At 38.5% G+C, this 72,089-nt stretch overlaps 4 protein-coding genes and 1 non-coding gene across 6 annotated transcripts; all 5 read right to left on the bottom strand.

Moving 5' to 3' along the window:
- Positions 1-14,358: 14,358 nt before the first annotated feature.
- On the bottom strand, positions 14,359-17,146 carry LOC127138802 (dihydrolipoyl dehydrogenase, mitochondrial). The gene is made up of 2 exons (NM_001427755.1): positions 16,658-17,146; positions 14,359-15,939 (listed from the first exon to the last, which is right to left on the bottom strand). Exons 1-2 carry the CDS (start codon positions 16,910-16,912, stop codon positions 14,689-14,691), a joined length of 1,506 nt encoding a protein of 501 aa, NP_001414684.1. The 5' UTR covers positions 16,913-17,146; the 3' UTR covers positions 14,359-14,688.
- Positions 17,147-29,189: 12,043 nt separating this feature from the next.
- Positions 29,190-31,314, bottom strand: LOC127138801 (probable protein phosphatase 2C 13). 2 transcript variants are annotated; one of them, XM_051065335.1, is made up of 2 exons: positions 30,971-31,314; positions 29,190-30,498 (listed from the first exon to the last, which is right to left on the bottom strand). In XM_051065335.1, exons 1-2 carry the CDS (start codon positions 31,121-31,123, stop codon positions 29,500-29,502), a joined length of 1,152 nt encoding a protein of 383 aa, XP_050921292.1. In that variant the 5' UTR covers positions 31,124-31,314; the 3' UTR covers positions 29,190-29,499. The 2 variants fall into 2 exon arrangements, with proteins under 2 accessions (XP_050921292.1, XP_050921293.1); XM_051065336.1 differs by having other exon boundaries at positions 30,977-31,301.
- A 6,022-nt stretch (positions 31,315-37,336) lies between these two features.
- LOC127135926 (uncharacterized) lies at positions 37,337-37,879 on the bottom strand. Its single transcript, XM_051062551.1, has one exon. The coding sequence runs from the start codon at positions 37,877-37,879 to the stop codon at positions 37,337-37,339; it is 543 nt and encodes a 180-aa protein (XP_050918508.1).
- A 20,401-nt stretch (positions 37,880-58,280) lies between these two features.
- LOC127077928 (small nucleolar RNA R71) lies at positions 58,281-58,386 on the bottom strand. The gene has a single exon (XR_007787687.1). It is a non-coding gene; the product is annotated as a small nucleolar RNA R71 (small nucleolar RNA).
- An 11,299-nt stretch (positions 58,387-69,685) lies between these two features.
- Positions 69,686-70,551, bottom strand: LOC127135925 (uncharacterized). The gene is made up of 2 exons (XM_051062550.1): positions 69,970-70,551; positions 69,686-69,886 (listed from the first exon to the last, which is right to left on the bottom strand). The coding sequence occupies exons 1-2, from the start codon at positions 70,549-70,551 to the stop codon at positions 69,686-69,688; spliced, it is 783 nt and encodes a 260-aa protein (XP_050918507.1).
- Positions 70,552-72,089: the final 1,538 nt, after the last annotated feature.

Raw genomic sequence — 72,089 nt, 5'->3', positions numbered from 1 at the left:
GAAACAGCCAATGAGTCGACTCAATGAGTCGATTCAAATAGGGGATGAGCCAACTCAAAGTTCTTAAATTGTCAAAATGAGTTTTAGATATTTTGGTCAATTCAAACCATTTTCTTATGAACCTAAGGTACCAATGATGATCAAGTGCATTATTCACATCTATGAAATGCTTCTATATGCATGGACTCATTTCACTTATATTTTGAGCATGTTGGAGGATGAATGCATTCTATGATATGATGACACCGTCCAAAGCACACATTATGAGCAACTAAAAAGATTTGACATCATTAAAATAAGGACGAGGGATCTTTGACCTCACATACTCCCCCTTTTTTATGATGGCAAACCGTGGCACAATTGCGTATTTTGATAGACATCCTCCCCCTGATTTTATGCATGCCTTCAAATATTCTGCTATTCTAAATCTGCTAAATCAGCTATTGTGTTTCCATTGCTTCTCCCCCTTTGACAACATAAAAAAGAAATAATGAAACGGTCAACATGACATAAAGATATTCATAAGCACTTAGTCAACGACTTTGCATCATATAGACATCAACAACCATGCACATAACATGAAGTCAATGGAAGAAGTATAGGCATAAATGTTACACAGAGCAAAAGAAAATAAGTAAATAAGATTGCCATAATTGTTCAACATAAACTTTAAGACAAATAAGTAAGTATAATAACATGCAAACATAAGGAAATGAAAATGCATGTTAAATATGATACCTAAGCAAGTTCAAGCATAATTCAAGCATAGAAATTGATCACATTTAGTTCAAACCAGAAAACGAACATCAAGAATTACATAGAACAAGTATATATATACAATATAGGTCAAGTGGATAGGAACGATATTACCTCCAATGGTGATAGACGACGAGTGCCCTCACATAACCGCACTTATAAATAAAGGAATAGACAGGCATAATATATGTATTTAAACGCGATCCGAGATATCGAGAACACCAAGTTCCCTACGGATGTGGAAGAAAGGCTCTATCGCAAGTGGTTTTGTGAAGATATCGGAAAATTGATTTTTGCTATCAACATGCTCGAAGACAACATCACCTTTCTCAACATGATCCCTAAGGAAGTGATGCCGAATTTTAATATGTTTAGTACGTGAATGTAGCATATGATTTTTGGTTAAATTGATAGCACTTGTGTTGTAAAAAAAAGGGAATATGTTCAAGTTGAACATTGAAGTCGAGTAATTGTTGTTTGAGCCAAAAAAAATTGAGCACAAAAATTACCGGCTGTAATGTATTCTGCCTCGGCTGTTGACAAAGAAACTGAAACTTGCTTTTTTCTGTGCCAACTCACTAAGGAATTTGAATAAAAATGACAAGTGCCACTAGTGCTTTTCCTATCTGATTTGAAACCGGAAAAGTCGGAATCGGAGTAACCAACCAAAGAGAAAACATTTCCCTTAGAGAACCAAAGCCCATACTTTGAAGTAGCACAGAGGTATCTAAGTATGCGCTTGACGGCTTTTAAATGTGATTCTTTGGGACATGATTGATACCTAGCACACATACATACACTAAACATAATGTCTGGTCGAGATGCGGTAAGATAGAGGAGAGATCCGATCATACCTCTATACCTTTTGATATCTACGGCCTTGCCATTTTCATCCTGATCCATATTAACAGCAGTAGGAATTGGAGTGTCGATTACTTTGGAGTTTTCCATCTCGAAGCGTTTAAGTAGCTCATTACAATACTTTGTTTGGCTCACGAAAGTTCCTTCTTCAAGTTGCTTGATTTGAAGTCTGAGGAAGTAATTTATCTCCCCCATCATGCTCATTTCGAATTCTCCCTGCATCAACTTAGATAACTCATTGACCGAATTAATTTTAGTAGATACAAAAATAATGCCATCTACATAGACTTGAACTAAAATGGAGTGTTTTCCTTGACGCCTAATAAAAAGGGTAGTATCAACCTTCCCTCTTGAGAATCCTTGTTCCAGTAGAAATTTGCTAAGACACTCATACCATGCCTTAGGGGCTTATTTGAGGCCGTATAAATCCTGTTTGAGCTTATAAACATAGTTGGGATGCTCATGCTTTTCAAAGCCGGGAGGTTGAGATACATATACCTCTTCATTTATGTAACCGTTAAGGAAAGCGCTCTTGACATCCATTTGAAATAATTTGAAATTTAGAGAACAAGCATAGGTAAGCAAAAGGCGTATAGCCTCGAGTCGGGCAACCGAAGCATAAGTTTCCTCATAGTCTATGCCTTCCTCTTAGTTATACCCTTAAGAAACAAGGTGCGCCTTGTTGCGAGTTATAACTTTGTTTTCGTCTAACTTGTTCCTAAACACCCTTTAGTGTCGATTAATCGATGGCCTCGTGGAGGGGGAACAAGATCCCACACATCATTTCTTTTGAATTGATTAAGTTCCTCTTGCATCGCTAAAAACCAATGTTCATCGAGTAATGTGTCTTTGGAGTTTTTAGGCTCATTTTGAGAGACGAAAGCGAAATGATAACAAAAGTTACTTATCTTTGACTGTGTGGTAACTCCCTTTGAGATATCTCCTAGAATATTATTGATGGGATGATCCTTAGAATATTTCCATTCCAAAGGAAGATCATTGTTATTAATCGAATGATCCTCCTCTTTCTTTTTAGAAATTTGATCTGGCTCCTCCTCAGCTTTTTTCGGATGGGGTTCAACACGCTTTTCTTCTTGATCTTTTACTATGTCTTCCCAAGGAACGCCTGTACCATCAACAATAATACCTTCTCCAATAGTTTTTGGATAAGATTCATCAAAGAAAACATGCACGGATTATTCAACAATAAGTAACATTTTGTTGTATACTCTATATGCTTTACTAGAATGAAAGTATCCGAGAAAGATACCTTCTTCGGCTTTTGAGTCAAATTTACCAAGGTTTTATTTACCATTGTTTAATACAAAGCATTTACATCCGAAGATATGAAGATGTGAAATATTAGGCTTCCTTCCCTTTAGCAATTCATAAGGGGTTTTGTTTAGAATAGGACGAATGAGTATCATATTCAATACATAACGCGCCGTATTTATGGCATCGGCCCAAAAATATTTAGAAAGGCCGTTTTCATTGATCATAGTCCTTTCAAGCTCTTCTAAAATTCTGTTTTTACGTTCCACTACTCCATTTTGTTGTGGAGTTCTTGGAGCATAAAAATTATGATCAATGTCGTTTGTTTCATAAAATTCCTCAAAGATGTGGTTTTCAAATTCACCTCCGTGATCACTTCGAATAGTAACTATGCTAGTGTTTAATTTGTTTTGAGACATCTTGGCAAACCTTTCAAAAGCAGAAAAAGTGTCACTTTTACTTGCTAAGAAGATAGTCTAACAAAATCTAGAGTTGTCATCTACTATAACAAAACCATAGTAGTTTCCACCTAGACTTTTAATTTTGATGGCCCAAAAAGGTCCATATGGAGAAGTTCAAGGGGTCTCATTGTGGAAATAATATTTTTAGATTTAAACGAGATCCTTGTTTGCTTTCCCATTTGCCACGCATCACATAAGTGGTCTTTTTAAAATTTGGTTTTGGGAAGACCAACTACTAGATCTTTTGCGACAACTTTATTTAGCAAGTCAAAGTTGACATGCGCTAATCACCTATGCCAAAGCCACGAGTCTTCACTCATGGAGATGAGACATTTAGCGCTAGTCAAAGATACTTCATTCAAGTTAAGCATGTATACATTATTTTCCCTCCATCCCTTAAGCACATCATTCTTATTATCATTATGTTCAATCATGCAACAATCTTTTGAAAATGAGACTTTATATCCTTTGTCACATAATTGGCTAATACTAATGATATTGTGCTTAAGGCCTTTAACTAAAAGGATGTCTGAGATAGTAGTAGAAGAGGGAATACCTACACTACCTTTTCCAAGTATAGCTCCTTTGTTATTATCACCATAGGTTAAAAGCCCTTTCTTCTTAGCCACAAAGTTAAAGAATAAGGAAGTGTCACTCGTCATGTGTCTTGAGCATCCACTATCGAGAATCCATGTTCTCTCCATATCCTCAAGACATTCCACCTACAAATTTAAACAAGGGAAGGAGGTACCCAATTTTCATTGGGTCCTAGTGTGTGAGTGAAACTTTGGTTGCATTTGTGCAACCATTTAAAAATGCCTTTAGGGACTAGAAATCTCCTAAATCGATATTTAGCAATAGTATGTCCCCTTTTGCAACAATATAGACAATTTAAGTTAGGATGAGAGTTGTTTTTGCTAACTTGATCCTTTACCACATAAGTGTATTTTTGATAAGTATTGGTCATGTCACTTCTAAAATGTGATTGATCAATAGCAAAAGTAACTTTAGGTTGTAAAGCTTTGTCTAATTTGGCTTGAAGAGTTCTAACCTCTCTTTGCCAAATGTGACAGGTTTCACATCCGGACCATCCAAACCAAAATCCCTTATCATCTTCAGTTTTGCCTTTAGTAATCTCTATCATTGATTTCTTGAGGGTTTCTAATTCCTTTTCGGAATCAGAAATCTTCTTTTCTAAATAGCAGAAAATTTTCTTATTTGAGGCTAGACGTTTGAAAGTTTCCTTGGCCTCATTGTGTAGAGTACTAAAGACATTTTACAAATCACAATAAGACATTTTATCAACATGATCATATTTAGAATGACTTACATTCTTTTTCTTCTTTCGATGAGCTGTAAGACAAAGATTGGCGTTTTCTTCTTCATCACTTGATTTATCATCGCTTGAGGACTCACTATCGCTCTCACATGTAATGTATGCTCTTCTAGCTTTGCTAAATTTGTTGTGACGTTTGTCTTTTCCTTTGTCTTTCTTTAGCAAGGGACAATCCGACTTATAATGACCGGTCTTTCTACAATTTAAGCATGATCCTTTTGACTTAGTTGTCTTACCTTCCTCTTGATTCGGGAATTTTGATTGTCTTCTATAGTTGATAGGATTTTTATCCGAATGTTAGACTTTGTTCTTTCTAAGGTATAGGTTATACCTCCTTACGAACATCCATATGTCTTCATTCGAATCTTTATTGTCATCACTTGATTCACTCTCACACGCATCATTGGTGGATGACTTATATCTTAAAGTATTTAAAGCGACATACTTCCTTTCGGTGTCCTTAGCTTTCTCATTCTTTTCCTTCTTTTGACTCTTCTCGTGTTTCTCAAGGTACATGAGCTTTTGCTCATGCTCTTGAAGTTTGCCAAACAATGTTGCCATGTCTAATGTTCTTAGATCATTGGATTCCTTAATCGCGGTGACCTTTGGTAGCTAATTCCTATTAAGACATCTTAAGATTTTATTAGTAGCAACATCATTAGGGGTAGTTCTACCAAGAGCATTTAACCGATTGATTAGATGAGAAAATCGCTTTTGCATATCGGTAATGGTTTCACCATCCTCCATATGAAAAAGGTCAAATTCTTGAGTTAAAGTGTTGATTCTAGCTAGTAATCATTGGTTCCCTCATGGGTAATTTGCAATGAGTCCCACATAGCTTTAGCACTAGTACAATGGGAAACCCTATAATACTCATCAACACCTAAGGCGGTAATGAGCATATTTCTAGCTTTCCAATCATAGTTATACTTTTTCTCATCTTCTTCATTCCATTGTGCTTCAGGTTTAGGTATAACAAAATCATTCGCATTGGTCATGGTTATTTCCATAGGACCATCTTGGATGACTTTCCATACTTTCCTATCAATAGAGTTAATATAGATACGCATATAATCTTTTCCAATAACTATAGTTTTCACCGGTAAAAATAGGCGCCTTGTTGTACGCCCCTTTAGGATCGTTACTCATTTTCTAAAAAGTTATATGCGAAGCACTAGATGAACCGGCACTCGTGATACCACTTGTTAGACGATAGTACCGATCTAGAAGGGGGTTGAATATATCAGTTTTGAAATTTAGCGCTTTTTAAAAATGTTTTCAACGGTTGCGGAAGCACCCTAGATTGTAATCTCTAAAGGATCCGTTAATGGAAAGATCGGATATGCATGAAACCGAATGGAATTACTTAAGATAGAGATTATCAACCCTATCTAAACCAATCGATTAACCACTATGATCCTTGATATCGTTACCTCTAATACTGCTTAACACAATAAGACATCAAGTAAAATATTACTAAGTTTGTGTGAGATTAATTTTATCGAATACTTGGTGTGCACTCCACACCAAGTTTCAATTTCACTAAAATTGAATGTGCAAAATTTTACTCAGTTGCAATCCAAGTGATTGCAACAATTTATTGAACAGATACTATGCACACCAATAAAGAGATATTGATTCTACGATTAATTCCACACAAAATGTAATTAATGCAGAATTTAAAGAGTTAAGAGATAGAGAGAACAAGACCGGATTTGTTGAGGCAAATCCCCTATCGTCCTCGCTTAGGGTACGTCTGCCCTTAATTCTAAATCTAGAATTGAGGTGTTTTTATTAACATGTTGCAAAGTCAATATAAGAGAACAAATGATCACCACCAATCAACCCCTAGAGTTGTTGCAGATCCTATTCTATTCTCTCCCTTTGATTTGAGTTAAATCAAGTCCTTCAAGCGCTTCGAACAAACCTCCGGTTACCGCTACCTTATTGCAAGAACGCCACGTTCTCCAAAACTTCAGCTCGGCTGATTTTGAACGCAAGTCACTTAAACCCTGAGCTTTCTTCACAATCCTCTGGTTACCGCTACTTGTTTGACCGAACCTTCCGTTCTTCAAACGTTTCACTCGGTTGAATCTGCGAAGCAAAAGTTAGTGCAAAAACCATTAATTCTTGGAGGACAAAACCTCAATGGTTTTATTCAAGAAAAACCCACACAAAGTCTCAACCCAAACTAAGATAATCCAATCTTATTTGAACGTTATCATAACAGCAATGCACAATGCTCAACAAAGATTATTATGTGTGATTATTGAGAAATGCAATGAAGAATGAAGATGGTGAGCACTTTGGTGTATATCTTTCACTTTTCTTGTTAAAATGTTGAAAAAGAGACTCTAGAATATTTATATGATGCACGGACAAAGTAACAGACATAACAGACTAATTTTTCAAAAATGCACAGCATAAAATTGAGTGCCAACAACGACCAGTCGACATGTTCACACTGTTGATTCGACTCAAACAGGTTGAGTCGACTCATGACTCGACCTGTTCAGACCCGTGGCAACATGGTTCAAATGAAACAACCAATGAGTCGACTCAAACAGCCAATGAGTCGACTCAAACAGGGGATGAGTCAACTCAAATAGGTTTTTCCAGAGTTGAGTTGACTCATGACTCGACCTGTTAAGACCCGTGGCAACATGGTTTAAATGAAACAACCAATGAGTCGACTCAAACAGGGGATGAGTCAACTCAAAATTCTTAAACTGTCAAAAATGATTTTTTGATATTTTGGTCAATTCAAACCATTTTCTTATGAACCTAAGGTACCAATGATGTTCAAGTGCATTATTCACATCTATGAAATGCTCATATATGCATGGACTCATTTCACTTATACTTTGAGTATGTTGGAGGATAAATGCACTCTATGATATGATGACATGGTCCAAAGTACACATTATGAGCAACTAAAAAGGTTTGACATCATTAAAATAAGGACAAGGGATCTTTTCCCTCACATCAATGACTCTGCCTTCTTGATGTCGACTCCTAGGCTATCATAGGTTGACACATATAAGCTAAAATACTTTCATGGGTCGACTCATTCATGACATACATCAACACATGCTGTTTCAAAACTCTAAACTTGTAATTTTTCTAAAATATGTTTTTCTGTTATTTGTTTCTCTCTCTCTCTCTCTCTCTCTCTCTCTCTCTCTCTCTCTCTCTCTTTCTCACACACACACACACAGATATATATCTGTGTGTGTGTGTGAGAGAGAGAGAGAGAAACAAATAACAGAAAAAACATATTTTAGAAAAATTACAAGTTTATATATATATATATATATATATATATATATATATATATATATATATATATATATATATATATATATATATGCGCATCCATTTCAAAACATTGAAATCAACAATATACAAAGAAATTTATCATCATCTTTAACCCTATTCTATGTATACACACAACAATTACACAATCATTTTTGTTGGGTGTCATCTAGATACAAGCTTGATAAGGTCTAATTTAGGATTTGTCTAATCAAATTGGGTTGAGATTTCTTTGGGGATTTCATTAATAAAATCAATTAGCCTTTTCCCTCAATGATCAAGGGTGATTTGGGGGTTTTTGACACAAGGTTTTGCAATTTGGATTCAACCGAGTGAAAGCTTTGAAGAAAGGTGTTTATGTCAAAGCAGTAGAGAAACTGGAGGATCAATTGGAAGTTTTGGGACACTTGATCTTGCTTAAGACCAAAGGAAGAGAAGAAGATAGAATCAACGTCAAATTTAGGATTTGGGAGTTTGGATTTCTATTTCTCTCTTGTATACAATTTTTGCAAAGTTTAATTGAATATCTCAATTCCATTTGGAATTGGGGGCAGACGTATCCATAGTGAAGATAATTTGGGAACTGCCTATAAAATTTCTCTCTCTCTCTCTCTCTCTCTCTCTCTCTCTCTCTCTCTCTCTCTCTCTCTCTCTCTCTCTCCTCTCTCTCTCTCTCTCTCTCTCTCTCTCTCTCTCTCTCTCTCTCTCTCTCTCTCTCTCTCTCTCTCTCTCTCTCTCTCTCTCTCTCTCTCTCTCTCTCTCTCTCTCTCTCTCTCTCTCTCTCTCTCTCTCTCTCTCTCTCTCTCTCTCTCTCTCTCTCTCTCTATATATATATATATATATATATATATATATATATATATATATATATATATATATATATATATATATATATATATATAAAATTTTTGAATTCATTTTGTGTGCAATTTCATATACTGATAATTTTATTTGTGTTGAAATATTTCAAACTATTTTGTAAGATAATTGCAATTAGTTTTTATATCAACAACCCAAATGAAAATCAATTTGGTGTTCATTACACATCAAATTTAACAAAGACGAATGTGAATGAGGTGCGTCCGAAGATGCATTTTCGAATTCCATATGTAATTTTGATTTTTTAATTGGGTAAGGAAGCAATCTTTAAGGTGAAAAAAGAATTTCTCTTTTACTATGGGCTCTATAGTTTGTTAGAAATCTTCATTTCACATCTTTCTCATTAAGTAATATCACTAGACTAGAGAAAAAACTAACATTAATTGTAATAGTTCTAGCTTGTAACATTTTTTTCTCAATTTATTATATTTCATTCTTTTAATAGTGGGGATATATGTAGGTCTAATATTTGGATTTTTATCTCCCATGTATGGGATGGTCTTATTCTCTTTTGGGTGATAACTCGGTTGGTGTTTAAAACACACCATTGAGTTCATTTATGATAGCCTTTCATTCAACCTCTAAGGGTAGGTTCCTTGTGTCCTAGATTTTATTCTATCACCCCTCACTTAAATATGGCACCTTTAATTTTTTTTATTGGCTAAAATTCCCTTCTCATTATTCACTGCATCTTAAAAAAACATTTGGTCAGAAAAATTTACTTTAAAAAAAGTAATAAAATTCAAAAAAATTGATAGTACATTTAAAAAATTCGATAGTTTTTCTTATTGATACGAAGTAAATTTTTTCATTTTTATCGCTTTTTTAAAAATTTGGTATGAGTTTTTACCGAGTTTTTAAAAATTCGATATGTTTATATCAAATTTTTAAAATCCGACAGTTCATTTCAAGTAGGCCGGTAAAAAATGAATTTAACATTATCGAAAATCCAATATGTTTAGTAATTTTTTATATTTTTGAAAATTCGGTAGTTCATATTAGATATGTAAAAAATGACGTTTAAAGGTGTACATGGGATGGGTAAACCCAATAAACCCAGTAAAATCCACCAAAATCAACCCAAATAAATGGATTGGATCGGGTTATTTGGTTGACATGGTTTTTAAAAGTGAAAAATCATTCAAAATGGGTTATAGGTAAATCCACACCCAACCCACAAAATCCATGGGTCATTGAATGCTTATTCTTTTGTAATTTGATGAGTGATGACTTTAATATTTTTAATCTTTACTTCTTCGATTACAACCTTTTGAACATATTTTATTTTGTAAGTAATGATTTTGACTTATTTAGGATGTCTCGCTTTGATTATTTTGCTATTAATTCTGGTAAGTTGAAAGTATTTTATGAAATTCTAGGAATTACCGTAATGTAACTTTAGTTTTTTCAAATATATTTATGATGAATTTTATTGTGCATTTATACATCTGATGTTTAAAAAAATAGCAGTAATAGGTTAAACTATTTATAAAGAAATTTTTTGACACATAATTTAAATTATATAAGGAAGAAAAGAAAGGAAAAAAATTGGATAAATCACTACCCAATCCAATACAACCAACAAATTTGTGGTTTTATCCAAACCGATCCAATGTTGTTATGGATGATCATTTTATCTTATCCAAACCGATGTACTCTATATGGGTTGGGTCATAGTTTTGGCAAAATAAAAAATAAAAAATAAATGATGCATGTGATAAAGACTAAGGACACATTTATTTTTGAAAAGTGTCAATGCTTCTGACTATGCCAATGCGAGATAAGCTAGTTGAGTTGTTGGACGCTTTTGTTGAGGAAATAGATTAAAAAATGTTGTTCAATTGATTAGTGATAATGGAAGTAATTATGTGATGGTTGGAAAAATGTTAACTTTGAAGGTGGCAAACATGTTTTAGACTCCATGTATTGCTTATTGTATAAAACTTATGTTAGAAGACATAGAAAAAATTCCAAGGGTTTATAAGGTTATACAAAATGAAATTAAGGTTGTGGACTACATTTATAACCACGCATTTTCTTTGAATCTAATGAGAAAGACTACCTACAATGTTGAATTGGTTAGAAATGAAGTAACAAGGTTTGCTAGCCATTTCCTTACTCTACAAAGGTTGCAAAAACATAAAAATAATATTAGAGAGATGTTCATTTGTGTAGATTTGGTGAGTTCCAAGTGTGCCAAGGATTCTAAAGGAAAAATGACAACTAGTATTATCCTTATGCCATAATTTTATAATGATGTTGCTTACACTCGTAAGGTCACGATGTCTCTTGTATATTTGCTAAGAATGGTTGAAAATGAAAAGAAACACACAATGCTTTACATATATGCCACAATGGGGGTAAGTAAGGAATCAATCGAAAAATCTTTCAATTCAAATTTAAGCAAGTACAAAGACATATTTTCAATCATTGATAAAAGATTGAAGTGTCAAATTCTTCTTCTGCTACATGTTGCACGTTACTATCTGAATCATGGATATTTTTATAATAAACCAGAAATTGAGAATGATCCTATATTGGTGAAAGGTGATATAGGTCACTTTGGTATATGTGTGATAATTAGACAAAGGTCAACATTAGCTCCAAGTAAGGTGGAAGATCATTTTTTACTATTATTGGTCGCAAGAAACACTTTGCGTATATCCTAATGTATATAGTGTTTTACTTGCAGCTAAGTGGTGTAAGCCTTATGGTGCTAAAACTCTAGATTTGTAATTATTGGCAGTTAAATGATTGAATTTGACTTATAGTGCATCCGGATGTGAGATAACTTGAGCATGTTTTGAGCATGTAAGTATTAATTTTTACTAGGATATTAAAGTATCTTACATTTATATATTATTAAACTAATACTTCAAATTATTGTATGTTAGATTCATTCTAAGAAGAAAAATAAGTTGGAGCATCAAAGGATGCAAGACTTTATTTTCATCCGGTATAACCAAGTTTTAATTGAAAGATTTGAAATTCATGACAAAATTGATCATATGATTTTCAGTGAGATTAATTATCACACTGAATGGTTGGTGGAAGAGATGGGAGATATAGGAGAAGATGGTGAACATGTATAAGAAGACTTGGTTCGTAAAAATGATGATTTAACTTGATCTCAAGTTGTGGATGCAAGTGGGGTTAATGAGCTTGTAATCTACACAAAGAGGTCAAAGCAAATTGAAGTTGCAAGTACATCTAGGGCAACAATAGCACAACAAGTGGTGGTAAAAGATGTTGAAGAAGATGAAGAAGTGGAAAATGATGAAGAATTGGAAGAATATTTTTAAGAAGAATAGCTCTTTGATGATGATCTATGATTTTTATGTTTGTTTGAATTTTCATATAATAGTATTAAGTTTGAATTTTAAGATGTGATGTTTTGGATTTGATTAAGAGTTTTCATATAATATTTTGAATCTTGATTAAGCATTGTTATTTGACATTTGATTTTATAAAACTTTTATGGGTGTTGTGTTATTTGTTTATTACATTATAAATTATTCATATAATTAGTCTAAAAAGTTATCCTGCTACCCGTTATCCGATTTTTAGAGTCGGTCGTTCCACTCTACTATTCGGAATTAATAACTCTGATTTTGTACTTTTCCGATATATTTGACAAGTCGATAAAAAATCACAATTTTTTAAAAAATTGATGATATCGTCCCGACATTTTGAAAATTCTAATATAAAAAATATGATTTTACACTTTTTTTTAATATCCAGTCTAAAATCATAGTTTTTTGGAGAAAAAAATTATGATTTAACATCTATTTTTTTGAAAAACATGTGTAAAATATTTTTATATAATTTTTTCAAAAATCTAATAAAAATTTATAGAACTCTAAAAAAAACAGTATAAACTTATGAAATACCTCAAAATTTTGGTAATAGTTCAGAAAATTTTCAAAATATCTAAAAAATATGCTATAATTTTTGAAAATGCAAAAATTTACAGAAATATTAAGGTAAAAACATTGGATGTCAGATTTAAACGAAAAAGTGACGCACAAAATCTCCTTATATCCTTCTTAGTACCATAACAAGTAATAGGCTTCCATCATCATTTACTAGTTAGTTTTCATGATAAAGTTGTATAGGATTAGGAGTCTTGAAATTAATTGATTATTTAAATTATTTATATTCATATTTAAATTTAATTATTAAAAATTATTTAATTATTAGTATAATTTTAAATAAATTTATATTTTGAATATGTTATTAATATAGTTTTAACTCATATCTAAAATAAAAACCAAATTTATTTAATTTTAAAAAAATTAAAAAAACTTTTTTTTTGAAAATTAAAAAATTAAAAAAATTAAAAATATATTTTTTCAATAATTAAATAAACAGAAAAATAAAATAAAAATTTGTTTTTCTTTCAAAAAAAAGTTTGAAAAAGTAAATTCTGAAAATAAAAAAAAAATACAACTTTTTACTTTTGAAAATAAATACTTTTCCTTAAAAAAAATAGCTTTTTTTAATAAAAAATTCGTGCAAAATTAAAAAAAAAATCAAATTAAAACTAATTATAAAATTGGTTATAAATATAACCGATACATAAATTTTTATCCAAATAACTCAGTTTTTCAAAGACATACATAAACTAACACATCTTTTCACAAATTAAAAAAAATCAACACAGACCTTCCTCTTAATTAAAATTAATTAAATTGACGTCATTAATTTAGGAAATATTGAAAAAATAGATTAGTTTAAAACTGGATTATTTAGATAAAAGATTCATCAATTTATAATCATTTTATAAAAATAAAATCCAATTTTAACAATTTATTTTAATAATCAATTATAATATATTAATTATTTATAATTATAGATTGGTTATGAAAATTAATCCCCATGAACATAGATTGATTATGGAGATTAACGTTCGATAAACATCTCTATATAATTATGGATTGGTTATAAAAATTAACCTTCCAACATCCCTACATTAGGATCCTCTAGAATACCTAAAGGAGTCGTCCCCTTCTCCCATTTCAAACTCAAATTTTTAAAATTTGCCTTGAAAATGAAACTTCAACCACATACATACGAGTGTATACTATAATTTCCATTTTTTCCACCAATTTGTTAGTGGGAAACCCTGGCCTATTTCGTGATAACATTTTTTCCGCTTTGACTGCATGTGGTAGATTGAAATGAATGCTTGTGTATGAACAGAACCATATCCACTTTTTACAGTAAACAAACAAAGAATAGCTAAGTCCTTACTCCAGATACTAATACTGTTTTAAGCTAGTGTTCCTTTTGTCTTACTTGTTTCACTACCATCAGAAATTGGTAAAATAAAAATTTAACTTATTAGACTTTCACACTTAATCCCTCCAGTTTTAAGCATAGGCAATAAAAAACTGATGTTTGCTAATATTTCCTTGGCAGTGTACAACTGCACATATAGCATGACCCCTTGTGTTCAAAGTAGGAACACTTTTGATCAAAGTGAAGAGTGAAGTGGGTAGATAAAATAAATTATAGGGATCACTCAACATGTTGGTCAGAAGCTTGGGATTGAATTGTTTTCACCCAACAGTCAAAATTACAAGATTACAAGATTGCTCCTGAGAGAAGGAAAGAAAAATATTATTCAGCAACCATTAAAAACAACACAACCATTCCTCTTATTATGCATACGCATAGATGTAAATAAAGAGCTAATTTGTATAAGGAAAACCTGAATCTAAGTTTAACACACAAAGTATCTTCTCCAAGTCAAGGTAAATCCTTGGACAAAAATGAAAACAAGAGAAGAAAGAAGCAACCAGCTCTTCAAATGTGAATGGGCTTGTCATATGTTGCCATTGCAGCTTCTTTAATAGCTTCGCTCATTGTTGGATGTGCATGGCACACACGTGCTATGTCCTCACTTGATGCATCATACTGCAATGCTATGGCTGCTTCATGAATGAGTTCTCCTGCATTAGGTGCCATAATATGTACTCCCAATATTTTGTCTGTCTCCTTTTCAGCAATTATCTTGACTAGTCCTTCAGCGTTATCAATTGCCTTTGCCCTGCTATTAGCCATGAAAGGGAACTTTCCAACACGGTATTCAACTCCAGTTTCCTTAACCTGCTCCTCTGTCTTCCCTACAGATGCAACTTCAGGGTTTGTATAGACAACACCTGGTACTTTGTCATAGTCCACATGGCCAACCTTACCGGCTAAGTACTCGACACAAGCAACTCCATCTTCTTCTGCCTTGTGTGCCAACATTGGACCTGGAATCACATCTCCGATTGCATAGACACCAGAGACATTTGTTGAAAATCTTTCATTTACCAAAATCCGTCCTAACTTGTCAGTCTCAACTCCTATCTTATCCAAATTAAGTCCAGAAGTGAATGGAGTTCTACCAGCCGAAACAAGGACAACATCTGCTTCAATTATGGTCTGTTCACCGCCAGCGGATGGTTCAACAGTTAGCTTCACACCATCCCCAGAAGTATCAACTCCAACCACCTTGGTCTTCAGTTTGAATTTCATGCCTTGCTTTTCAAGAGAACGCTGAAACTGCTTCCGGATTTCTGCGTCCATGGTTGGAACAATCTCTGATGCAAACTCAACAACAGTTACCTCAGACCCAATTCGGCCCCACACTGAGCCCATTTCCAGCCCAATGTAACCTGCCCCAATAACTACAAGCTTCTTAGGGATTTCAGACAATGCGAGAGCCCCAGTCGATGATACAATTTTCTTTTCATCAATAGTGACACCGGGGAGAGATTTGACATCTGAACCAGTAGCAATAATGATATGCTTTCCCTTAACCACAGTATTTTCACCTTCAATGGTGTCTACAGAGATTTCAGACGGCGAAACAAATTTTCCATATCCTTTAACATAGGTTACCTTATTCTTCTTAAATAGGCCTTCAATACCCCGGGTAAGATTAGAAACAGCTTTATCTTTTTGTCCCATCATGGCAGCCAAGTCAATCTCCACATTTGAAACTTTAACACCATGGTTGGCAAATGAATGTTTAGCCTCATGGTACATATGCGAAGAATGCAAAAGTGCCTGAAACATGAAGGTACCACAAATGAGTGAGTAAAAGGGCTAAAAGAGAATACACATGATATCAAGAAGCCTCTTCAAACTATATATAATAAATGCGAACACAGCAACCACATTAACCAAAACCTTTGTCCATTAGTTTAACAGACGGAAGCACATCAATTCAAAAATACACGACACTATAGGTTAATACAAGTTTTTAACCATAGTAAAGGTTAAAAAAAGAGTCTTCAGGATCCCAATACCAAGTGACTCAATGGAATGTTTAGAAGAAAATGCAACCCAGTGTACAAAAATTAGCAGACATAGGCAAGCCAGACATAATTCTCTCCTCCAACCAATAATCCAGCTTAGACTTTAATTTTGATGTGGAAAATGAAATCAACACATTCACACAAGTGCATAGAACCACCAAATAAATAACAGCATATACTTGCATTGCACTCAATTCTACTAACATATAACAATGCTAATGAAAACACCAAAAGGCACAAAGATCAAAAAGGAAAAACCTATAAGAGCACCTCATCAGAATAACCTTACTTCAAAATTCCGAAAATCGAAAACAACAAAAAAGCAATTTCCAACCATAATCAATAAGCAATCCACAAATATAATACACAGCTAATAACTAGATATAACATAGAATCAAAACGAACTATTAGAAAATTGAAATCGAAATCGGAAAAAAGAACTAATAAGAAAAGAAAAATGGAGCGACCTTGGAAGGGATGCATCCAACGTTGAGACAAGTACCACCGAGGGCGCCACGCTTCTCGATGCAAGTAGTTTTGAAACCAAGCTGAGCGGCTTTAATGGCGGCGACGTAACCGCCGGGACCACCACCGATGATTACGACGTCGTTTTCATCAGATCCGGAGGCGAAAGCTCTTGACCTGAGAGAAAAAGAGTATCGGAGAGTCTCCGATGAGAGAAGAGAGTAACCCTTCCGACGAGCCAAGTTCGCCATAGCCATTTTTTCGATTCGATCACTTAACGCTAACTTTTTCTTTTTCTCAGACCTAACACACAAAACCGAAACTGAAGCTACTTTTCTTTAATATTTATAAATATATATAAATAATAAATAATGATAATAATTATTTAAGTGTCTGATTTTATGTGATTGATTCCGTTATCACTTATCAGCCCTTGGATGATGTCTTTGTGGCCTCCATTATTAGTATTTTAATCTTTTCTGGTTTTTTTCCATTCCTCCTCACAAATTCAACCTTTACTTTGTCATTTCAACTTGGACCGTTCATGTTTTTGTTATGATAATGTTTTATTTTATTTTATTTTATTCTCTACTTGCATGTGGCTGTGTTTTTTGGACCAAAAACTAATTTAATAGGAAGGGATATGAACATATTCACATCTCTTTTGCAAGCTATAGTTCAAATATTTGCTAAATTGGGTTTTGAGATTTATAATTGAGAAATGGAGATTGTTTTTTCTACCTAAATATTCCTCCTTCCCTTTGGTGAAAAATAAAAAATTATTCTTAGAATTCAGAAATATATCTTCGAGTACATCTCATTTATATTTATTTTTGAACTATACTATTAATATATGTCAAAAAATACTACAAAAATATATTCTCTGTATATCTTACGAAGATGCATTTTCGAACTTTGTTTTAATGAAATACACACCATACCCTTTTCTTCCTCATTTCTTTTTTACTCTCTCAAGTTACAAACTCTTCAAACTCTCAAAACATCTCAACTCTCTCAACTCACAAACTCTCAAACTCATTCAACTCACGTACAAGATTCTACCATCAACATTCAATTCATCCAAGAGCTCAACATCAAACTCTCATTTGATAAAAAAATTATTTCTCTATATTTTTTTATTTATATATACATTTGTAGAAATTCAACTTTAGGTTATGTAATATGTAGTTTTGATACGTTATTTAAATGAATAATGTGTTTGAAAGGTAGTTTAATTTATCAATGCGTCTTTTTGGATGTTGGATTTGACTATATTTCTACCATTTTTGCCCTTCTCTGAATTGCATAATATTACGGAAATGGATCTCCGAATTTTCTCAATATTTTGATTTCCAAAATTAATGCATTTTGATATTTTATTTGTCTGCATTGTTTGACTTTATTTCATTGTGTTTCATTTGTATAATATTTGTGTAATTTAATTATAGGCATTATGGTTGATAATCAAGATAGATTAAGGCACAGAAGAGTTGCACAACATGCATCGGTTCAGAGGGAAAGAGCTTGATCATCATAGACACCAGTCAATTCTAGTTCAGTTGATGCAGAGGTGTCATCTCCTGGTGCTCTAAAAACCCCACTGGTACATGTTGAGGCACCGCAAGCACCCTAGAGGTTTGAAGGAGGCTTGTCCAACTTATCGGTGTTGCCTCTATATACGGATCATGCTTCCAGGAATGTGTGGGACAGAGAGGCAAAATTCAATTATATACATTTTTTGAAAGATATTTGTTATAATATTTAAATTCTTTGACAATGATTTATATTTTTGCAGCACCGTGAAGTTTTAAAATGCATCAACTATGGCCAGAAGATCGCGGATCTACTGCAGCCTGATGAGTAGTGGTTTCAGGATGTGATGTGTAACACCCCAAATAAAGAAAAAGAATTATTTAATTAAGTTGATAATATATTTATTAATTTAATTAAATAAAATTGAATTATTGGATTATTATTATTAATAATAATAATTATTGGAAAAATATATAAGTTGGAATAAGGAAAGGGTTTCATTTTTGGAAAAGGTTTCACGTGAGAAACAGAGAAGCTGCAGAGAAGAGGAAGAAGGGCAAAGAGCCGAAAAGCACGGTTGAGGAACGGAGAAGCTAAAGCTTAGAGATTTGCCGGATTATATCAGGTAAGGGGGGTTTATCGTCGTTTAACGGGTATTATCGATTAACATGTAATGGGTAGTGATAAGCTGTTAATTTGACCGAATTGAGATTATGGATGCTGAAATATTATGATGAATAAGTTGAATTTAAGCTGAAATTAGATCGGTAGCTGTGTGAGTTGTGAGATTCTGAACGTATCGCTTTTTACGGATTTGGAATCGGAGGTCCGGAAGTCCTCCAACGGCGGAAAATGCGGAAACTCTGCATTCTGCCTTGTGTTAGCGCAGGAACTGCTGTTTCGCCTGCGTTAACCGGTTAACCCAGGGTGTTAACCGGTTAACACTGTTATATTTAGTGAAAATGTTGAGTTTTGCCTGCGTTAACCGGTTAACCTATAGCGTTAACCGGTTAACACTGTTGCGTTTTGCCTGGAAGTGTAATTTTTCCTGCGTTAACCGGTTAACCTATAGCGTTAACCGGTTAACACTGTTACAGTGAAGAAAAATAGTTGATTATTATGTTGTACATGCAATTGGTAGCTAGCCTATCAGAGTAAATTGTGATGCACGAAATTATTGAGTTTATGTTGTGAAATATTGAGGCAAATATGTTGAAAAGCTGATTTTAAGTTGTTTGTTGAAAATATTAAGTTGTAGGCTGATGAGCCAAAGTTGAATATAAGTTGTTTCGTTGAAAATACTAAGTTGTAGGCTGATGAGCCAACGTTGATTTTAAGTTGTTTTGTCGAAAAAACTGTTGTGTTGCTGTTGTTATTATGTTGTTGAAGTTGCAAGTCGTACATGCCATATACATTCATATGCATTAAGTCGGGGCTTTTGCTCACACCACGTTGGCCTGGATTGGCAAAAATTATGGGGCTTTTGCTCACACCACGTTGGCCTGGATTGGCAAATTTTTAAGTTGAAAGTTGAAGGCTTATGCCTTGATGCCCACTAAACTGGCAATGATTTTTAAGTTGGGAGTTTTACTCCAAATGGTACCACATGCATGAAGAGTCGAGTCGCATCGAGTTGCATTTGATGTTGTTATTGAGTTGCCTTTACGTTGTGTTTGAATATGATAATTGAGTTGACTGTGCCGTTGCCTAATGCATGATATAATTAGGGTGATTAATGTGTAGAATTACTTAACATAACATGATAATTTATAATATTTGTTATATCGATTGAGGAACTCACCCTTACAATATTTTTCAGGTAACGAGCAGTGAGTCGAATAGAAGCTAGTGCTTGAAGTCTAGTGTGGTTAGAGGGTCATGCTCTGATAGATGTAACATCGGGACGGGATGTTTGAATTGTTGAATAAATGTTAATTTTGATGAATTACAGATGTTGAAATATTTTATCCGCTGCGTATTGTTAAAGAAGTTTTTATGTTGAATAAAATTGAGCATGACTGCCTTTATGGTGAATTTTATGAAGAAGTTGTTATGTGACACCCTTGAGTTGCAGTATTTACTCTGATATGTATGATTTATTTGTTGTTGTTAAAAATAAATATTTGGGGTATTTAGAAGGGTGTTACATTAGTGGTATCAGAGCAGGTTGGTCCGTCCGGCCAGTTGTCGTGTCGTTTTGTCTAACAATTGTGTAATTGTTACTAGTCTAACTTTTAAGTTGTGTTGTATTGATAAGTTGAAATGGCTGGAAGGAATGACGCTGCAATGGCTGCCGCAATGCAAGCAATGGCACAAGCTGTGCAGAACTTGCCAAATGCTGGTGGAGATGCTGGATCACGTAGCTTGGCGACTTTTCAGAGAGAGAATCCGCCGGTGTTTAAAGGGAAGCATGATCCAGATGCAGCCTTGGGATGGTTGAAAGAGATGGAGAGAATTTTCCGTGTTATGGATTGCACTCCAGCTCAGAAGGTTCGGTATGGTACTCACATGCTAGCAGTCGAAGCTGATGACTGGTGGCTAGAGACTCACGAGAGGTTGACCGTAGCAGGTGAAGACATTACTTGGGATGTATTCCGTAGGGAATTTCTGAGGAAGTATTATCCGGAAGATGTCCGTGGTAAGAAGGAAATTGAGTTCCTTGAGCTGAAGCAAGGAAACATGTCTGTCACCGATTATGCTGCGAAATTTGTGGAGCTGTCCAAATTTTATCCTCATTACACTGGTGGTGGTGCTGAATTTTCGAAGTGCATCAAGTTTGAAAATGGATTGCGCTCTGAAATTAAGAAGGCTGTTGGGTATCAGAAGATACGCATTTTCACTGAATTGGTTGATAGCTGCAGGATATTTGAAGAGGACAATAATGCTCATTACAAGATTGTCAGTGATCGCAGAGGCAAGCAACATCAAAACCGTGGCAAGCCGTATGATGTTCCAGCTGGAAAGGGGAAGCAAAGAGCTGCTCCGGCTCAGAGAGCTAGTGGGGGAGGCGCTCCTACTGGTATAGTTTGCTTCAAGTGTGGTCAAGCTGGTCATAAGAGTAATGTATGCACTGCTGAAGTAAAGAGGTGTTTTCGCTGTGGTAAGATTGGTCATGCAATAGCTGATTGCAAGCACAAGGAAGTGATTTGTTTTAATTGCGGAGAAGAAGGGCATATTGGAAGTCAGTGTCAGAAGCCGAAGAAAGGGAATCAGTCTGGAGGCAAGGTCTTTGCTTTATCGGGTTCTGAGACTTCTGCTGATGATCGTTTGATCCGAGGTACGTGTTATATTAATGGCTTTCCTCTTGTAGCTATTATTGACACAGGTGCTACTCATTCCTTTATATCTTTGGATTATGCTGTGAAACTTAAGTTAGAGATATCTGAGCTGTTTGGTGGTATGGTAATTGATACTCCTGCGAAGGGTTCAGTGACTACTACTTCGGTTTGTTTAAATTGTCCTTTGAGTATTTTTGGTAGAGACTTTGGGATGGACCTAGTGTGTCTTCCACTAGTGCAGATTGATGTTATTCTGGGTATGAACTGGTTGGTGTTCAATCGAGTTTCTATCAATTGTTTTGATAAAACGGTGATCTTTCCTGAGATTGAAGAAGGAAAGAGTTTGTTCCTATCAGCAAGGCAAGTGGATGAGGCAGTAGCTGAGGGAGCAGAGTTGTTTATGCTGTTAGCGACTTTGGAGGCTAAAGATAAACTGATGATTTGCGACCTAGCTGTGGTGTGTGATTTTCCTGATGTGTTTCCTGAAGAGGTGAACAAATTACCACCAGAACGCGAAGTGGAGTTCTCGATTGATTTGGTACCTGGCACTAGACCGATATCGATGGCTCCGTACCGTATGTCTGCTGTTGAGTTAACTGAATTGAAGAGTCAGTTGGAAGATCTGTTGGATAAGAAATTTATTCGTCCGAGTGTGTCACCGTGGGGTGCGCCAGTGCTGTTGGTTAAGAAGAAAGAAGGTACTATGAGGTTGTGTGTGGATTACAGACAACTGAATAAAGTGACGATCAAGAATCGGTATCCTTTGCCGAGGATTGATGATTTGATGGATCAATTGGTTGGTGCGAGGGTGTTCAGCAAGATAGATTTGAGATCTGGGTATCATCAGATCCGTGTGAAAACCGAGGATATTCAGAAGACTGCTTTCAGAACAAGGTATGGACATTATGAGTATTCTGTAATGCCTTTTGGTGTGACTAATGCACCTGGAGTATTTATGGAGTATATGAATAGGATTTTCCATCCGTACCTAGACAAGTTTGTTGTGGTGTTTATTGATGATATTTTGGTGTATTCGAAATCTGAAGAAGAGCATGCTGAGCATTTGAGAGTGGTTTTAGAAGTCCTCCGAGAAAAGAAGTTATTTGCTAAACTGTCCAAGTGTGAATTTTGGTTAGAAAAGGTTAGTTTTCTTGGTCATGTGATTTCAAGAGGTGGTGTTGCTGTTGATCCTTCTAAGATAGAAGCGGTATCTAAGTGGGAAGCTCCGAAGTCTGTTGCTGAGATTCGAAGTTTCCTTGGTTTGGCTGGTTATTATAGGAAGTTCATTGAAGGGTTTTCTAAGTTGGCGTTACCGTTGACGATGTTGACTAGAAAGGGGCAAGCATTTGTTTGGGACTCAAAATGTGAAGAAGGGTTCCAAGAGTTAAAGAGAAGGTTAACTAGTGTTCCTATTCTGATATTACCGAGTTCATCGGAACCATTTGAAGTTTACTGTGATGCTTCATTGTTGGGTTTGGGTGGCGTGTTGATGCAGAATAAGCAGGTTATAGCTTATGCTTCAAGACAGCTGAGGGTTCATGAGAGGAACTATCCGACGCACGATTTAGAGTTGGCGGCTGTAGTGTTTGTTCTGAAGTTGTGGAGGCATTATTTGTACGGGTCAAGATTTGAGGTTTTCAGTGACCATAAGAGTTTGAAGTATTTGTTTGATCAGAAAGAGCTGAATATGAGACAGAGGAGATGGTTAGAATTTCTGAAGGATTATGATTTTGGTTTGAATTACCATCCGGGTAAAGCAAACGTAGTGGCTGATGCATTGAGTCGGAAATCATTACATATGTCTATGTTAATGGTTAAGGAATTGGATTTAATTGAACAGTTTAGAGACTTGAGTTTGGTGTGTGAGAGTACTCACAATAGTGTTAAATTGGGAATGTTGAAGTTGACAAGTGGTATTCTGGATGAGATCAGAGAGGGTCAGAAATCTGATATGCTTTTGGTTGATAAGTTGACTCTAGTGAATCAAGGTCAAGGTGGCGAATTCAGAGTTGATGAGAATGGTATTTTGAAGTTTGGTAGTCGGGTGTGTATTCCGGATGTTACCGAGCTTAAGAAGAGTATTCTTGAGGAAGGACATCGTAGTGGTCTGAGTATTCATCCTGGAGCTACGAAGATGTATCATGATTTGAAGAAGTTATTTTGGTGGCCGGGAATGAAAAGAGAAATTGCGAGTTTTGTTCATTCTTGTTTGACTTGTCAGAAGTCAAAGATTGAGCATCAGAAGCCGTCTGGGCTAATGCAACCGTTGGCTATTCCAGAGTGGAAGTGGGATAGTATCAGTATGGATTTTGTTTCTGGGTTACCGAGGACAAGTAAGAATTTTGAAGCCATTTGGGTGATTGTTGACAGATTGACGAAATCGGCTCATTTTATTCCGATCAGAATGGATTATCCGTTAGAGAAATTAGCTGAGTTGTATATTGAGAAGATTGTAAGTCTGCATGGTATTCCGTCGAGTATTGTTTCGGACAGAGATCCTAGATTTACATCGAAGTTCTGGGAAGGTTTGCAGAAGGCTTTGGGAACTAAGCTGAGATTGAGTTCTGCATATCATCCGCAGACTGATGGTCAGACTGAGAGGACGATTCAGTCACTAGAGGATCTTTTGAGAGCTTGTGTTTTGGAAAAGGGAGGTAGTTGGGATTGTTACTTACCTTTGATTGAGTTTACCTACAACAATAGTTTTCATTCGAGCATTGGTATGGCGCCGTTTGAAGCTTTGTATGGTAGGAGATGTCGGACACCGTTATGTTGGTATGAGTCCGGTGAGAGTGTTGTGGTTGGACCGGAGATTGTTCAACAAACTACGGAAAAGGTTAAGATGATTCAGGAGAAGATGAGAATTGCTCAGAGTCGTCAGAAGAGTTATCATGATAAGAGGAGGAAATCACTTGAGTTTCAAGAGGGAGATCACGTGTTTCTTCGTGTTACTCCGATAACTGGGGTTGGTCGAGCTTTGAAGTCAAAGAAGTTGACTCCTCGATTTATTGGTCCTTATCAGATTTTGGAGAGGATAGGAGAAGTAGCCTATCGTATCGCTTTACCGCCGTCACTTGCGAATTTGCATGAGGTTTTTCATGTGTCTCAGTTGAGGAGGTATATTCATGATCCGTCGCATGTGATCCAAGTAGATGATGTACAGGTGAGAGATAACCTGACTGTTGAAACATCGCCTATGAGGATTGAGGATCGAGAGTTGAAGCAGTTGCGGGGTAAAGAGATTGCCTTAGTGAAGGTAGCTTGGGGAGGACCAGCAGGTGGCAATGTGACTTGGGAACTGGAAAGTCAGATGAGGGAGTCTTATCCAGAGTTATTTGCTTGAGGTATGTTTTCGAGGACGAAAACTCTTTTAGTGGGGGAGAGTTGTAACACCCCAAATAAAGAAAAAGAATTATTTAATTAAGTTGATAATATATTTATTAATTTAATTAAATAAAATTGAATTATTGGATTATTATTATTATTAATAATAATTATTGGAAAAATATATAAGTTGGAATAAGGAAAGGGTTTCATTTTTGGAAAAGGTTTCACGTGAGAAACAGAGAAGCTGCAGAGAAGAGGAAGAAGGGCAAAGAGCCGAAAAGCACGGTTGAGGAACGGAGAAGCTAAAGCTTAGAGATTTGCCGGATTATATCAGGTAAGGGGGGTTTATCGTCGTTTAACGGGTATTATCGATTAACATGCAATGGGTAGTGATAAGCTGTTAATTTGACCGAATTGAGATTATGGATGCTGAAATATTATGATGAATAAGTTGAATTTAAGCTGAAATTAGATCGGTAGCTGTGTGAGTTGTGAGATTCTGAACGTATCGCTTTTTACGGATTTGGAATCGGAGGTCCGGAAGTCCTCCAACGGCGGAAAATGCGGAAACTCTGCATTCTGCCTTGTGTTAGCGCAGGAACTGCTGTTTCGCCTGCGTTAACCGGTTAACCCAGGGTGTTAACCGGTTAACACTGTTATATTTAGTGAAAATGTTGAGTTTTGCCTGCGTTAACCGGTTAACCTATAGCGTTAACCGGTTAACACTGTTGCGTTTTGCCTGGAAGTGTAATTTTTCCTGCGTTAACCGGTTAACCTATAGCGTTAACCGGTTAACACTGTTACAGTGAAGAAAAATAGTTGATTATTATGTTGTACATGCAATTGGTAGCTAGCCTATCAGAGTAAATTGTGATGCACGAAATTATTGAGTTTATGTTGTGAAATATTGAGGCAAATATGTTGAAAAGCTGATTTTAAGTTGTTTGTTGAAAATATTAAGTTGTAGGCTGATGAGCCAAAGTTGAATATAAGTTGTTTCGTTGAAAATACTAAGTTGTAGGCTGATGAGCCAACGTTGATTTTAAGTTGTTTTGTCGAAAAAACTGTTGTGTTGCTGTTGTTATTATGTTGTTGAAGTTGCAAGTCGTACATGCCATATACATTCATATGCATTAAGTCGGGGCTTTTGCTCACACCACGTTGGCCTGGATTGGCAAAAATTATGGGGCTTTTGCTCACACCACGTTGGCCTGGATTGGCAAATTTTTAAGTTGAAAGTTGAAGGCTTATGCCTTGATGCCCACTAAACTGGCAATGATTTTTAAGTTGGGAGTTTTACTCCAAATGGTACCACATGCATGAAGAGTCGAGTCGCATCGAGTTGCATTTGATGTTGTTATTGAGTTGCCTTTACGTTGTGTTTGAATATGATAATTGAGTTGACTGTGCCGTTGCCTAATGCATGATATAATTAGGGTGATTAATGTGTAGAATTACTTAACATAACATGATAATTTATAATATTTGTTATATCGATTGAGGAACTCACCCTTACAATATTTTTCAGGTAACGAGCAGTGAGTCGAATAGAAGCTAGTGCTTGAAGTCTAGTGTGGTTAGAGGGTCATGCTCTGATAGATGTAACATCGGGACGGGATGTTTGAATTGTTGAATAAATGTTAATTTTGATGAATTACAGATGTTGAAATATTTTATCCGCTGCGTATTGTTAAAGAAGTTTTTATGTTGAATAAAATTGAGCATGACTGCCTTTATGGTGAATTTTATGAAGAAGTTGTTATGTGACACCCTTGAGTTGCAGTATTTACTCTGATATGTATGATTTATTTGTTGTTGTTAAAAATAAATATTTGGGGTATTTAGAAGGGTGTTACATGATGCAACTATCTGACTTGCGAGACTTATGCATGAACAAATATATTATAATTAATCATGGTATGATGTTCGCCTTTGTAGAGAATTGACACTCTGAGACGTTATTTTTTCATCCTCCACGTGGTGGGATGTCTATCACGTTGGACGATGTCTCATGTCAGCTACATCTTTCGATTAAGGGGAACTGTTATACCACAATAGGATCATTAAAGATGAGCCAATGGAGAAGATGGTAACCTATCTGGGAGCTGACCCAGAAGATGTCATGCAGGAGATAGAAGCCGCATGAGGGTGTCATGTTAGGTTTCTATTCTAGGAGAGAATGTATAAACAGTAGTTACATGCGGTAGAGCAGATCGTTGGTGATGATGAGTAGGTTATGCATCATATAGCATACGAATTGAGATCATACATGTTGTATTTGGTTGACACGTCCATTTTTTGGACAAAAGTGTCACTTATGTGGATGTGGGTTATCTGAGATACTTCGCTAACTTGGAGCGGATTAATGAGTACAATTGGAAACCGCTTGTTTGGTATACTTGTACTACAAATAAATTGAAGGTTGTATGTGAAAGACAAAATATATATAATTATTTGCACACTGTTGATGGTAATATATTTGCATCCTTTATTATTTGTGTATTATTTTCATAACACTTATGCTACACCATTACTAATGATTCATATGCACCTTTTTTAGACTTTGATCCTCTAGCACTTCCCACGCATATACGGCTGGTCATATGTTCTGACCTATAGTAAGGATATGCTACATGCACCAATCACCATCAAACTCGTCCCTTGGACGACATAGTCTTCTACTCTTGATGGTTGGTTTGTCGGTCACGTATGATGTATCAACATCTTCCTGAGTGCATCATGCCGCAGTTCAGCTACATGCAGTTTGTTCCCGGAGACCCTTTCGAGTATGATTCTCCCTTTATGGCACGCAGAGATGTGGATGTCATGTATGATGATTATCTTAATTATTTAGTACCGGATGAGGCACGTGGTACCCTAACTCCTAACAACTTGAGTGACACATACAACTACATCTAGTGGTATTTTAGGATGTCACATCCTTATATGACATCGGATGTTCTGGGTGATCCACCTAGGTCAGCTCATCAAGAGATACTAAAGGAGAAGCAGACTATGGAAGATCATGTTGTTGATGTGTTGCCTAGATGTCGACATATCATGGATATTGCACAAATGAGTATAGACAAGGGAGTCTTTTTGGAAGGCTCTAAGGCAAGGGACATTGTAGATGTCATCCTTGATGAGGCACAAACGAAACTGCAATACAAGAGACACTGTAGAAACAGGGGGTTGGATCCAACATACGCAGAAGTTTATAGTATTTGTATTAGGATCACTATTATCGTTTGTAATTTATATTTAATTCATTATGGATTCATAATTTATTCACTTATATATGGCAATTTTCATATTATTTGATAAGTGTATGGTTTAATTTATATAAATTTTAATATGATAGTATAGCTATAATGTCGTCAATTACATAATTACATCGATGTATATTTAAAACAAATTCAAAAAATTTTAATCCTGGTGAATGCGCAAATGCATCTTCCTATTTTGTCTAAGATGAATACGAGAATGCATCTTCGAATTATTTATCTCAAAATAATTTGTATCGTTAAGAACGTATGGATTGCGTATATGGTGAAATCGGAGATGCGTCTCCAGCTTAAATTTTATGAAAAATATGAGAAAATACTCAATTATGATGTGTTTTGATGTGAAAAAATGTGTCCAAAAATACTCTTCTAAATTCATAGAGACATTTCATAAGATATTTTTCTACCACTTAAGATGGAAGACTTAAGATGGGAGAGAAGCTATTTCCTTAAGAAATATAATCTCTCACCAAGTAACACCCACTTGAGTTTATTTTGAAACAGATAATTTCTACTGCATGATATTATTTAATTGATGACTATAGCATTATGTTTGGTTTCTAAAAGAACATTTTGGTTTTAAAGACAGAATTTAAAACAAAACAGTCGCATACACATATAAAAGAAATTTATATTTTCAAATATTAATTTATTAATTTATAAACATGAGTTACAAATTTATTATAACTCATAATGATGAAGTTACAAATTTATTATAACTCATAATTCAGGCTTGTGCCTAGACAAGTATTGATCGGCCTCAATATTTGTGGTAACTTTCTACTCTAAAAGACAAAATAGTTGGAAATCCTTAATTAAATAGAGTTTGTTTCACTCGCGAGCTCTAATATCTGTTATACACGATAACAGATTAGGTTTATATGATTTCAAAGGATGATATCGTCCCAAGTCACAGGCCTGTAGAGATAAGTTGAACCAAGCATATCTATGAAGCCTTGAGAGAACCAAAAACAATAACAAAGAATCTAAAGTTAAAACAAGAAAAAATCAAGCTCAACCATATGATGCCGCCTCATACAAAGGCCACTGAAACAGATAAAGGATAAAATCGATACGAGTATTAAATCGTGGTGGCTTGCACACCAAGAGAATTCATGACAACAAGTCTAAATCATCATTTATATTTACATAATCAAATCAAACCACAGTGATGAGGGATTTAATCTACTCCGCCAAAATTTAGCTACAACTCTCTCTACAGGTACCAACATAATAACCCATTAACACCTCTCCAATTAAATAGGTCTAACACTAAACCTCCTCTACCCCTCACCAAGTACACCCTTCTATCCCTACAAAACTGTTGTCGCTGCTTTTGCTACATTTCTGAAACATCCTAAAAAACAGATTAATCTTTTAATCAAAGAAACATTTGGTGAATCACAAGAATTACATTTACAGTCAATTTCCCTCTATTAAGCTCTTCAATCTATTTCGAGACTCTTCAGAAATACTGCAAGCTTTGAATCTTCGCCTTTGTGGGGGACATGATTCAGAAAAGCTTTCAACTGGGGACAGACATATAACAACCACAGTGAGATTATCTGATGTATTTAGGCGCAATGCTTCCTTAACTAGATCTCTGGCACTTTGCTGTGGGTCATTGTGCCTTCTTAATCCGCGGCGAACAAGACTAACTGCAACTTGGCTAGATATTACATCCCAAATCCCATCACACGCAATGATCAAGAACTCGTCCTCTTCTGTCAATGTAACCAGTTGAACATCAGGTTCAGCAATTAGAGGAGATGCAGCACCAAGTGGAAACTTTAAGTCCCAATCCCCAAGGGCACGAGTTACCGAGAGATAACCATTGAGATATCCGTCATCAATGAATCCGCCTAACTCCTCCACTCTCCTTCGTTCAGGTAAATAACTCGGTCTGTGATCTTGAGACATCTCAACAGCTGCACCTCTCTTGCAAAGTACTGCTCTACAGTCACCAGCATTCGCAACAAGCAAATGCCTTCCAAGTACAAGGGCAGTCAGTGCTGTAGTCCCACACGAACTACTAACACTCTGTTCATCAGCCAAGGCAAGATCAGCCCGTATAAAAGCTCTCCGATGAGAAACCTCCAACTTCTCTAGAAAAAAAGCATCAGTATCATACGATTGTAGCATATCAGCATCTTCAAAAAATAATCTCATAGCATTCCTCTTAACAAATGCAGCGGCCTCAGGCCCTCCATGCCCATCAAAAACTGCATAAAATGCACTTGGTATTGGACACTTGAACACAAACCCAAGGTGGCAAGCTAGATCATCTATCTGAATGTGTTCATCATCCATGGATCCCCGTGGTCCAATATCAGCATAGCTGCCAGAACGCACATTCGGGATAAACATCTTTGCAGGGGTCTCCAACATGGAATCTTTCATAATCTCAGAGCAACTCACAGCCTAATACACATAACCATGAAATCAGCACAACATTTAAACAATCAACTAAGAAAAAAGTTTGTATAATAACTTCACTAAAGTTGGAATAATGAATCTGCTAAAACTGCATCAAGCTATTTCAACTGAGATTAAACGCAATAAATGAATAGAAACAGGTAAAACTAAAAAAAACACCCATTCCAAATTCTAGTTCCAAAATTAAGATTCAACCATCCCAGCAAGCATCAAATGAGTATTACAGATCCCCATAATTATCAAACAAACAAAAATCATCAAGCGTAATTCAGAATTGAAAAGGGGCAAATATACAGCTAAATCCAATAAATTGACAGATAATTAATCACCCAAAAAGCATGCTAAGCTTCAATTAATAACCTAAAAGGCTAAATGAAAAACCAATTCTTTATCCAAACAAAATTTCAATTGAAAAATAGGGAAATGAATAATAAAGGAAAATAGAATAAGAACAAACCGTTACATGGCCAAAGATTGGGAGAGAAGGAGTAGGAGATTTTGGTGAAACCTCAACCTTGACGCTATGTTCTTGCGCGACGCAAAGGTGATACTTTACATCCAACATGGAAATACTCGGTTGACATATAAAATCGGCTTCTGCCACCATCATCAAACGCCGTTCTGCAATCTCTTTCGGAAAACACAACAAAAATTAGCTAGGGTTTGAAATTCGGAAATCGATTTGGAATCGTTCGAAAATTTTGGGGGAAAATTGGGGGTTTCTTTGAAATGAAGAAGAGTAGTAGTAAGAAAAATTAGGGTTCTGTTTGGTGTGAATAAGCGTTGGCCACGTACTTAAAGCGAAGGTGCTTGAGTTGAACGCGCTTGTGTACAAAAGTTAGTTACGTGTTGAATGAAAAGGCGATAATACCCTTTATGTAATTAGTGGTGGGTGTGAATGGAGGGCAATAGCGGGGAATCGACACGCTTCTTCCTGTGGGCCTTTCGCGAATCTTCGAGCTTGTTTGGAAATCAGATTAATGCTGTTTTTTGACGTATTAAATCGTTTTATACAGTCACAAATTACAATTTAGTACTTGTAAATCGTTGCTAAAAGAAGTAAAAGAATAGAAATTAGATTGGATTTATAAAACATGTGAATCATTATTTATGTTGCTTTTAGGCTATGTTTGTCAAATTCATATTTGAAATTTTTTTATAAATTCAAATAATAATAAAAAATCATTTCATACCAGTTATTTTTTTACAAAATTATAATTTATTTTTTATAAGATAATTCAAATTACTATTGTTTATAAAAAAAAATCTTAATTATATATGTTATTTTAGTTGAAAAATAAATATTAAGCAAATATTTTTCCATGCTATGTTATAATTATAAATTGATTTAATTGTTAATTTTAATAAATACTAGCAACTATTATAACAATTTATTTGATATTAGCCATCAACTATTATAACATTTACCATAAATTAACTTATGACATTATTTTTTATCAAAATTAAATCTAAATTTTAAAATAATATTTCTTTCAATTTATTGTTAAACCTGTTAAAGTAAGGTTTATGTTATATAGTCTATAAAAAAAGATATAAATGGAATGACACGTCAATGAATTTGTGTGTATAAAATTTTAAACTCATTATCCAAATTGAATACAATTAAGTTTAAATGAATTGTTTGAGTTAGATCCAAATATGATTGACTTTGATTAAAATAAGAGATGTAGGAAAAGGTAAGTGAATGGGTAGGTTGATCATAGCCATAAACACCCTTTAGTATGGTATAGTGCATCCTTTAGTATGGTATAGTGCATGTGAGTTACCCATATTAGTTTGTCAACCACAGTTTTTTTTATCTAGCTCAAAAATGATATTGTCAAGTGTGATTCTTTACCGTGAAAATTGATAAACAACTGTTGATCTTCCAAATCGAAAATATTTTGGTTACTTGCAGGATTGATCAGATTGATCCTAGAATATGTGTTAATTGTTTTTAGGGTGAAGTCTGGGGAATGAAAAACACTTCGACAAGGTTCATACTCAAATAACTTGTTAGAGAATATAAAGGGTAATGCAAGGAAAGCAAGGAACGTACTATAAAGTAAATGGCGAAGAAGATAAATTTCTGAAAAGAAAAGAAAAGATTGATTAAATTGCTTTGAATAAAAACATGGTGCGACAACAAACATATATTTTCTCAACTTACACTTTCTCTACACACGGGTACTCTGGATAATTTGATGAATTTGTACAATCTTGAACACACCTCATCCTAACACTAAGACTTCATATTTATATCAATCGAAATAACCGCTTCTAACGGCTTATTCACCAGATTGAGACTAGTGGCACTATGCATGTGCGCGACTGCCCACCATGCGTCACGTATGCTCAGCAGTTTAGATAAGAACAAATAATTTTCTCCCTTATTTGAATTCAAATCCTTTGTCGAACTGTTGTTAGTGATGCTTCTGTTTCCCCGCTGCTGGAAACATTTCTAAGTCCACAAAACACCTTTACCCTTGTATCAAGGTATCTTCGACTGGAACTTCAAACTGTATAATTTTGTCGAAATATTCAATTTCTTCACAGGAACTTATTTTCTTATTTAATTCCTTTAATCCATATCAGGCGTCAAAATTGGAGCTAACAAATTGCCCCCAAAAAATGTCATTTTCGACACCTCAAAGAAAAAGGCATTTTTTGAGACTATGGTTCGACGCCCTTGAACAATTCTTGCATAACTTTGATGTCACTAATGCTCCAACGTTGCAAAAACTATTCATCTTTGCCCACCTGGCATATGACGTCAGAATCATCATTACCCTTTTCCAACATGTCTTTTCAACCCATGTGTGAATCTTTTTAATCATCACGTTCCTAGACCCTATGAGATCATGGGAATTAAGTCTTAATTACCACCGTCCCACTATGCAATCCTGGAGAGACACATGTCTCACTTGTTTGTCAACCATTAATGCTGATTTGAACCGCTTTTTCTCCCACAAAACCCTATAAAAAGCGCATTCCTCGCCAATTCCACTTTTTTACGCTTTCTGAAACTCTCAAGTCCTCAAACTCTTCATCTTCTTCAAAACAACCTCAAAAACCCAGATTTTCTCTCTTCAGACCTTTAACAAAAATGGTCACTTCAAGCAAAACCCCCCAAAGAAACAACCAAAGTTGTCATGGTTTCTATCAAACACATGAGGGCCCCAAAAAAGATCTCGGACCTCCCTCCTTTTGCCACACTTCCTAGTCCAGTGATGATGGGTAACCAACAATACATTCCTGAACCAAGGACTAAAGAACAGGGAAGAATCTATGAATCTCAGGTACTCATTCCCATAACTGTTTTTGGAAAAAATCATGCTTTGTTTGGACCTTTACCTAATATGAATATTGAACCTAGTAGACTTAGGGACTTTTTCCCCACTTATCATAAATGCAAACCAATAGGCCAAGCAAAAGACTTAGGGCTGAAAGAACTGTTACTGTTGTGGAATCCCAATCTCTAGCAGATGAAACTATAGACTTAAGGTTTATGAATAACGACTTTAGAGTCTTTCGAGCGGCCCCTCATTTAAAGACCCAACTGACTATCTAAACTGGTTAAACAAGATAGAAAAAACTAAATCTCAAACCTGGAAGGACATGGGAGAGAAAGGAAATATCATCCTTTCTTGTCCTTTCTGGTCCTTTCTGGTTGCTGCAACTCTGGCTAAATGCCACCTTCGAGGCAAGTCTTCCTAACAAAAGCCTCGTCGACGAAGAAGCTGAGGAAGTCAGAAATAGGAGGGTCGAAGGAATCTGCTTGGCTCAGTTAACCCCAAGTGACGAAGGAAAATCCCTTCGACCAACATTCATGAGCTATGTCATGATGTTTGCAAAACGTCATGAGTTTACGTCGCACATGGCCTCTTTTGCCACTAGAAAATATGGTCAAAAATGGTTCACAAGACATTTCCCATCTCCCACCAAAAACCAGGAAACAAAGTCTCTTTTAATCTGGGAAGCTTTTCTAACTCCAAAACTAATAACCTTTAGGTTAAATCCGCCGAAGAGTCAGGTTACCTTAATTGCTTATCAACTCAACCTTGTGGCTCGACAATTTGGGTGATTCAGGTTCTCCTAAAATTCCTTTATGACAGAAAAAGCACCCCCCTTCTCTATAACACAAATCACAACGAAACCACCACTCTCAAACAAATAGCTCGATATACTGGCAGGACGCACCTCACTCCAATTAGCTCCGAGCCAAGTTTCCTTTATACTCCAGAATTTGGAAAATGGTGGTCACAATACTATGCTGAAGAATTTTATGATGCTCTTTCATTCACTCAGAACTTTAACAAAGCCTTCCTCTCTGTGCAGGAAAAAATCAAGAAAGGTACTTACACACACATCAAAGAAATCCAGGCATTCCAAAACTACTTCAAAACTTCCTATAGGCTCGATGATCTTAGTCGAACCATCAGTGAGGCAGCTATCACACTAAAGGAAATTTTTTCAAAGAAAATGGAGAATTTAAAAATCCCTTCGTGCATTCCTCCTGAGAAACGATACAAAATGGCTTTCAAAATGTTTCCTCTTAAATTTCCTCGACTGCCAAACGCTGATTTTGGAGTGGCCCTTTCCTCTCCATTCCTAGACTGGTTTATCTGTGGGGATTCTATAAAAATCCTTCGACAACAATCACAGAAAAAAGCCCAGCGGGTGGTCGTGACTAAGCACACTTTATACAGTTTCAAATGTCATCTTCATATAGGATTCGAAGATGTTCGCATTGAATCAGATATATATGAAGGTGTGGAATGAGAGGCTTTTCGAACCACATCTCTCTATTAGGATATTTTCTCTTGACTCTTAATAACTTTTTTGTTCTTTTCTTTTAGCTACTAGAGTTCCACCCAAAAAACCAACGATCAAGAAGTCAATCGAAGTAAATGCTGAGGGAAGTAGCATGACTATACAGGTACACATATACTTTGCCCATTACTTTTGTTATTCATAATGATAATACCAACACTTTGATTTTTTTCATTCATGGTGCTCGAAAACCTCCCTTACTCCTTAAAAAATCAAAACGAAATCAACTGGAGTCCCTGTGGTGATAGAGTCACACGAAGAGGATCTATCTCCTGTCCTAGATCTGACTCTTAGGAAAAGGAATAAGAAACCAAAGGTTGTCGAAGCCCCCAGTCAACCTCAGGCAAAAATTTCCAGAGTTATAAAACGGCCTGCTGCCCTTTCCATTCTGGAGCCTACTCCTAAAGAATTGCCGAAGATAGCAATATCGCAAGTTGAAAGCGATAACTCCAGCCCTGGAGTCGAAGGGGACAAGGTAAAAGCATACATGACTTTGTTTCTTTTGATTTATTGTCCTTTAATACTTTGACTAACTTATCTTTCGATTTTGGCTTTCAGGGTGCTACCACACAAACGGCGGCCAAATCTACCTTTGTACCAGTCCTTCTTAATAGTGTTGGCGAACCCACCTACCATCCAACATCTACAAGAGGTTCGGAGAAAAGCTCAATGAGCAAAATTAACCAACCTATTGTTGAGGAGCATGAGACTTCGCCACCAAAAATCACCACCCAACATTCCCATACCAGTGGTTTTGATCATGAGATCGACTTAAGTAGGGAAGATGAAGATGAATGCCAACCATTATTCCATGACGGCCCTGTTGGTGAGGAAGACGAAGACCTCGAAGAAGAGGATACCAATGATGAGGGGAACAATGATGATAACGTCGAGACGAACGAAGGACAACCTCAAAGCCCAACTACTGCTACTCCAGCAGCTGATGTCATTCCTAAAGGGATCAAAGCTTTGACAGGAACAACTGGGGGTCTTTCTTCAGAAGAACTAGTGGCTCTAGAGAAAAATCAACCTCTCGAGTATCTGAAAACTATACTGAGTAGAAGGGAAAGTTCGTCTGAAAAAAGTCTTAGCACCTCTACAGCATCTGAGGATCAACCTTTGAGCCAACCTGTGGATGAGGGCTCTCTCGAAAATCAAAGAAAAAATCTTTAAGGGTGATCTATTTTTACTCCTACTGGATGATCCTTCTTCCCCTTTATCTTTGAAGACTCTCCTTAACCAAGTCAACTTACTGGAAGCTTCTCCCGAGGTTGCCAACGTCATCTTGGAACTAGAAATTATGATCGAACAAATTGTTATTGATCATAAGCTATTACCCCGGATCACTAAGGAAATTGAGAAAAAGGTTGGTGCTGAAGAAGCTGCTTGGGATGCGGCTACTGAATCGACTAACAAAGTAATGGAGTTGGAGCAAACTAAAGCGAAAAACAAGGCAGAGATTGAAAGCCATGACCGTGACATTGCTTCTTGGGAAGCTCAAATAAAGGAATTGCAGGCCAAGATCACTGGAGCCAAAAAGCGCAAAGATGAGCTTTTGAAGTTTAATGACACTTCCATGGCTAAGGAGCTAGATTTTGGTCTAGAGTTTGTTGAAAAGGCGCAAACATTAGAAGCAGAGCTCACAACTCTTCAGTCTAAAAGGTCACTATGTGAGAAACGTCTGGAGCTTCATAAGGAGAAATATCTCCATATGAAGGTTCATCTCCCCTTTTAGCTTTCATTTATCTCTTCATGATTTTGGTTTCGATTGTACTGATTATTGACCCCTTTGGCCGTTGTAATGAACTTAAGCCATGTTGGCAACATTTTTATTACCATGTTGGCTTCGACCAATTCGCATGCAATTATTCGTTTATTATTTTATCTCTTGGAGTGCTGGCTTATATTTATTTAAATATTTTCCATTAACCCATAAGATTCTTTTATCTTTGTTAAGCTCCTCGATCTCATAAGCACCGTTAGAGAATACTTACAAAATTTGAAAAGGACATTCCCATTTGGGGGACCATTTCCCTAAGGCCCTATCTTTTCGATCCATTGGGAGGATCACTTTCCAAACCAAGTCTTCAGGCATAAACATCTTAACTTTAACCTTCTTCTTATAAGATTTATCTACTCTCTTCTTCTGCCTTTTCAATAATTCCAAGGCATTGAGTCTCTCCTCATATAGATAAACTAACTCATCAAGCATCATGTTCCAATATGATTCTGATGGAATTTCATAATGCCTCTGAATTCTTGTTGATTGTAGGTAAATCTCGACTGGTAAAACTGCATCATGACCAAAAGTCAGTCGAAATGGAGTCAAATTAGTGGCTTCTTTGGGAGAGGTTCGACACGCCCATAAAACCAGATCTAAAGTCTTGTGCCAATTTCTGGGCCTCTTTCCCACATGTTTCTTAATCAAACTAATTACCACCTTATTCGCTGCTTCAACCTGACCATTAGCCTGAGCATAATATGGCGTAGAAGTTAATAATTTGAAACTCATTTCCTTAGCAAATTCTTGCATTTTTCGACCAGTAAATACAAATCCCTGATCTGTTGTAATGGTCTATGGGATTCCAAATCTAAAAATAATGTGTTTCTGGATAAATTCAATCGCATCTTCTTGGTCTACATTTGGCAAAGGTATAGCTTCGATCCATTTTGTAAAGTAATCAATACCATCCAAAATATATCTCTGACTTTTAGATTATGGTGGTCGAATTTCTCCAACCAAATATAAATCCTAACCTCTAAAAGGCCATTGTTTGACTATAGAATGCAGTTCGCTTGCAGGGACATGTTGTATGTCCGCATGTACTTGAGACTCTTGGCACCCTTTGGCGAATTTGATGCAGTCTTTTAACATGGTAGGCCAATACAGCCCTTGGCAAAATAATAACCACTTCATCTTATGGCCAGCCTGGTGTGCCCCACATGCTTCACCATGGACAGTCGAAAAGGCTAGATATGCCTCTGACTCACTAAGACATTTGAGTAAAACTCCCTCAGGAGTCTTTTGGAATAATTCATTACCCAAAAGAACATAACTTAAAGCTTGATACTCAGTTTTCCGTTTGGTAGACGTCGTCATATTCTGCAAATACTCCACTATTGGTTTTCTCCAATCCTTGTCCGTCAGGCTATCTACTGCCAATATTTCGAAGCTCTATTTGTCGGCGCATCCCAACTTTGTCATTTCCAAATCTGACGGGGCTAATCTGGTCGACACAACTCTTCCTCTAACTTCGATGAATTTTTTCAATTTCTCCTTTGAAATTTTATACCCATATGAAATTTGAGCCAAGTCATTAGCCACTTGATTTTCCAATCGAGGTATGTGTCCAATATTAGCCATCTCGAATCTTCTCAATAATTGGCTGGCTATTATGAAGTACATGATGAGATTCTCTTTAACACATTTGTACTCTTTTGTGATCTGTTTTATAACTAACTCTGAGTCACCCATTATTTCGACTCGAGTTGCCCCCAATTCCAACAATATCTCAAGTCCGACTATCAAAGCTTCATATTCAGCCTCATTGTTCGAGCAAATGCCTTCCACTTTATACTGGAATTTTGTTGGGATTTTATTAGGAGAAATAATTATAACCCCATGTTTGTTCCGTCTTTGTGACTAGACCCATTGAAGTATAACTTCCAGGACTCTAATTCGAGACAAGTCATTGTGTTGTCAATTATAGAGTAGTCGACTATAACGTCTGCTACCACTTGTCCCTTAACAGCTTTTAAGGGTCTGTAAGTTAGGGAATATTCAATTAAAGCTAGTGCCCATTTTCCAATTCGACTGTGCAAAATTGGTTTAGACAACATATGTTTAATAACATCGAAATGCGATGAAACATAAACGTCAGCAGGTTTTATATAATGCTTCAACTTCGTACAAGAAAAATACAAGCATAAACACAAATTTTCAACTATGTTATACCTAGTTTCCGCATCATTTAAGACACTACTGAGGTAGCAAATGGCTCTTTCGACACCATTATCATCCTCCTAAGCCAAGATGTTCCCTAAAGTCTTGTCAAATGCAGATATGTACAACCTCATACTCCTATTCCTGCAAAACGGTATCAGAATCGATGGTTGACTCAGGTATTCTTTGATCCTATCGAAAGCCTCTTTCTGAGCTTTCCCCTATTCAAAGCCTTCCTTGTTGATTCGAAGAAGAGGTGAGAAGGCTTGCGTTCTTCCGCTAAGGTTCGAGATGAATCTCCTCAAGAAATTGATCTTGCCTAGCAGCGAATGCAATTCCTTCTTAGTTTATGGTGCTTTCGCCTCAATTATGGCCTTGGTCTTGTTCTGGTTTATTTCGATTCCTTTTTTGTGGACCACAAAGCCTAAGAACTCTCTCGCCTGCACACAAAATGCAAATTTTATAGGGTTCATTTTTAGACCATGTCTCCTCATCCTTTCTAAAGACAATCGAAGAGGGTCCAAATGGCTCTTCCCTGAAATAAACTTAACAACAATATCATCAATGTAGATTTTCATAAAAGTCTCTATGAAATCATGGAAGATCGAATTCATTGCTCGTTGGTATGTTGCCCCAGCATTCTTTAGACCAAAAGGCATGACTACCCATTCATAGGCGCCTAAGGCTCCAGGGCATCGAAACGCTATTTTTGGGACATCCTCCTCAGTAATGAATATCTGATTATATCTAGAATATCCATCAAGCATGCTAAGATACTCATGGCCCACGACAGAATCGACTAACATTTCCGCCACATGCATTGAATATTCATCCTTTGGGGTCGCAATATTTAAGTCTCTAAAATCTATGCAAACCCTCAAAGTACCATTTTTCTTAATGACATGTACAATATTTGCCAACCATTAGACGTACCTGGGCGTACGGATGAACTTACAACGAAGAAGCCTTTTGACCTCCTCTTTAATCTTTAGAGAATTTTGGGTGCAAATCGCCTCAGATTCTGCTTTATGGGCTTCTTCCCAGGCTTGATTGGCAACCTCATTTCGACCAGGCCTCTATTTAAACCAGGTATCTCATCATAATCCCACGCGAAATAGTCCTTGAACTCTTTTAGCAATTGGATCACTTTGACCTTAAGTTGAGGGTTGATATTGGCACTGATGTAAGTTGGCCTTTCTATCGATCCCTCTCCTAAGTCGATTTCTTTGAGTGGATCTTGAGCCAACATCTTGATGTTTCTTGCCAGCGGATCCTTCTCGAAACCCAAAGGCTTGTCATCATAAATGGCATCGAGCCTCTGGCCTTCATCGTCATCCTGAACCTTATCAGGTGGTCCTGGATCAAAGTCATTCCCAGGACCTTTTTGGTGAAGCTCCTTGTTGGCTTCGACAGCTAAGTGCTTATCTTCAGCCTCTAAGGTCGCTTGCTATTTGTTTTCGGCTATGTAATCCGAAATCCTTTTTAGTGCTTCGAACTCAGTCATCACCACAGAATTGGCTTCCCCAACCTATTGGGTCGACTCCTGACGTTCCTATGTAGCCAAAATCATCTTCGCCCACTACTTCATGATCCCATTGAAAACCGTTGGTGGGGTGTAGATACAAAGAATAATATGCATTATCATCTGGAGTGAATGCAAAGTTGGACGAATCGCATGGAGCAATATTGGCCAAATGTTTGTCAAACTGGCGTCTGTCGACATGATTGATTGAAGTCTTGAAGTAGCCCTGGTCATCTTCTACATTCTCCACAATACCGTCTGGGCGCCAGATGGTGATTCTCTGGTGCATGGAGGATGGTACATCTCCAACTCCATGTATCCATTCGCGTCAAAGTAGCAAGTTATAGTTGGCCTTTGTCTCTACAATCATGAACATTGTTGATCGAGTGATAGTTCGCACTGTTAGCTCAACTTGGATTACCCCAATGGTAGTACCCACATTTCCTTCATAATTGGAAAGTACCATGTTATGAGGCTTGTCGTCTGTGTCATACTTACCTATTTTCCTCAAAAGGTGATGTGGCACCAGGTTCATCGTTGCGCCGCAATCTACCAAAATCTTGTTAATTGGGACGCCTTCGACCTTCCCAGTAATAAATAGAGGCTTAAGATGACTCTTCATAACCTCATCTGGTCGCTCAAAGAAAGCATTTTGTTCCTCCATGCAACCATTATTCATTACGTAATAGCACATCTGGCGTTGACATCATAACCTCTAGGAAAAATATTGGGATCGATTGGTGGGGCCAGAGTTCTCAATGTAACCAGATTCATGTCAATCAGCTTGGGAAGTAATACTGAATAAGGCATTGGGATTGGCTCGATGACCCGGTCCGTCTGCCTTGGACGTTGTTGATAGTGTCTCTGCTGACCCGGATTACCTCCCTGTTGTTGATTGTTGTACCTGGGTTACTGTTGCGGATGATACTGTGGTTGAGGAACAGGTGTTGGAATAGTGACGACGGCCACTGGATCTTGATAATAATTAGGGCGTCCTCTACCCCTGCTTCTGCCGGCATACACAACCTTGCCTCGCCTTCTTTTCTTCGCTGATTGTTACCAGCAAACGGTCTCTTGGGACCTGATGAGTTGGAAGCACTATTGTCTTGAATTCGGCCCATCTTCAACAGACTCTCGATTCTTTCTCCAGCAATTACTATCTCTGCAAAGCTGATTGACGGGCAAGCAGCCAATCTCTCAATATAATTGCCTTGAAGAGTGTTCATGAACATGTCCGCCATCTCCCTTTCAGACATAGGGGGTTGGACGGGCGCAACAATCTGTCTCCAACGCTGAGCATACTCTCTAAAGGTTTCCTTGGCAGTCTGAGACATACCTTGCAACAAGGTCCGATTTGGAGCCATGTCCAAGTTGTATTGATATTGCTTGACAAAAGCCTCTGCCAGGTCTTTCCAGCTCTTGATGGTAGTACGAGACAAATGAGAATACCATTCACGAGAAGCTCCAGTTAGACTGTCTTCAAAATAGTACATCCACAGCTTTTCATCTTCTGTGTGAGCTCCCAACCTTCCCAGATAAGATTGGAGATGAGTGCGTGGGCAAGAAGCCCCGTTGTATTTCTCAAAAGTAGGGGGTTTGAACTTGTGAGGAATCCTTACTCCCTGAACCAGACACATATTTGTGACATCAAAGCCTAAGGAATTTTGAGACTCCAAAGATTTGAGCTTCTCAGCAAGCTCATCCATACGGCGAGTGGTCTTGAGGGCCTCGTCGTGCAAAGAAAATTGATCATACTGATAATCTTCAGTAACGGGGCGCCCGTTAATCCGAATTCCTTGATTCACATTGTACCTTCCGCCAATACCATTTCCAACATTCCCTGTGTTGCCAACATTACCCGGGTTTCCATCAGCATTTGCGTTACCCGCGTTACCAGTGTTCACAGGGTTATCAACGTTCACAGGGTTACCAGGGTTTCCCTCAGCATTTGGTATCTCCACCTCCGGATCGGGTCTCGGTTTCTCAACCAATTCCCTCAGCTTTTCCTGGCCTTCTGCCATACCAGTCATCAATGTCATGAACTGATCCATCCTTTCACGCATATTAGCCAGCTCTTTCTGTACTTGGTACATCGCTAGCTGTGGACGATTTTCCTTTGTCGGGTACCTATGGACTCGCTTGGGACCAATAACTGCCTGATACAGGGAACAAACATTAGACACTGCGGTGACACCTGCAAAACAGACAAGGGTTAATATTCATGGTATGCGATGCACTGCTTGTTCAGTTTTAAGGCACCCCCGTTTTGAAAGGGAATACCCTGCAAATGAATAAGCATGAGATGTTGGATGCAAATATGCAGATGATGTTATGCAATGCAAAGGCATGTCAATCAGAATTGATGGATCCGCTTGAACATCTGTCAGGTTGCACTGCCTGGAGAGAAATTCACTGAGGAATATAATACAAGACCAAAACTCTGCTCCAGAAAACCGGGTTGGTTGGAGATTAAGGTTTCCTGAATTTAGCCCGCCCCTCACTGGTAGGTTCTAAGAACAGAAGTTCGTCAGCTTCAGCCTTTCAGTCGCGAATAATACGTTTACCACTGAAGGTTTGGTATTATTACGGGACAAAAGACCTCCATTGACTCCCCTCAACAGGACATCCTAATAGCAAGTTCCCAGTCTCGGGATCCTCGGATTGAGCAGCGAGAATGCGCCTACCAGAGCTAACATAATCACGTCTCAGAGGAGAGGCCTCGACTGAGTTCTCGGGAAATGGTCACCAGAGTCGACGATTTCTAGAGGAACATCCTGTCGTTACGGAACACCCGTAAGACATAATATATCCAGAAGAAACCTCGTCTGGGTGTGGTTCTTCACGAACGACTTAACGTAGCAACACGCCACGCAAGCCTCATGATTATCCACTCTAAAACCTGTGTGTACACTCAAGCCTGGGTAATGGGCTTATCTCTCATAGAACACCCCATCCCAACAAACAAACAAATAGATCCAACAGATACAACAGATGCATGCAAGCAGGTAAGCAAATAAATGTACAAAAGCATGAACACCCAATAAACAAGAAATCACACAAGCTAGGAGGGACTCGCTTAGGGAAGATGGACCAGTAAGAGGTCAACTTCTTAGTGTCCCCAGCAGAGTCGCCAGCTGTCGCAACCTGAAAAATACAGTGCGCGAAAAGACAACCGACGAAAGAAAATGACAGAAGAGTCGCCACCGTGCGTTATTCATCCCAAAGGAGGGAAAGGAAACGCTCGAAGTAAACCTGAAAAAGGAAAGGACAAGACGGGGTCTCGCAACCAAATCTTGGGTTCGGGAGTCGGTTATGCAAAGGGAAGGTATTAGCACCCCTACGCATCCGTAGTACTCTACGGGATCCACTTTTGTAGTTCTTGTCTAAAGGGTGTGGGTTTATCTAATGTGTTATTTACTAAAAAAAAAGGGTTAAATGAAAATGACTCGCGCGGATGTCGCATCCACTGCATACGTATCTCATCTGAATATGAGAATCAGAGTCTTCGTAGCTCGGCTGACCTATGGGTTGGGGGGATGTGTGCTCGCTAAGACATCGCGTCTTATGCCTACGTATCTCATCTGGCCTGAGAATCAGAGAAAAACGTAGTTCGGCTAACTATGGGGTTATGGATTGGGTTTTGGACGAACGACGTCACTACGCAATCTACCGGATGCTCGACCTTTAGAGACTTACTCGCCTGTAGTAGAAGGAGTTAACGTGTTGCTTTGGGTTTTAGGGTTTGGGATGCTCAAGGGCAAAAAGGCAGTCCTTGACGAAGGAACCGCGCTACCTGCAGGGATCCGAACACATACAAAACAAACATGTATAAAGTAAATGTACCAACAAGGGGCTCAGAAGTAAATAAACAAAAGAAAACAAATGCCTCCTATCGAGGTCTTCCAGCTAAGAAAGCGATAAAATGCGGAAAAGAGGTAAAAGTACCACACGGATAAAGATCCGAAGTAACAACAATTAAAGGAGTAAGAAACCCAGGGATCTCCCAAGCTAATGCCATCAAAGAAAGGTGAGTCGGTACAGGTAATCGGAATGAACCTCCAGGGGGTATCCCACAAATAAAGTGGGAAAACCATGCAAACCATCTCTGCAAGAGTCTGTGAGCCCTCACAAAAACTCAACAAAAGGGTTAGTGAAACACGATAAGCATTTTTTTCATGGATAACAGTATGGTTTCAGAAACCTCAAACCCTGTGGCATACATTTCAGAAATCATGTGATTAAACATTCAAGGCATAGGTTTCACCCATTCATGCATAATTAAACCCGTGGGCAAAAACATAATGAAATTCATCCATCATACCTCATACATTCAGATGATCCAAATTAAGAGCATAAAATCACGGGAATGAGGCAAACCTGATGGGAGAGACCGGTTGAAATCAAATGGCACGGCTGGGTTTGCAAGGCAATGTTAGGGTTTGCGTGAGATGAAAGTGTGTGAGTCAGATTGAATTTTTCAGAGCTGCCTAGGGGTTGCTCTGAGTTCTCTGTCAGGTTTCTCTCCAGGTTTTGTCAAGGGTTTTGTTTCAAGGAAACCTCAGAGTATTTTGCTTCTCTTCCTTTTTCTCAAGTGAAGCCTTGGTATTTATAGACTGAATTTCATGGCTTTGTGGGCTCAAATGAGAGAGGTCCAAGTCCAAGTTTTTCTATTATATATATATATATATATATATATTTTTTTTTTATTATTTTTTTATTTTTTTATTTTTATTTTTATTTTGTAAAAAATTATTATTATTTTTATTTTTATTTTCGTTTTTTTTTTCATTTTTTTTTAAGTTTCTTGGATCTAGTTCTGATTGACATGATGAAATGCAATATGAAATGCTAAATGAATGCATGAATGAGGAGGGCAAATTTTGGGGTGTTACAGCTGCCCCTATTCAATCATCAGCTAACCCGAGTAGGATGAAAGCGGATAACTTATCAGACAAACGGGGTGAACTGTGATTGAATACCAAAGACAGACCGAAAATTTGCGCTCCGAGAACACCACAAAAACGCGGAAATACACCGCGCTGTTTATTTTTCTTCTGATCCTCTGGCTGGATCTGAATCAGTCTTCTGGCTTAATCTGGAGTTTCGATCCTTTGGCTGAACCTATACTCAATTTAGTCCTCTGGTTGGATATTAATTTTGATCCTCGGGCTGGATACGATTTTGATCTTCTGGCTAGATCTTCTTTGATCTTCTGGTTAGATCTCCTTCGTTTCGATTCTCTGGCTGAATCTATTTCCTTTGATTCTCTGGCTGAATCTACTTCGATCTTCTGGTTAGATCTGAATTGTTGTGATTTTCGATCTTCTGGCTAGATCTTCTTCCGGTCTTCGGGCTAGACCTGACTTCGATCTTCTGGCTAGATCTTCTTCGATCTTCTGGCTAGATCTCCTTTGTTTCGATTCTCTAGCTGAATCTACTTCGATCTTCTGGCTAGATCTGGATTGTTTTGATGATAAATTCCCATCATTAGGATCCCGCATCTGAGGCATGCGCAGGTTGACCCTCTTTTGAAATCTACACCCAACCTTCATATTAGATATGCAGCTTCGAGAATATTCCACTTTTGGGCTTCGTACATATTCTTCGGGCTAGAACATGTTGTAACGACTCCTCAATTAGACTTGGGCTTGCTGGGGAAATAAAGCTTGTAGGCGACTTCACTGGGGAATCTTCAAATTGAGCCTTAGGCTGGCTTACTGGAACACGATTCTCAGGCTGAATCTTCGAAATGACCCTCAGGCTGGATCATTGGAACACGATTCTCAGGCTGAATCTTCGAAATGACCCTCAGGCTGGATCACTGGAACACGATTCTCAGGCTGAATCTTCAAAATGAACCTCAGGCCGGATCACTGGAAAACGATTCTCAGGCTGAATCTTCGAAATGACCCTCAGGCTGGATCACTGGAAAACGATTCTCAGGCTGAATCTTCAAAACGACCCTCAGGCTGGATCACTCACACTTGATCCTCTGGCTGGATCTCATGACCTCAGTTGTAAAGTAATTCTTCAGTCTGCTTGGAAGAACCTGTTTATCAGCTTATGTGTATGCTTGATATGATATGCATGCAAATGCAAATGTTATGCATGGTGTAAAAAGAAATCTGCTTGGGGAAGCAAACTCCGATAGGGAACAGATCGTTGTATCAATCCTTGAATGCTCTGTGGGGAATGATCCGTCTGCCGGGACCAATGAGCCACCAAAAATAAATTGGCTGCTTGAAAAGTTGACTTTGCGGGGGGAGTATCAACTATGGAAACTTTGTTCGGCGAGGCTCTGTGAGGAGAGTCTGTGGGGAAAACACTTCCTGGGGAAATGTCGTAGGAAACGACCTTTGCTGGGGATATGAACTTGCTAATCGCCCTCAAGCTGGGGATTAACAAATCTGTTAAAAATAATCTGCTGGGGAATGAGATGAACACTGGGAACACCACCCTTTCATCTGTTGGTTATGCAACCACTCCGTTGTTGCTAGGAAGATACAGTCTGACACTGTCAACTCCGCTGGGGATATATAGTCTGGATACTGTCAACCCTGCTGGGGAACATGCTCTGCTGAGGAGAGACTTTGTCAACTGCTTGGGGATGAGGATTCATGACTTGGCATCCGGTTCCTGTGACCTGCAACCAAAAATACACGTATGCCTCGGGGGAATTACTCGGTTTGAATTCACCGTCCGGGATTAAGCACATTCAAAGCAATTTTAAATGTTTTCCTGTGCAAATCATCTGCAAAAGCCACCATTATGTTCATATGCAATATGTTTTATCAAAAATTCGGACATTTTTGCAAACAAACTGATAAATGAAAAATAAAGAGGCTCTTTAACTGAATTATTCGACTCTTACTGGGGAGAAAATTTGTGCCAGGAATAGGCGAGAGTATCAGGAAGCTGATCCCTGAAAAGAGGTGATCGCTATAAAAAGAGAACTATCCTAATGGCAATGGGGATACGGGGTCCCACCGAGTTTCGACTCTGCTATGGCTCGTATGTCCTCAAGACGCTTTGCTCATCTTGCTTTCTGAAGTGGATGATTAGTCGATATTTAACCTTCGAAGATTGCCGGATTGAATGAAACGGTGATATAACACTGATGAACTCAGATCACAGTCATTCGCTTATTCCCTAACTTTTGCCTGGATCGCCCCCTTTTCGGGTTTTCAATCCACCGGGATACCCATTTTTGCCTGAGCCGCCCTTTTGGGTTTTCGACTCACCGGGTGTACTCTTTTTTTATATCCCTAATTTTTTCCCGAACCTCTTTATTCTTTTTTTTTTGGTTCGTCGGGATGCCCTTTTTTTGCCTGGACTATTCTTTTTATCGTCCAGCAGGTCTATTTTATGCGAAGTATTTTTTTTAACTGCGTCTGAGTTAATAGGGGACGGGAATCCTTCGCCATCCATGGTTGTTAGCATCAAAGCTCCGCCATAGAAAATCCTTTTAACCACGTACGGACCCTCATAGTTCGGTGTCCATTTGCCCCTGTGATCTGTGTTGGGAGGAAGAAATCTTTTGAGTACCAATTCACCGACCTGATACCCCCAAGGGCGCACTTTCTGACCAAATGCTTTCTTCATTCGTCTCTGACCGAGATACGCCAATTCTGGGTACGTAGTTCCAGCATAGCACCTTAATCATCGAAGACAAGGTAAACAAAGCATCAGCAAATTAGTTTTCTTCAAAAGAAAGTCAACAATCTTCTCGTGTAGTCTCTATAAGGAGCCAGATGAGGCTGAGGTGTATACCATTTCCCGTTGGTTTGATTGATGACCAAAGCTGAATCCCCGTATACATCCAAGGTTTTAATCTGTATATTGACGGCTTCCTCAAGTCTTAGGATACAAGCTTCGTATTCGGCTTCATTGTTGGTGCAGGGAAAAGTTATTCTGGCACCAAATGGCATATGAACCCCCTTCCGGTGTGATCAACACTACACCAACTCCGCGACCATTGACGTGGACCGCCCCATCAAACATCATAACCCATTTGGATTCAAAGTCAGGCCCCTCCTCCGGGAGTGCTTCCTCTCAATCTTTCGATTTGAGAAACATGATGTCCTCATCAGGAAAGTCAAACCTCATAGGTTGGTAATCATCAATCGGTTGCTCTGCAAGATAGTCCGACAAGACACTTCCCTTGATGGCTTTTTGTGAAGTGTATTGGATGTCATACTCTGTCAGTATCATTTGTCACCTAGTAACCTTTCCGGTAAGTGCTGGCATTTCAAAAATATACTTGACTGGATCCCTTTTTGATATCAATAGAGTCGTGTGAGTCAACATATACTGTCTTAGTCGGCGAGCAGCCCATGCCAAAGCGCGACAAGTTTTCTCGAGCAATGAGTATCTTTGTTCACAGTCGGTAAACTTTTGCTAAGGTAGTATATTGCATGCTCTTTTCGACCTGACTCGTCATGCTGACCGAGCACACAACCCATTGACCTTTTTAACACAGTCAAGTACATGATCAACGGTCTTTCCTCTCGGCCTGTAGACTTGCCCCGATCTTGATCTCTTTCTTGTCGTCTGCGGTACCGATGTTGACGGTCTCAATCACCTCCTGATAAGGTGTAATAGCTCGGTCCTCCTGTTTCAACAATCTGGCTAACCCTTTAGGCAATTCACAATCTTCCTCAACCCCTTCTTCGGCTTAATAGATAGGATTGTCGAAGTCATACTTGGCCATAGCAGTGTCGTTAGTAATGAGATCCGGGTGGTCCGCTCTGCATGATGGAGGATCATGCTCTACCTTAGAATGAGAGATTTTTTTTTTGGAAAGAAAGAAAAAACGAAAAAAGAAACATTGCCATTTTTTTTTGTAAAAGTAAAAAAACTGAAAGAAAGAGAACACAAAATTGTTTGCAAAAGCCGTCCTTTATTGATGATAAAAATAATTGCGAAATGTAACTAAATGGATGGCCCTACAAATGAGCCGTTACACCTTGGGTAAAGTGTAAGACTTTATTATGCATGTAATAAAGGAAAACAATAAAATCACTCTTTCAGTAGAGTAACCCGGACGGTTTTTTCAGACGACCAATTGTCGAGCTTTTCTCCCGGGACACACGGGCGAATCCAGCTATCTAAGTCACAGTCGCTGTTAGCCTTGTCTTCATCTGCAGCATTGACGATGTGGGGAGAAACCAAACCCCCGTTGGAGAAAGTACCGACTTCATTCTTCTGAGACCCCGGAGCATACCCCAATCCAAACTTGTCTTCTTTTATGATTGGCTCCACAAATTTGCCCCAGCCTTGGGCATTACCAGCTTTAACCACTTCGACAGCTTGCTTGTATGAAGAGATAGAAGTCCCAACCTTCTCAGACTCAGGTGAAAAGACAGCTTCGGGCACGACCTCGCTGATGTTTATGGCTTCGAAGCCCTGACACAGCATCTCGTGCATCTCGCCGTCCATCTCTACATACTTAAATGTAGACAGGTGGCTAACAAAAATATCCTCTTCACCACAGACAGTGACGACCTTACCTTCTAGTTCATATTTGAGCTTCTGGTGGAGGGTAGAAGTAACAGCACCGACAACATGAATCCAAGGCCGACCTAGCAGACAGCTGTAGGCAGGCTGGATATCCATCACATAAAAGGTGCTCTTGAACACCTGCGGTCCAATCTTAACTGGCAACTCAACTTCGCCAAAGACAGCTCTCTTAGAGCCATCAAAAGCCCTCACAACTAAGTTACTTGGCCTCAGGATGGTGTCATCGCAATCCAACTTCGTTAAGGCTTTCTTTGGAAGAACATTCAGAGAAGAGCCTGTATCAACCAAAACATGGGAAAGCACCACCCCTTTGCACTTCATTGTGATATGCAAGGCTTTGTTGTGATTCCTGCCCTCAGATGTCAGGTCATTATCGGTGAAACCTAGCCCCCGGCTAGCGTTTATATTGGAAACTACCAACTCCAGCTGGTTAACAGTTATCTCCGGTGGAACATAGGCCATATTCAGTACTTTCAACAAGGCTGCTCTGTGCGCCTCAGAGCACAACAATAATGAGAGAATGGAGATCTTTGAGGGTGTCTGATTTAGCTGGTCGACTACCTTGTAGTCACTTTTCTTGATAATCCTCATAAACTCATCCACTTCCTTCTCGAATGCGGTCTTAGGAGGATCTTCCTCAGTAGTAACCTCTTCGGCGGCCATCTGTTTCCTTTTAGCCTTGGCAGCTTCCTTGGCTTCAGTATTCGCGCATAATGTTGATGGTGCAAATAGGCGTCCACTGCGAGTGAAGCCACCAACCCCTCCAACATTGTCTACAGCGGAGCTACCAATGTCAATGTCTTCTTCGTTAACTCTCTGCCCCTGGCAGTAGATATCAGCCCCATAGTGCCACGGAATAGCACTGTCTTTCTCATATGGAACGGGTCCTGGTATTGTGATGGTGATCGGACTAACCAAAGTCGGTTGAGGGCTGTCAGAGTAAATTGCAACTGGTGCTGAACTTTCGATGTTCACCGCTGCTGGTTCTGTACTTTCTGGGAAATATATTGTTGTCGGAGCGAGTCTCTCGGGAACATATATTTCTTCAGGAGTGAAATAAAACGTCACCATCGATACATCATTCTTCACTGGACGGGCTTGATCGAACTGAAGACAACCTTCATCTATCAGTTGCTGAATACCCTCTCTCAAACTGTTACATCCGTTTTCGGCAGCTTGACAATTTCTGCATTCTTCCCCACAGCCCGGGAAAATCTGTCCTTTCAGAAGTCGGTCTTTAACCACCGATAGCGAAGTCTTCACCTTAGTCACATCAGAAACCAAATTCAAAGTTTCCCCACTATCAACAACATTAATCCTCTGTCCTCCGTGAGTCGGCATCGGGTTCTGGATAACATTAGGCACCGGAGCAAAATTGATAGCCTGGGCATCTCTCAAATCTTGTACCTTTAACTGGAGAGCCTTGCAATTATCTGTAGTATGGCCAGGTGCGTTGGAGTGAAAAGCACATCTGGCGTTGACATCATAACCTCTAGGAAAATTATTGGGATCGATTGGTGGGGCCATAGTTCTCAATGTAACCAGATTCATGTCAATCAGCTTGGGAAGTAATACTGAATAAGGCATTGGGATTGGCTCGATGACCCGGTCTGTCTGCCTTGGACGTTGTTGATAGTGTCTCTGCTGACCCGGATTACCTCCCTGTTGTTGATTGTTGTACCTGGGTTGCTGTTGCGGATGATACTGCGGTTGAGGAACAGGTGTTAGAATAGTGACTGCGGCCACTTGATCTTGATAATAATTAGGGCGTCCTCTACCCCTGCTCCTGCCGGCATACACAACGCTTGCCTCGCCTTCTTTTCTTCGCTGACCGTTACCAGCAAACGGTCTCTTGGGACCTGATGAGTTGGAAGCACTATTGTCTTGAATTCAGCCCATCTTCAACAGACTCTCGATTCTTTCTCCAGCAATTACTATCTCTGCAAAGCTGATTGACGGGCAAGCAGCCAATCTCTCAATATAATTGCCTTGAAGAGTGTTCATGAACATGTCCGCCATCTCCCTTTCAGACATAGGGGGTTGGACGGACGCAGCAATCTGTCTCCAACGCTGAGCATACTCTCTAAAGGTTTCCTTGGCAGTCTGAGACATACCTTGCAACAAGGTCCGATTTGGAGCCATGTCCAAGTTGTATTGATATTGCTTGACAAAAGCCTCTGCCAAGTCTTTCCAGCTCTTGATGGTAGTACGAGATAAATGAGAATACCATTCACGAGAAGCTCCAGTTAGACTGTCTTCAAAATAGTACATCCACAGCTTTTCATCTTCTGTGTGAGCTCCCAACCTTCCCAGATAAGATTGGAGATGAGTGCGTGGGCAAGAAGCCCCGTTGTATTTCTCAAAAGTAGGGGGTTTGAACTTGTGAGGAATCCTTACTCCCTGAACCAGACCCATATTTGTGACATCAAAGCCTAAGGAATTTTGAGACTCCAAAGATTTGAGCTTCTCAGCAAGCTCATCCATACGGCGAGTGGTCTCGAGGGCCTCGTCGTGCAAAGAAAATTGATCATACTGATAATCTTCAGTAACGGGGCGCCCGTTAATCAGAATTCCTTGATTCACATTGTACCTTCCGCCAATACCATTTCCAACATTCCCTGTGTTGCCAACATTACCCGGGTTTCCATCAGCATTTAAGTTACCCGCGTTACCAGTGTTCACAGGGTTATCAGCGTTCACAGGGTTACCAGGGTTTCCCTCAGCATTTGGTATCTCCACCTCCGGATCGGGTCTCGGTTGCTCAACCAATTCCCTCAACTTTTCCTGGCCTTCTGCCATACCAGTCATCAATGTCATGAACTGATCCATCCTTTCACGCATATTAGCCAGCTCTTTCTGTACTTGGTACATCGCTAGCTGTGGACGATTTTCCTTTGTCGGGTACCTGTGGACTCGCTTGGGACCAATAACTGCCTGATACAGGGAACAAACATTAGACACTGCGGTGACACCTGCAAAACAGACAAGGGTTAATATGCATGGTATGCGATGCACTGCTTGTTCAGTTTTAAGGCACCCCCGTTTTGAAAGGGAATACCCTGCAAATGAATAAGCATGAGATGTTGGATGCAAATATGCAGATGATGTTATGCAATGCAAAGGCATGTCAATCAGAATTGATGGATCCGCTTGAACATCTGTCAGGTTGCACTGCCTGGAGAGAAATTCACTGAGGAATATAATACAAGACCAAAACTCTGCTCCAGAAAACCGGGTTGGTTGGAGGTTAAGGTTTCCTGAATTTAGCCCGCCCCTCACTGGTAGGTTCTAAGAACAGAAGTTCGTCAGCTTCAGCCCTTCAGTCGCGAATAATACGTTTACCACTGAAGGTTTGGTATTATTACGGGACAAAAGACCTCCATTGACTCCCCTCAACAGGACATCCTAATAGCAAGTTCCCAGTCTCGGGATCCTCGGATTGAGCAGCGAGAATGCGCCCACCAGAGCTAACATAATCACGTCTCGGAGGAGAGGCCTCGACTGAGTTCTCGGGAAATGGTCACCAGAGTCGACGATTTCTAGAGGAACATCCTGTCGTTACGGAACACCCGTAAGACATAATATATCCAGAAGAAACCTCGTCTGGGTGTGGTTCTTCACGAACGACTTAACGTAGCAACACGCCACGCAAGCCTCATGATTATCCACTCTAAAACCTGTGTGTACACTCAAGCCTGGGTAATGGGCTTATCTCTCATAGAACACCCCATCCCAACAAACAAACAAATAGATCCAACAGATACAACAGATGCATGCAAGCAGGTAAGCAAATAAATGTACAAAAGCATGAACACCCAATAAACAAGAAATCACACAAGCTAGGAGGGACTCGCTTAGGGAAGATGGACCAGCAAGAGGTCAACTTCTTAGTGTCCCCAGCAGAGTCGCCAGCTGTCGCAACCTGAAAAATACAGTGCGCGAAAAGACAACCGACGAAAGAAAATGACAGAAGAGTCGCCACCGTGCGTTATTCATCCCAAAGGAGGGAAAGGAAACGCTCGAAGTAAACCTGAAAAAGGAAAGGACAAGACGGGGTCTCGCAACCAAATCTTGGGTTCGGGAGTCGGTTATGCAAAGGGAAGGTATTAGCACCCCTACGCATCCGTAGTACTCTACGGGATCCACTTTTGTAGTTCTTGTCTAAAGGGTGTGGGTTTATCTAATGTGTTATTTACTAAAAAAAAGGGTTAAATGAAAATGACTCGCGCGGATGTCGCATCCACTGCATACGTATCTCATCTAAATATGAGAATCAGAGTCTTCGTAGCTCGGCTGACCTATGGGTTGGGGGGATGTGTGCTCGCTAAGACATCGCGTCTTATGCCTACGTATCTCATCTGGCCTGAGAATCAGAACAAAACGTAGTTTGGCTAACTATGGGGTTATGGATTGGGTTTTGGACGAACGACGTCACTACGCAATCTACCGGATGCTCGACCTTTAGAGACTTACTCGCCTGTAGTAGAAGGAGTTAACGTGTTGCTTTGGGTTTTAGGGTTTGGGATGCTCAAGGGCAAAAAGGCAGTCCTTGACGAAGGAACCGCGCTACCTGCAGGGATCCGAACACATACAAAACAAACATGTATAAAGTAAATGTACCAACAAGGGGCTCAGAAGTAAATAAACAAAAGAAAACAAATGCCTCCTATCGAGGTCTTCCAGCTAAGAAAGCGATAAAATGCGGAAAAGAGGTAAAAGTACCACACGGATAAAGATCCGAAGTAACAACAATTAAAGGAGTAAGAAACCCAGGGATCTCCCAAGCTAATGCCATCAAAGAAAGGTGAGTCGGTACAGGTAATCGGAATGTACCTCCAGGGGGTATCCCACAAATAAAGTGGGAAAACCATGCAAACCATCTCTGCAAGAGTCTGTGAGCCCTCACAAAAACTCAACAAAAGGGTTAGTGAAACACGATAAGCATTTTTTTCATGGATAACAGTATGGTTTCAGAAACCTCAAACCCTGTGGCATACATTTCAGAAATCATGTGATTAAACATTCAAGGCATAGGTTTCACCCATTCATGCATAATTAAACCCGTGGGCAAAAACATAATGAAATTCATCCATCATACCTCATACATTCAGATGATCCAAATTAAGAGCATAAAATCACGGGAATGAGGCAAACCTGATGGGAGAGACCGGTTGAAATCAAATGGCACGACTGGGTTTGCAAGGCAATGTTAGGGTTTGCGTGAGATGAAAGTGTGTGAGTCAGATTGAATTTTTCAGAGCTGCCTGGGGGTTGCTCTGAGTTCTCTATCAGGTTTCTCTCCAGGTTTTGTCAAGGGTTTTGTTTCAAGGAAACCTCAGAGTATTTTGCTTCTCTTCCTTTTTCTCAAGTGAAGCCTTGGTATTTATAGACTGAATTTCATGGCTTTGTGGGCTCAAATGAGAGAGGTCCAAGTCCAAGTTTTTCTATTATATATATATATATATATATATATATATATATATATATATATATATATATATATATATATATATAATATATATATATATATATAATATATATATATATATATATATATATATATAATATATATATATATATATTATATATATATATATATTTAATTTTTTTTTTTTATTTGTAAAAAAATTATTATTATTTTTATTTTTATTTTCGTTTTTTTTTTCATTTTTTTTTTAAGTTTCTTGGATCTAGTTCTGATTGACATGATGAAATGCAATATGAAATGCTAAATGAATGCATGAATGAGGAGGGCAAATTTTGGGGTGTTACAGCTGCCCCTATTCAATCATCAGCTAACCCGAATAGGATGAAAGCGGACAACTTATCAGACAAACGGGGTGAGCTGTGATTGAATACCAAAGACAAACCGAAAATTTGCGCTCCGAGAACACCACAAAAACACGGAAATACACCGCGCTGTTTATTTTTCTTCTGATCCTCTGGCTGGATCTGAATCAGTCTTCTGGCTTAATCTGGAGTTTCGATCCTTTGGCTGAACCTATACTCAATTTAGTCCTCTGGTTGGATATTAATTTTGATCCTCGGGCTGGATACGATTTTGATCTTCTGGCTAGATCTTCTTCGATCTTCTGGCTAGATCTCCTTCGTTTCGATTCTCTGGCTGAATCTATTTCCTTTGATTCTCTGGCTGAATCTACTTCGATCTTCTGGTTAGATCTGAATTGTTGCGATTTTCGATCTTCTGGCTAGATCTTCTTCCGGTCTTCGGGCTAGACCTGACTTCGATCTTCTGGCTAGATCTTCTTCGATCTTCTGACTAGATCTCCTTTGTTTCGATTCTCTGGCTAAATCTACTTCAATCTTCTGGCTAGATCTGGATTGTTTTGATGATAAATTCCCATCATTAGGATCCCGCATCTGAGGCATGCGCAAGTTGACCCTCTTTTGAAATCTACACCCAACCTTCATATTAGATATGCAGCTTCGAGAATATTCCACTTTTGGGCTTCGTACATATTCTTCGGGCTAGAACATGTTGTAACGACTCCTCAATTAGACTTGGGCTTGCTGGGGAAATAAAGCTTGTAGGCGACTTCACTGGGGAATCTTCAAATTGAGCCTTAGGCTGGCTTACTGGAACACGATTCTCAGGCTGAATCTTCGAAATGACCCTCAGGCTGGATCATTGGAACACGATTCTCAGGCTGAATCTTCGAAATGACCCTCAGGCTGGATCACTGGAACACGATTCTCAGGCTGAATCTTCAAAATGAACCTCAGGCCGGATCACTGGAAAACGATTCTCAGGCTGAATCTTCGAAATGACCCTCAGGCTGGATCACTGGAAAACGATTCTCAGGCTGAATCTTCAAAACGACCCTCAGGCTGGATCACTCACGCTTGATCCTCTGGCTGGATCTCATGACCTCGGTTGTAAAGTAATTCTTCAGTCTGCTTGGAAGAACCTGTTTATCAGCTTATGTGTATGCTTGATATGATATGCATGCAAATGCAAATGTTATGCATGGTGTAAAAAGAAATCTGCTTGGGGAAGAAAACTCCGATAGGGAACAGATCGTTGTATCAATCCTTGAATGCTCTGTGGGGAATGATACGTCTGCCGGGACCAATGAGCCACCAAAAATAAATTGGCTGCTTGAAAAGTTGACTTTGCGGGGGGAGTATCAACTATGGAAACTTTGTTCGGCGAGGCTCTGTGAGGAGAGTCTGTGGGGAAAACACTTCCTGGGGAAATGTCGTAGGAAACGACCTTTGCTGGATCAATATCTCTTTTGTACCGCCTTAGACAAACATCATAACAATAGTAATCGATAGATTGACGATTTGGTCTCTGTGGGATCGATATTCTTTTATATTACTCTGACGTGATTCGTGCACTTTCGAATACTGCGATCAAGTTTTTGGCGCTGTTGTCGGGGACCAACTTCGTCAAATTTCGTACCTTGTTGTTACACCGTCTAGACTAAGGCATTATTAGCCGGTAAATGCGAAGAACCCGTAGTACCAGAAATTTAGTAGATCCCTTAGCGGAACCCAACGTTACACTCGTACACGCCTCTTACTCATCCGAATTAAGAAAGTTATGGCTAAGAATCCCGACCGGAGACCTCTTAAGGAATTTGCCCAACCCTCTGACGAGGAACCTAGTTCTAGTATAGTAAACCCCCTCATTCCTGCCAACAATTTCGAACTAAAACCATCTTTACTGCAATTAGTGCAACAGAACCAATTCGCGGGTCTCGCTACTGAGAACCCAAATCAACATTTAAAAGTCTTTATCCAACTGGACGACACCTTTAAATCCAATGGTACTTCACCTGATGCGATTCGTTTAAGATTATTTCCTTTCTCCCTCAGAGATAGAGCACGTTCATGGTTGGATTCACTTTCAGCTAACTCAATAACTACCTGGGAAGACCTTAGAAGAGTATTCCTTGCTAGATATTTTCCCCTAGTAAGATTGTTGTTCTTCGAAACCAAATAACTAGATTTACTCAAAACCAAGGAGAATCACTTTTTGAAGCTTGGGAGAGATACAAAGAGCTATTAAGAGTCTGTCCACACCATGATCTAGAACAATGGCTGATCGTTCATACCTTCTACAATGGACTCCATTATAACACAAAGATGAGCATCGACGCTGCCGCTGGTGGCGCGTTGATGAACAAACCTTACCCTGAAGCTTGTGACCTAATTGAGGATATGGCCCAAAACCATTACCAATGGGGAACTGAACGGGCATCAGTAGAGAAAAAGGAGACCCAAGGTAAAATACATGAGATAAGCTTTATGGACATGATGCAGGTGAAAATGGATGCTTTATCCCTTTAGGTCGAACATATTTCTACAAACACTAACATCGCAGTGGTAGTCCATACAGAGTGTGAACTTTGTGGATCTAAAGGACACAAATCGGCGGAATGTAACCTTTTGAACGACCTGAACACCTACCAAGTGAATTACGCCCAAGGTAACCCATTTTCAAACACCTACAACCTTGGATGGAAGAATCACCTGAATTTTTCCTATAAAAACTAGAACCCTATCCAAAATTATGCACCTTAAGAAGATCATGGAGAACTTTATATCAGGTCAGACTCAACAAAACAAAGAATTCCTAAACCATAACATTCACGTAAACGAACTGATAACGCAATTAGGGACCAAGGTTGATCAGTTAATCACTCACAACAAGATGCTTGAAACCCAGATCTCACAGGTAGCACAAAACTAAGCCCTACAAACTACACCTGGAGGACAATTCCCTAGACAACCTCAACTCAACCCTCGAGGGCAAGCTAACGCTATCTCATTACGAAGTGGGACCGCTTACGAAGGGCCTCATAACCCAGCAATGAGCGAGTCCAAAGCTTCTAAAGAAAATATACCTACAAACCAAGGAGAAGAACCAGTGGAACCCGAAAAACAAACCGACAAGAAGGAAAAGCCAAGGATAAAACTTACAAACCACCACCCCCGTACAAACCACCAATCCCATATCTGCAAAGACTTAAACAAACCAAAATCAATAACCAATACCAAAAAATTATAAAAGTAATAGAGAAGCTTCATGTAGAGATTCCTTTCACCGAAGCCATCACCCAAATTCCATCTTACGCCAAATTTCTCAAAGACATCTTAACCAACAAGCGTAGGCTTGACGATCCCAAACCCTTGGAATGCAACTTTATTTCCGAGAATAAACTTGCTAAGAAGGAGAAAGACCCTGGGAGTTTTTCTATACCTTGCATTTTAGGGAGTCATGTGATCGACAAAGCTTTCCTAGACTTAGGTGCTAGTGTGAGTTTAATGCCCTTAGCTGTGTGTAAAAGGTTAAACTTAGGAGAATTACAACCAACTAAGACGTCCCTCCAATTAGTCGATAGGCCTGTTAAGTATCCTGTAGGCATTTTAGAAGACATCCTAGTTAGGATCGGTCAACTTTATATCCCGACAGACTTTGTGGTCATGGATATCAAGGAAGACGAAGATATCCCTATCCTTTTAGGTAGACCATTTTTATCAACGGCAGGAGCTATAATAGATGTTAAAAGAAGAAAATTAACCTTCGAAGTAGGAGATGAAAAGATATAGTTTATTCTTTCAAAGTTCCTGATGGCACCAATCATAGGAGACGCATATTACGTGATTGATATCATAGATGAATGTATAAGGGAACTTGATCAAGAAGGACCTATGATCAAACCATTTTCAAACCCGAATAAAAAGGATGAAGAGCTAGAGGAAACGAAACCTCACACTAACGAATGTTTAGACCTTACTCCAGACCTTTCACCAAACTCTCAAAAACCAGCTCAAGAACTTAAGGAATTGCCCAAGAACCTAAGATATGAGTTTTTGGATAAAGAAATGAACCGCCCAGTAATAGTTAGTGCCACCTTAAACCAAGACGAGACAAACCGACTCTTGAATGTTTTAAGAAGATACCCCTCTGCCTTAGGATACAACATCTCCGATTTAAAAGGTATAAGCCCATCCGTGTGTATGCACATAATCTCCCTAGAGGAGGATTCAAAACCTTCCAGAGGGCATCAGAGAAGGATCAACCCTGTAATGAGTGAGGTGGTAAAGAAGGAAGTCCTTAAATTGCTAGAAGCTGGTATAATCTATCAAATCTCTGATAGTAAATGGGTAAGTCCTGTACATGTGGTACCAAAAAGGGAGGCATCACAGTCGTGCAGAACGAGAAGGGCGAGCATGTGGCTAAACGTATAGAAGGCGGATGACGTATGTGCATAGATTATATGAAGCTCAATAAGGCAACTAGGAAAGACCATTTCCCCCTTCCATTCATAGATCAAATGCTTGAGCGTCTTGCCAGACACTCTTACTTTTGTTATCTGGATGGATATTCTGGATTTTTCCAAATACCCATACACCCCGAGGATCAAGAGAAAACAACCTTCACCTGTCCTTACGGAACGTTTGCTTACAGACGAATGCCGTTTGGACTCTGTAATGCACCAACTACTTTCCAACGTTGTATGATGTCAATCTTCGCATATTATCTCGACAGAATTATGGAAGTATTTATGGATGATTTCTCGGTATGTGGGTTCGACTTTGAGAATTGCCTCATTAATCTTGAGAAAATCCTAGAGAGATGCGTAGAAGTTAACCTTGTGTTAAACTGGGAGAAGTGCCACTTTATGGTTAAAGAAGGCATAGTGTTAGGACATATAATATCTGAAAGAGGCATTGAGGTCGAGAAAGCAAAGATAGAAGTGATAGAAAAACTTAACCCTCCTAAGACAGTTAGAGCAATCCGTAGTTTTCTTGGACACGCCGGTTTCTACCGACGCTTCATCAAAGATTTCTCTAAAATAACAAAACCCCTGACCGGCCTTCTGATGAAAGAAGTTGAATTCATTTTCAATGAAAAATGTATCGAAGTCTTTAATCATTTAAAACAAGCACTAATTTCAGCACCCATCTTACAAACTCCGGATTGGACTCAACCCTTTGAAATAATGTGTGATGCTAGCGATTTCGCTATAGGAGCTGTTTTAGGACAAAGAAAAGATAAGAAATTACATGTTATATATTACGCTAGTAGAACCCTAGATGCCGCTTAACTAAATTATACGACAACAGAGAAGGAACTCATAGTTGTAGTTTTTGCAATTGATAAATTTAGGTCTTATCTTGTCGGATCTAAGATTATAGTCTATACAAACCATGCAGCTATATGTTACCTTATAAGCAAAAAGGATGCGAAACCTAGGTTACTCAGATGGATCCTTTTGCTACAAGAGTTCGACTTAGATATTCGAGACAAAAAAGGAACAGAAAACGTAGTTGCTGCCCATCTTTCCAGACTAGAGCATTTGAAGCCAGACCGTTTACCTATAAATGATGATTTCACCTATGACAGATTGATAGCCAAGTTAGATATCATTCCCCTTGAACCTGATAGAGACAACTTTGGGACAGTTTCAGAAATTAGCAGAGTACCATGGTACGCTGATTTTGTCAATTATCTAGTCGCTGATATCATATCACCTGACCTCAATTATCAACAAAAGAAGAAGTTATTTAAAGATGTAAGACATTTCTATTGGGACAAACCACTCCTTTTTAAAAGAGGAACATATAACATCTTTCGACGTTGCGTCCCAGAAGAAGAAGTTAAAAATATCATAGAGCATTGTCACTCTTCACCCTATGGTGGACATTCAAGCACATCCAAGACATACGCTAAGATCCTTCAAGCTGGTCTTTATTGGCCAAAACTATGGCGTGACGTCCATACTTATATTGTCCAATGTGACCGGTGCCAGCGCGCTGGAAATAATCTCAAGACGCGACGAAATGCCTTTGAAGAACATCCAAGAAGTGAAATTATTTGATGTTTGGGGTATTGATTTCATGGGACCTTTTCCATCTTCGATGGGAAACAAGTATATTTTGGTAGTCGTTGACTATGTGTCCAAATGGATAGAAGTTATAGTCGCACCTACCAACGATACAAGAGTAGTCATCAAGATGTTTAAAAATAACATTTTCCTCATATTTGGAGTACCACGACTTGTCATAAGTGATGGTGGATCACATTTTATATCCAGGATATTCGATAAACTCTTAAGAAAGTATGGAGTGAAACACAGAGTAGCAACACCATATCATCCCTAGACTAATGGTCAAGTGGAAGTATCTAATAGAGAGATTAAGCAAATCTTGGAAAAAACTGTTTCAATATCCAGAAAAGATTGGTTTGAAAAGCTAACATAAACATTGTGGGCTTACAGAACTGCTTACAAAATCCTATTGGAATTACACCATACCAGTTAGTCTATGGAAAGTCATGCCACTTACCTTTTGAACTTAAGCACAAAGAATATTGGGCCTTCAAGACCCTGAATTTGGATTACCTGGCATCTGGCGATAAGCGAATCCTCGATATCCACAAATTGGAGGAACTCCGCCAGAACGCTTACGAGAATGCCATTATATATAAAGAAAGAACCAAAGCATGGCATGACAAAAGGATTGTGAAAAGGACTTTAATATAGGCGACTCTGTTCTCCTTTTCAATTCCAGATTATGACTTTTTCCAGGTAAGTTGCGTTCGAGATGGACAGGCCCCTTTAAGGTTTCCAAAATCCTAAAATCTGGAGCAGTTGAAATCTGGAACAATTCCTGTAATCCGTTTGTGGTAAATGGACAAAGACTGAAGCAATATCAAGGAGGTGACATTCCCACAGAATGCCCTGGCCATACTCTGATCGGCCCTCCGGTTCCTACCTTTGATATATAAAGTTTGAATCGTCAAGCTAACAACGTTAAACAAGCGCTGCATGGGAGGCAACCCATGATTTCTTTTCCTTTACTTTACTTTTACTATTTCAATTTATATTTTCATTTGTTTTATATATATATATATATATATATATATATATATATATATATATATATATATATATATATATATATATATATATATATATATATATATATATATATATATATATATATATATATATATATATATTTGTTTAAACTGACATTTATAATATTTGCGATTTCAGGTGTCCTATGTTTTTAACCTAACTTTTCAGGATGGAGAATTTCGACACTATGTCCGTGATCTTTTGTGACCCAGTACAGGAGCAACGCTACTCAATGCTTTCCCAGTGTCCAATGCTGCCCACCAGATATCCTGATTCAAGCTGCATGGAAGAATTAGGCATTGAGCCTAGTGTCATACATTTGTGCAATTAGTGTTAATGGGATGAGTATACAGAAGTGATGCACGTGACTTACAGGAACCTCACTTTGGAGTTCTTGAGCTCGCTGAACTATGAGCCCTATGTTGGTCACGCTAGTGATGGTGGCTACATTAATTTTAGGTTGTTTGGGACAGAGTACACTTTCAACCACAAGCGTTTCAGTGTCTTGCTTGGATTTCAGACTACTTATGATGCCTCATCTGAGCTCCCCATGAGCTATTTCCTGAGAAAAGACATTGAGAAGTTCTGGAGTGACATTACATGTGGAGGTATCCCTGACCCTTTCACCCAAGTCTCTAACAAGATCTATAATCCCGCTTTCAGATATTTTCAGATGATTATTGCCCACACCTTCCCGGGGAAGAGTGACACTGATACACATGTAAGTGCTGAAGAGATTTTCTTCATGTACTGTACCACTCAGTCACGCCCAGTAGATTGCAGAACTTTTATGATCGAGAGTCTCTATCTTAATGCTCGCTCCGATGTGAGCCCTATACATGTTGGAAGCACGACGACGCATATAGCCTCTGCCCTAGGACTTGATAGAAGGCTTTTTCACCTAACATCTTACTGCAATTATACTTTGATGGATATTGACTTTTGTCTAGATCGTGGCCTCGTGAGGAGATCTTCTTTTCACCCAGGCCAATACAGGCTCTTGATCGAGGGTGAGACTATCCACTACTTTACTTTACTAGACCCTCAGGTAACTTGTGTTTATAATCAGGCCAATTGGGCCTATGCCGTAGAAGGCCAATGCGAGACAGTAGATGAGTAGAGAATCCCACCAAAAGCAGAGCATCATCCAACACCTACCAGAATCAAAATTCTCACCAACAATCCAAATCTTCAGAGTCCAAGCATGCATTCCGAGCTTGTTAAGCTTCGTATGGAGATAGCCCAGCTTCGCCAAGAGCTTGCTGATGTTGCTTTGCAGGTCGAAGTATCAGATATAACACATGTCATTGAAGCCGATATACTGAACAATGAGATCGTTGACCTTCGACACCAGATCACAGAGCTCCGAGGATACAAAGTCGAGGAGACTCCATTATTCCCTTAGCATTAATGATATCACCGACCTAGAGATGCCGTTTGATTTACCTATTTCCCATTGTTTATTATTTATGCTTGTTTTTATTTTTCTTTTTGACTTTATGCTTGCTTTTTCTTTCCTAGGATCTCTCGACCCGTGACTTATTACTAACTATTCATATATATATATATATATATATATATATATATATATATATATATATATATATATATATATATATATATATATATATATATATATATATATATATATATATATATATATATACATTATTATTATTATGTTTTTACTTCCATTTTATTTTATTTTATTTTATTCTACTTTACTATTTTATTTTATTTTATTTTTGTCAAGCTTAAAAACAACATACCATGCAAGCCTATGTACACCCCCCTTTTTGCAAAATGAAGACAAAAGTTGTGGTCCAAGAAGCAATGAACAAATCCGGCCCAAACACCAATTCCGAAGCCATGGCGGGCGCCACAAGCCTCATGGCGGGCGCCATAAGGTCTGAATATTTAACGGGACAGAATCCCCAATTTTACCATTTTCACCTTCTTCAACCTCTCAAAACCCATTTTCTCCTCCTCCCAACTCCACCAAAGTCCACGAAAAATCCCAACTTCCTCATTTTAACTCCAAGTCATTACCATTTCCAAACTTCACTCATCCATTTCTCCACCAAAAACCCACTAAAACTCCATTTTCACTTCCTTTCCATAAACACCCATTTTTCTCTTCACCCACCATCAATGGTCGGAATGGAGTTCAACAATATCATTCTTCGCGGAGGAAAACCCGGAGAGCGTCAAAACAAAATTTTACAAAAATTGCAATCACGGGAAATTCTCGCTAACAGGTATGTAGACGAAGATTGTTTGTATACTTTAGGGACATACCATAGTGTTTTTCATATGCTTGATACTTTAGGATTACATGATATTCTTGCTAATAAAGCACCCACCTATGATAGGTTGACTACGTAATTTTTGAGTTCCCTAATTTACACTGTTTATCTTGGCACTGCTAGCACGGTTGGTACCGTATGTTTTAGAATGTTTAATATTGAATATGAGTACACTACTGATGCTTTAGCAAGTTTGTTAGGAATGACTTACGGAGAGGGTGTCATTTGTGAGACACCCTTAGATGCTGAATGGGAACTCGAAACATTTGCTTTTTGGAATAGATTATCAAATGTGGCTGTCACTTCCTTTGAAGGAATTTTAGCTTCCAATATTCATAATCCGGCCATCCGTATTTTTCAATATCTTTTGGCATGTACTATTTTCAGTCGGGAGAATTCTAATAAAGTAAATGCTTGCGAGTTGCTATTTTTACAGGGTTGCTTCACTAATTGAAGGATCAATCCTGTTCCTTTTATGCTTGCACATATGTCCGCCATTCTTAAAAAAGGAGGAACCATTTCTTTTGGTGGTTTAATTACTTCTATTGCTAGAGCGTTAAATCTCAATGTTGAGTTAGCCACCTTAGAACCACTCCCTCACCGCACTATTAACTTGAAAATTTTGAAGGATATGAAATTATGCAAGGTGCGGCGAGCAGGTGGTTATGACCTCATGATCCATGGTGTAGCTATACCCAATGTTGTTTTACCTTGCTCTCAGCGTACAAATGTGCGACATGCAAGGAACTTGACATATGATCTCGATGCTCCACCTTTTACCGGTCCTTTGCCACCTAATGTTCCTATGGACGATGGGCAAGGGACCGATGATGAGTATGACCGGTGCGACCATTCACCTGCTTATGATATTCCTACTGCATCACCTGCACACACTGCACCTTCTTCTTCTGACCATTTTGCAGGTACCGCTCCCGGTTTTTACATCACTGAGGAGATGTGGCGCGAGCACCTGGCTCAAGAGGAAAGGCGTGACGCCCTTCTGAATACCATAAACCAACAATTGACAGATAATATGAGTTTTATGGTAGCCTCCCAACAGCGTAGTGAGCAAGCACAACGGACTATCACCGAGTCCTTACTTGCGATCACTAATGAGCAGTATCGCCAGCGACAGGATACTGAGCGTCACTTCGCATTTATCGAGGCCAACCAGGGGTCTCTCTTAGGTCTCTCTAGGCAGCTGCAGGAAGGACTTAGTACTCGTAGCAGGCGTCGTCGACCCAGGCATCCTGACCAGGACGGTGACGGTACCGATGATCACCCATAGTTCTCTCTCTCTCTCTCTCTCTCTCTCTCTCTCTCTCTCTCTCTCTCTCTCTCTTTCAGGTTACTCCTACCCTATCTCATATCGAAACATTGAGGATAATGTTCGGTTTAAGTGTGGGAGGAGATTTTTATCGCTTTTTATCTCTTTCCTCTATTTTAGTATGTTTTGTGTGTTTTAGTTGTTTGCTTTTTCTTTAAATAAATAGCACGTGTTTGACGAGTCATCTGTGTAGTGTATTCGTACTTCTCCCATTTCTTTAACCTTACCAAAAAAAATTGTGAGCAAAGAAAACAGTGTATCTTGAATATTCAGGCTATAAGATAGGTTTATGACGGGATGTAAAAGACTTGGGAAAACTTTTTCTAAAAATCAATATTGTCTTAACACCGTAGGCTTCATGATTATAAGAGTCGATCCCGATACCCCATATGTTGTGGCCCTAATTTTTGTTCCAAATAAGTCCTTAAGTAGTTTATCCTTGCAGTCAGCTCCGGCTTAAGCATGCTCTACGTAGGAGACCGATGAAAATAAGTGAATGATCACAAAAATTCCTGCTTTGTTCTTTAGTTGTATGAAAATTCGGGCTAGGTGACTCTCACACGGTCATTTAACCCAGCAAAATAAAGACATTTGCGAAACATGCAGAAGAAAAATAAAAAATATATATAATAATATGCCTATTGTTGGTTGGTTCAGAGGTATCTGGTGCTGAACTTGGTAGGGTGGATTACGATCCAATCCCCCACAACTACAAATTGGGTTAAATAAAGGGGTTACACTAACTTATATACCAGAGCCCCATGCTTAAGATCATAATCACTAACCGGTCACCTTACTATGAGTATGTACGGATAACAGGCTTAATGTGATTGCACCTGAATGAAAAGGACTTGAAGAAGATGAAAAGAAGGCCTAGGTATGGTGGGGTGATGTGGATTGATTTGTATAGGAACGAAGCCTATGACCACATTTGCGGGAATTGTCACTACAATATCCTTAGTTCGATTCATTAGTACCTATCGATACATTTCTTGAATGAACTTATAAGCCTTTTTGCCTTGAATTAACTCTGGTTGATATTGTTTTTCTTGCATGAGCTATAAAGAGTTTTGCTTGAGGACAAGCAAAGGTTTAAGTGTGGGAGAATTTGATCACACTGAATCACACCGCATTTTTGACTCGGATTTCACATGTTTATTAGGTCTTTATTATCATTTTGCTTGTGTTATGCTCTCTTTTATGTTGTTTTCAAGTATTTAGCGCTTTCGGGACCTTTTTAGAAGAAACGAAGCAAAAAGACCAAAAATTAGGGTTTTTCGGCAAATATTATACACATGGCGTTATGCATGGCGGCCGCTATAGGAGAAGCCATGACACATCAGCCCCCAATCAGGAGGAAACCGCCACGATCCCATGAACTTTCCCATTCACACATATGGCGGGCGCCATGAAGGGGTGGCGGGCGCCACCTTTGCATTTCACGTTCCCACTAAGGAGAAGTTGAAGGGCAACATGGTCTTTGCATGCTACTGAGTCCCTCTATAAATAGGTCGTTCTAGTTCATTTCCAAACAATCCAACTTAGTTTACAACACTAACACTATATTATCATCTGTAAAAGCAGTAATCTGTCACATCGAGGAGTTATCGCACCGTAGTGTAATTGAGTTGGAGCACTTTGATTTTGCTGTCGTCTTTATCTTCAAAGTCAGAGGTTTATTTTCCTTGTACCAGATTTAAAGCCTCCGTTTGGAGCAGGTTCTAATTTAATCGCTTTTATTTATTTTACTTGTCATGCTTTACTTTATTTAATTTCTTACCACACTTTACTTTATTTAATTTCTTGCCATGCTTTACTTTATTTAATTCCTTGTCATCGTCTTTACATTATTTATTTTCTCGCCGTTATCTTTATTACTCGTTTTAATCGTTTTACACGCTTTACTTGTTCTTCACGCCTTACATTCTAAACTTCTTTTCATCATGTTCAACATCGTTGTATTTGTTTGTATTACCGTGTCTGGCTAAATCTTTCAAAGGTTAGAATGTAAGGATCGCGGTTAAAGAGATGTTTCACATATTGAATTTGTAGAAATGCTTTAAAGGCTGTTTTGATTTTTAATTCGAGTTTTATGAAACAAACTTGGCTAGTTTTAACTACTCAAGGAGTGCGAAAGCACCCAGGCTTAGTTAACTAGGAATTTTTATCACTTTAAGGAAAAACAATTTTTGAAACTGTTTTCGGACACGTTGATAGATTTAAAATCAGGAAACTCCTTGCGTAAACTTTCCAAATCAAAATCACTTTTCAACTAAGTTTACGAGTCTTATTTCTTAAAAATAAGTTTACTACTTTAGCGTTCTGCGCACCTTTTATAAGTGACAATAAAAGGCCTTAATTTTAGGGTAAACTCGGTTCTGAATACGCGAAAGCGATAATTCCTGTTAAATAGATTCTTTTCAAGAGTAGAAAATATTGCCCCATAAGTAGTTCTATTTAGACAATTGAAACATCGTTTAACGGACGTGAATTACATTCAAGCCTATCTTTATCTGCACTGTATTTATAATTTCCTTTATTTACTGTTATTTTGCGACATCAATATCTCTTTTGTACCGCCTTAGATAAATATCGTAATAATAGTAATTGATAGATTGACGATTTGGTCTCTGTGGGATCGATATTCTTTTATATTACTCTGACGTGATTCGTGCACTTGCGAATACTGCGATTACAGTCTCTTTGGTCACCATCATCAAATTGGAATCTTCGGTGATTCCCGAGTCCCAACCATCAATGGTTCCTTTGATGAAGCTTTCAGCAGCCTCCTGGACAAAATTCTTGAGGAACTCCTGGTCAAGGTACTCAGAAACCTTGACCATGACTGCCTTTGTGAATAAAATCTTCAGTAACTTCGGCCATTTTAATGGTGTTGTTAAAGTCATCAGTGACTTCGGCCATGTCTACATCATCTGGCTCTATGTAGTGAGCGTCAGCTACTTGTAGAGGGTCAAAGTCAATCTTCATCTGGCTCCTGGGTTTCTCTCTGAATTTGAGTATTCCTTCCTAAATAGCATTCCGAACAAGATCCTTGAAAAGAAAACATTGAGACGTTTTATGACCCAGGAAATTATGGTACTTACAAAAACCTTTTTCTTTCTTTGTTCTAAAGGGGGCATTTTAGCACCAGAAGGCACTATCATTTGACCATCCTTAACTAACAAGTCGAAGATTTCGTCATATTTTGTAACGTCGAACGTATAAGTTTTCTTAGGAAATTTATCATTCTTTTCCGGTTCGATGGGGTTTTTTCCATTCGAAGGAGCTAAGACCTTACAGGAATAGGGAGAGCCTTGTTTTAGTTCAGCAAGGTCAATCTCGATTTTGTCGAAGTTTGAAGGCTCATCATATGGTCCTTCGTTATCTTCATTAAATTCAACGTAGGCCACTCTCTTATTCCTATTGGCTCTAGCTTTTTCTTCCTTCAAACGCTCTAGGTGTCGAACCCTATCAGCCAGTTGGGTCATATCCCTCAAGTATTGGGTGTCCAATTTCTTCCTAATGGAATAATCAACGCCTCCAGCGGCCATTTCAACCAACTCATGTTCTAGAACTTGCGTAAAACATCTGGCTTTTAATAAGCGGAATCTATTCAAATAGTCATCAATTGGCTCAGTAAACTTTTGCTTGATGTTGTCCAACGTTTTTAGAATAATCTTCGACTGTCCCATGTAAAACTGCTCATGGAACATTCTTTCCAATTGAGTCCAAGTGTAAATCGAACTTTGTGGCAAGGTCGTAAACCACGTGAAGGAATTCTTTGTGAGAGAACTTGGAAAGTACTTTATCCTAAGGTTTTCGTTGTTCGAAATTTCTCCTACCTCTATTAAATACCTAGCCACATGTTCGATAGTGGATTCAGTAGTATCCCGAAAAAACTTAGTGAACTTAGGGACCTTCCATCTAGGGGGTAAGTCTGACTAGAGGATATATTTTGAGAGTGGTGACGTATAATTTGGCCTTCGAAGGCCAAAGTTTACCCTGTTTCGAGCCAATGATTCTTTCAACCATGGTTGCCATATTACTATCTACTGCCATATCATCGTTTCATATTTGTTGTATAAGGTTATCAGCATTCTGATTCCTACTTACCAATGCTATCCTTGGTTCTTACTCCATGCGGCCTCATGGTCGGTTTCTAGGGAGTTCAACCCTATTTTGTTCAACCGATCCTTTCATGTTTGCCACGTTTGCCTCGGGTGTGTCTCATTGGTTCTGTTGAACTTGGTTAATGGTAGGATCCTTCTCTAAGGCTACCCCTTGGTTTTCTACCATATACTCTCTTTGTGGACGACGGAGAGTCTGAGGCACACCAAAGAAGTTCACCAGGCGCGTCATCTGCGCTGCCATTTGTCGGTTGGACTGGGTAGTATCCTGGATCAGAGGATTAAGGATTGTCCTTATAGTTTGGGCCAATATCTGGACCATGTCATGGTTACTTTCATTCATTTGCTGTCTAATGACTGCAACAGAATTATTCGTCAAATTTGGCATACAGGTAGAATATCCCATTCCTAAAGACTGACTATTTCGACCCATGTTCACCCCAGAACCTGCTTCCTGTAACGGCGAAGTCATCACAGGTTCTGAAAATACGGGAGGGACGCTTTGTAAGTTTGCCATCATCGAAGTTGGCACTCCATAGGGTTGATCTCGACCACTTAACAACATCGAAAACCCTGGAGGCGTAAAAGGTCTAAACGCAGAAGTCCCTATAGGTGGGGGAGTTTGTAAAGGGCCCATTGGCCCAATAAAATTCAGGATAGGCCCTATGTGGGTAATCGAATACGTAGGCATCGAACTTGCCATTGATGCTATAGGTTTAGAAACGGTTGTTAGAATCGTTGGTCCCCCCGTCGAAGAAACTGGGTGTGGTTCTCCATTATTAGTTGACATACTCTGAGGGTTCGCACTATCTTGCTGGCTGGTTTGAATTTACCATTCCCCTCGTGTATCTTCCTTGTTGGCTATCTTCATTGGTGGTGGTTATTTTACCACTTATCAATAACATACAACGAACTTTTCAAAAGGAAAGAGATGGTTGAATGACAAGAACTAATAAAAATGAAGAAAAATTTGCTTTTTTTTGTTTTCAAAACAGTTAGCACTATCCCGATGGGTGTGCCAATTTGTTTACCGTGAAAATTGGTAAACAACCGCTGATCTTCCAAATCGAAAATATTTTGGTTACTTACAGGATCGATCAGAT

The sequence above is a fragment of the Lathyrus oleraceus genome, chromosome 4 (assembly GCF_024323335.1).
Source record: "Lathyrus oleraceus cultivar Zhongwan6 chromosome 4, CAAS_Psat_ZW6_1.0, whole genome shotgun sequence".
Classification (NCBI taxonomy): domain Eukaryota; kingdom Viridiplantae; phylum Streptophyta; class Magnoliopsida; order Fabales; family Fabaceae; genus Lathyrus; species Lathyrus oleraceus.
Note: the sequence above shows the minus strand (reverse complement) of the source record. Positions and strands in the feature narration are given on the sequence as shown.

Bases quoted from the DNA above. Each gene is read 5' to 3' on its own strand.
- LOC127138801 (XM_051065335.1), bottom strand. From the start codon at position 31,123: ATGATGGTGGCAGAAGCCGATTTTATATGTCAACCGAGTATTTCCATG. The intron at 30,499-30,970 runs GTTTGTTCTTAT...TATGTGTATTAG, and splicing joins CAATCTTTGGCCATGTAACG to GCTGTGAGTTGCTCTGAGAT.
- LOC127138802 (NM_001427755.1), bottom strand. From the start codon at position 16,912: ATGGCTATGGCGAACTTGGCTCGTCGGAAGGGTTACTCTCTTCTCTCA. The intron at 15,940-16,657 runs GTCGCTCCATTT...TTCATGTTTCAG, and splicing joins TTGGATGCATCCCTTCCAAG to GCACTTTTGCATTCTTCGCA.
- LOC127135926 (XM_051062551.1), bottom strand. From the start codon at position 37,879: ATGCAAGAATTTGCTAAGGAAATGAGTTTCAAATTATTAACTTCTACG.
- LOC127135925 (XM_051062550.1), bottom strand. From the start codon at position 70,551: ATGGGACAGTCGAAGATTATTCTAAAAACGTTGGACAACATCAAGCAA. The intron at 69,887-69,969 runs GTTTTTGTAAGT...AATGCTATTTAG, and splicing joins TAGAACAAAGAAAGAAAAAG to GAAGGAATACTCAAATTCAG.